Source organism: Oncorhynchus kisutch, linkage group LG19, assembly GCF_002021735.2.
Source record: "Oncorhynchus kisutch isolate 150728-3 linkage group LG19, Okis_V2, whole genome shotgun sequence".
Lineage (NCBI taxonomy): Eukaryota > Metazoa > Chordata > Actinopteri > Salmoniformes > Salmonidae > Oncorhynchus > Oncorhynchus kisutch.
Genome location: NC_034192.2, coordinates 24918333 through 24990421, shown reverse-complemented (window position 1 = coordinate 24990421; position 72089 = coordinate 24918333). Strand labels below are relative to the sequence as shown.

The 72089-nt window shown below is 41.4% G+C and overlaps 2 protein-coding genes across 4 annotated transcripts in view; both read left to right on the top strand.

Moving 5' to 3' along the window:
* Positions 1-7961, top strand: part of LOC109864775 (solute carrier family 22 member 4) — a 12866-nt gene extending 4905 nt beyond the window's left edge. Inside the window, exons 7-10 of the mRNA XM_020452722.2 lie at positions 1-31; positions 6823-7005; positions 7319-7454; positions 7592-7961. The exon at positions 1-31 is cut by the window's left edge and continues 184 nt beyond it. Coding sequence (XP_020308311.1) covers positions 1-31; positions 6823-7005; positions 7319-7454; positions 7592-7679 — 438 coding nt within the window. The 3' untranslated portion in view covers positions 7680-7961. The remainder of the gene's footprint in view (positions 32-6822; positions 7006-7318; positions 7455-7591) is intronic.
* A 6718-nt stretch (positions 7962-14679) lies between these two features.
* Positions 14680-56610, top strand: LOC109865078 (storkhead-box protein 2). Of its 3 annotated transcripts, none has more exons than XM_020453206.2 (4): positions 14680-14765; positions 31513-31665; positions 51106-53353; positions 55557-56610. In XM_020453206.2, exons 2-4 carry the CDS (start codon positions 31533-31535, stop codon positions 55759-55761), a joined length of 2586 nt encoding a protein of 861 aa, XP_020308795.1. In that variant the 5' UTR covers positions 14680-14765; positions 31513-31532; the 3' UTR covers positions 55762-56610. The 3 variants fall into 3 exon arrangements, with proteins under 3 accessions (XP_020308795.1, XP_020308794.1, XP_031654142.1); XM_020453205.2 differs by lacking the exon at positions 14680-14765 and adding an exon at positions 21025-22612; XM_031798282.1 differs by lacking the exons at positions 14680-14765; positions 31513-31665 and adding an exon at positions 35856-35911.
* The last annotated feature ends 15479 nt before the right edge of the window (positions 56611-72089 follow it).

The window sequence follows — 72089 nt, the reverse complement described above, 5'->3', positions numbered from 1 at the left end:
CTGCTTCTGATCATCAAGTTTATCCCTCAAGGTATGAACCCTCCCACCACACGGCCATTTCCAATTGGTCAATATTTGATATAACTTTGCAAGATTGTAGACCACATCAACAGTAACTGGCATTCCATCATTGGCACTGATTCATTTGATAACATCACAATGTTGACAAAAGGTTTTCCTAGTAATTATTTACATACTTTAGAAATGTCACAAGATACAACAGATTTACCGTTAGTACTCTTTCCAAACAATGCGGCGATAATAATAATAAGATAATAATAGAATCTAGAAGAAGAATAACATTTTAGTAAGAAAAAAGTAAGAACTACGATGAGAATGAAAGAACACAAGAATGCAAGTATGTACAGGTCAGTGCCAGTACCCTATTCACTGTGTAGGGTTACCGGAGTGGTGAGGTGGGTTCATACATAAAGTTACTGGGAGAAGGATACACATGTAAAGAGGGCGGAAAAGGGACAGGTAGCAGGAATATATACAGTTGAAGTCAGAACTTAGGTTGGAGTCATTAAAACTCATTTTTCAACCTCTCAAAAAAAATGTTAACAAACTATACAAACTTTGTGCATGACACAAGTCATTTTTCCAATAATTGTCGACAGATGATTGCACTTAAGGTACCACATTCATCTGTACAAAAAAATAGTATGCAAGTATAAACACCATGAGACCACACAGCCGTCATATCGCTAAGGGAGGAGACGAGTTCTGTCTCCTAGAGATTAACATACTTTGGAAAAGTGCAAATCAATCCCAGAACAGCAGCAACGACATTGTGAAGATGCTGGAGGAAACAGGTACAAAAGTATCTATATCCACAGTAAAACGAGTCCTATATCGACATAACCTAAAAGGCCGCTCAGCAAGGAAGAAGCCACTGCTCCAAAACCACCATAAAAAAAGCCATACTATGGTTTGCAACTGCAAAGATCATCGTTTTTGGAGATAGGTCCTCTGGTCTGATGAAACAAAAATAGAACTGTTCGACCATAATGACCATCATTATGTTTGGAGGAGAAATGGAGAGGCTTGCAAGCCGAAGAACACCATCCCAACCGTGAAGCACAGGGTTGGCAGCATCATGTTGTGGGGGTGTTTTGCTGCAGAAGGGACTGGTGCACTTCACAAAATAGATGGCATCATGAGGTAGGAAAATTATGTGAATATATTGAAGCAACATCTCAAGACATCAGTCATGAAGTTACAGCTTGGTCGCAAATGGGTCTTCCAAATGGACAATGAACACAAGCATACTTCCAAAGTTATGGCAAGATGGCTTTAACGTGTTCACGCTAAACGTTCACCAAGGGCAACCCCCCCCCCCCACGCTCAACTCAAAAGATGGCGCCCAGAATGCAAAAATATTCTTAGAAATATTTAACCTCCACACATTAACAAGTCCAATAGCTCAAATGAAAGAACACCTTGTTCATCTACCCAGCGAGTCAGATTTCTAAAATGTTTTACGGCGAAAACACACCACATATTTATATTAGACCACCACCGAAACAAAGACAAGAGGCAGCCATTTTGTCCCAGAAAATATAAAATTATAAAAGCAGGATTAAAAAAATAATAATTCACTAACCTTTTGAAAATCTTCATCAAATGACAGTAATAGGACATGTTACACAGTATATTTATGTTTTTTTCAATAATATGCCATTTATATCCATAAATCTCCATTTACATTGACTTCATGTTCAGAAAATACTCAAAAATGTCAGGAGAAATTATACATAGTGCCGCCAGATAACATAAATAGACATCATAAACTTTGACTAAATATACATGTTCTACATATAGTTAGAAAGATACACTGCTTCTTAATGCAACCGCTGTGTTACATTTATTTTTAACGTTACATAATTAGTTCACTATCTAATAATCTGAGACGGTGCTCAGACGTAAAGCAATATTTCTCCGCTATGTTGGAGTCAACAGAAATACAAAATTACAACATAAATATTCCCGTACCTTTGATGGTCTTCGATCAGAATGTAGTGGAAGGAGTCATACTTACCCAATACATCGTTTTGTTTCACTTTGTGTGTTCTTACAGTAGCATCTGCTAGCAGTTTCAGCTGAAATGCACCCAAAATTACTTCTGGTCCCGGACAGTTGTGCATCAAAACTTCAAAATTACATATTATATGTCGACTAAACTGGTCAAACTAAGTGCAGAATCAAGCTTTAGGATATTCTAAACGTACAAAACAATTATCTAATCTATTGGAGAAATGTGCCTCTTCTCAGGCAATCTGGAACAAAGGAACGTCTCTCCAAAATGCGCGCTCTCGTGACCTTGTATTTTCTCGCAACATCCACACTTTCGCCTCCCAAAGGGTCAAAACGCGCGGGATTTGCACAATTAAACACTGTACTGAATGAGGACATCTAGTGGAAGACATAGAAAGTGTCTCCAGATCCATAGCTGGTTGGGAAGTTGCCCCAAATTTCAGGCTCACAAAAATAGTTTGGGAGATTGCCTGCCCTGTGAGTTCTGCTATACTTACAGACATAATTCAAACGGTTTTAGAAGCTTTAGAGTGTTTTCTATTCAATTATTATTATTATATGCATATATTAGCAATTTTGGGCAGATTTCTTTTCAGTTTACTATGGGCACGCAATTTATCCAAAGGGGGCAGTATTCTGCTGAGGCCTAACAGGTTAAGGACAACAAAGTCAAGGTATTGGAGTGGCCATCACAAAGCCCTATATATAATGTGTGGGCAGAACTGAAAAAGTGTGTGCGAGCAAGGAGGCTACAAACCTGACTCAGTTACACCAGCTCTGTCAGGAGGAATGGGCCAAAATTCACCCAACTTATTGTGGGAAGCTTGTGGAAGGCTAATCAAAACATTTGACCCAAGGTAGACAATTTAAAGGCAATGCTACCAAATACTAATTGAGTGTATGCAAACTTCTGACCCACTGGGAATGTGATGAAAGAAATAAAAGCTGAAATAAATCATTCTCTACTATTATTCTGACATTTCACATTCTTACAATAAAGTGGTGATTCTAACTGACCTAAAACAGGGAATTCTTACTTGGATTATATGTCAGGAATTGTGAAAAACTGAGTTCAAATGTATTTGGCTAAGGTGTATGTAATCTTACGACTTCAACAATAAATGCATATTGTAATATACGGATGGCAATATATACATGTAAACAGGAATAATATTGACCACTATCAGGATAAATACTAACAGTAATTCCAATCAATAATCAATGGGCAGGATCATAATGGAGTAATAATCGAATCAATAATAATTTTAGCAGCGACGTAGGTTGTGTCTGTGTGTGGGTAGAGACCTGTGGATGGGCAAAGAGTCAGTGTGGATAGTCTGTAGGAGAGGGAGAGAAGTAGTTGTTAGACATTTAACTTCTTATGTCTGCAATCCCGTTAATGGGAGCGATATGACAACAGCCAGTGAAAGTGCAGGGCGCCAATTTCAAAACGTCAAAAATCTCATAATTAAAATTCCTCAAACATACATGTATGTCATACCATTTTAAAACTAATCAGTTTGTTAATCCCAAAACAGTGTCCGATTTCAAATATGCTTTACAGCAATAGCACCACAAACGATTATGTTAGGTCACCACAAAGCCACAAAAACACAGCCATTTTTTTCCAGCCAAAGAGAGGAGTTTCAAAAAGCACAAAGAGATAAAATTAATCACCTTTGATGATCTTCATCAGATGACACTAATAGGACTTCTTGTTACACAATACATGTATGTTTTGTTTGATAAAGTTCATATTTATAAAAAAAAACATGAGTTTACATTGGCGCGTTACATTCACTAGTTCCAAAAACATCCAGTGATTTTGCATAGCCACATCATTCAACAGAAATACTCATCATAAATGTAGATTATAATACATGGAATAATAGATATAGCTCTCCTTAATGCAACCGCTGTGTCTGATTTCAAAAACACTTTACGGAATAAGCCAGCCATGCAATAATCTGAGACAGCGCTCAGAAAAATAGTCATGGACAACAATAAACAATAAACAACAATAAATAGACGCCATGTTGACTTCAACATAAATAAGAAATGACATGATAAATCTTCCCTTTCCTTTGATGATCTACATCAGAAAACACTCCAGGAATCCCAGGTCCACAATAAATGTTTGTTTTGTTCGATAATGTCCGTTATTTATGTCCAAATACCTTCTTTTGTTAGCTCATTTGGTAAACATATCCAAACGCTCATTCTGGTCAGCGTTACGTCGGAAAAAAACATAAAAAAGTTATATTACAGGTCGAAGAAACATTTCAAACTAAGTACAGAATCAATCATTAGGATGTTTTTAACATATAGCTTCAATAAAGTTCCAACCGGACTATTCCTTTGTGTCTTCATGAGCAATGGAACGCAAAGTGGATACCATGAAGAATGCATGTGATCAGAAAATGGCTGACTCCCAGACACATGATTGATTCTGCTCTCATTCACTCCCACAACACAGCAGAGATCTCATTCAAATTTCTATAGATGGTTGACAACTAGTGGAACCCCTAACAGTGCAACATCATTAATATCTCAAGGCGAATTCACTGAGGACTGCGGTGAATACTTACAAACCTCAGATTTCCCAGTTCCAGGTTGGATTTTTCTCAGATTTTCAACCTGCCATATGAGTTCTGTTATACTCACAGACATCATTCAAACAGTTTTAGAAACTTCAGAGTGTTTTCTATCCAATACTACTAATAATATGCATATATTAGCATCTGGGACAGAGTAGGAGGCAGTTCACTCTGGGAACGCTATTCATCCAAAAGTGAAAATGCTGCCCCCTATCCCAAAAAGGTTAATAAAATGCATGTTTTATTTTATTTGGGGAAGCTGCGAACTCCGAAACATATTCCAGTCAGAGCTAGCAAAGCAGTTCTGCAACATAGCCTCTAATTCGGAGGACCATTTCTATACGGAGCTTGTCACAGGTACTTCCTGTTTGAGCTTCTGATTTGCCGAAGGGGGGACGATGACTTGGAATATTTGTATATTTGTATCTGTACGCTTCCTTCCTTTCACTCTGTCAATTATGTTAGTATTGTGGAGTACCAACAATGTTGTTGATCCATCCTGGTTGTTTTCCTATCGCAGGAATTAAACTTTGTAACTGTTTTAAAGTCCCCATTGGCCTCATGAGCGATTTCCTTCCTCTCCGGCAACTGAGTTAGGAATGATGCCTGTATCTTTGTAGTGACTGGATGTATTGATACACCATAGAATGTGAAATGAATAACTTCATCATGCTCAAAGGGATATTCAATGTAAATGTTTTTGTTTGTTTTACCCATCTACCTTATTTGGGAACCAATGGAAAACCTCCCTGTGTGGGGCACAGAGATGGGGAAGTTGTTTAAAAATCATATTAAACACTATTATAGCAACTTATTTATGTGACATGTTAAGCAAATGTTTACTCCTGAACTTATTAAGGTTTGCCATAACAAAGGGGTAGAATACCTGATTTGATTTGTGCGCTTGTCATGACACAAAGACATTGCAGATTTGTCTTTTTTATTAATTTGTAAAAAATAAAAAAAATCTACTTTGACATTATGGGGTATTTTGTGTAGGCCAGTGATAAACTATTTTGACCATTGTTAAATTCAAGCTGTAACACAACAAAATATTTTCTGAAGGCACTGTATGCTTGCTTGTGGGATGAGTAACAGTGTTCTAGGACTTTATCATCCCTAGTTGTGAAGGAGACGTGTTGATAAAAGTTTGGCATCACATGTCTTAGTGACGCAGAATTACAATTGCCAGAATTACAATTACAATCCCAAGCCATTATACTGCACGTTAGATAGATAGATAGATAGATAGATAGATAGATAGATAGATAGATAGATAGATAGATAGATAGATAGATAGATAGATAGATAGATAGATAGATAGATAGATAGATAGATAGATAGATAGATAGATAGATAGATAGATAGATAGATAGATAGATAGATAGATAGATAGATAGATAGATAGATAGATAGATAGATAGATAGATAGATAGATAGATAGATAGATAGATAGATAGATAGATAGATAGATGGATGGATGGATGGATGGATGGATAGATAAAAAATAATCAGAACGACATAACAGCAATCCATTGGTCATTTACTTGTCCAAAGAAACTGGAAAGGTTTGTCAAACTGGCTAAAGATTGTTTGTAGTTTGTAGATAGATAGATAGATATTCTGCAGGAACGGACATTGAACTCTCAAAGGCACCTGCCCTTTTGGTAAGTCAGGAGATAGTAGATGTCACAGGATGTTTTCCATCAGTGGAAATGTCCATCTTGAACTGAGCATACTGAGATGTCAGATAGGATTTTTGAGATTTTAATGTAAAAAAAATATATATATATATACTTCCTGGGTTTAGCCAGTTTCACAAAACGTTTAAGTTTATTTGGACAAGTACATTTGTTGGTATGTCTGCTAAGGGAAAAACAAAAGCAGAAAAAGCATGAAATGATATATCCCAAGACAGCCAAAAAGTTGTCCCACCAAAAAATTTGTTGAGATTTCAAAGACAAAGATGGCCAATCCAGGCCAGTTAAATGCCCACATCACACTATAACTTCTGGACTGTTTAACTAGCGGAACAGTAAGACGAACATTGTGGGGCTCTGTCCTTGTGCTGGGACCACAAAATTCTGCTTGCTGCACACTGGAGTTTGAGTGTCTCTGGTTCGTCATTCTTGTCATCGGCCTACACTATATTTAACTTCGTGGGACCTTTTGTTTCTGTCCTTGTCAGACATGCACGCCCTGTCTCTCACCCTGGTGATGATTGGAAAAACAGGTGTCACTGGAGCGTTTGGATTCCTCTATCTGTACGGCACAGAACTCTTCCCCACAGTGGTGCGCAATATGGCCTTGGGTGCCACCTCCATGGCTTCCAGAGTAGGTAGCACTGTGTCTCCATACATCGCCTACATCGGTGAGTCTCCAGTCCGTATGTCTGTTTGGTTTTATTATCCCTGTGGGGACCAGAAGTCCTCACAAGGATAGTACAAGGAAGCATTTTGGAAAAAGGCTATTTTAGGTTTAGGGGTTTAGGGTTAAAACAATTATGGTTAGGGGTCAGGTTTAGGTTTAGGGAAAATAGGATTTTGAATGGAATTACATTTTTTCGTCCCCGCAAGGATAGTAATACCAAACGTGTGCATGTGTAGATTTGTCTAAAGATATGTAAGAAAATGATTTGTGATTTGTGGATCCAAATAAAGTGTCACACTATCTTCTGATTGAAGGCACGTATAACAAGATACTACCCTACATTCTAATGGGAGGCACCACAGTCATCGCTGGTGTGTTGAGCTTGTTGCTACCAGAAACAAAAGGAGAACAACTACCAGAATTCATCAACCAGGTTAAACCCCTCAGATGGTAAGTTACTGGCTGACTAGATTTGCGTTGTCAGTCACAGTCTGGCAGACAGGTCTGTCGAGATAAACTACTGTAAGACATTTTACAGTTTTTCCTGTTTCCCACCTTCTTTAAACAAAGTCCTCTCTGCCCCTTAGCATGGGCACAAACCGGGCTTCTCGGGATGGCCAGAGGCAGAAAGGAAACGCACAGGTGGGGAATGAAGTCAACAACATCCAAGAGTGATTCTGCACGAGCAACTCAGTATAAAGCAAGTTGCAAAGGCAAGCTGTATTGAAGATGTTTCCATAATTGTGTGTGTTTTGCTTAGTTTTAATGTCCTTGTAAATGTACTAATAAGTTGAGAATGTTTAAAATATTATTGTAATGATTTATTTGTGCACTGAAGTGCTTCGGAACACAACAGATGACCATGAGGAATTTCAGTCTGGTATAGTCAATGATTAAAACCGCATTTTCTGCGACTGAAGAGAGCCTCCTTAATAAACTCAAACAGTAGAAAATGTGTTTTGTTTATTTTTGGTCATATTTAAGGAATGTGGAATGAACTTTTCCTTTTACATCATTAACAACCATACTCTAGTTTAAAGATCCTTAGAATTTCAGGGCAATTTAATTCACAACTTCAGGTTACTTAACACTTGAAGTGATTATCAGCACTTTTTTTCATAAACACAGAAATGACACAACACAAAAACACCACAACATGCCCACACCTGTCCATGAATGCACAAAAACACACAGTAGCCTCCCCTTTCAACAGGGTCATCACCAGAGCTTCCAACCATTCAGGGCTCAGTCCTGAAGTCCAGGGCTGAGGGGTTCATTTCCTGCAATACTACGTCATTTTACATGACTCGAGACATACAATAATCTTTTTTTATAGCACACAAATTACAAACGACTCTGACATTTACATACTGAGATCAATAAAACGAATGACCCATGTGTTACATGCAACTAATATCATAGGCCAATGAAATGAGTGGATAAACAGATTTTAGGCCGACAATATAAGGTGGAAATTATAGTCCACCAACTTTCCAGTGGCACTCACCTATTCAAACATATTTTTCCAGCAATTGTATTTTGAAATATTGCTAAATACATTCTATCTGCTGCCTGCTATTCATTGACAACCACATCTCAACAATCAGCTGTTGGCCTGGCTGCCCAATTACAGGATTCCCAACTGCAGACAAGGCCTATGCGCTCATAAAGTGACAAAACACAATGTACAGCAATTTTTTAAATTAGCTATTGATCATTTGTGGCTAAATTATGCTGGTGGAATATTTCCAATGATTTAATACATTTTTATAGAGACAAGAGTAATTATAAAAATTGGCAAATTTGTTTACATTTATCTGCAGCACTTTCAGCACCTCTTCATGCAGCACATTGTTTTCTATTCAAAAGATTGTGGTCAGTAACCCATCAACACAATCTCACCCTGTCACATTCATTGTAAGGAGGAGACCAAGGCACAGCTCTTGCATACATCCTTCTTTTAATGAAGAAAGAACACTTAACAAACTAACAAAACAAATATGCCGCTATACAAAACGAGTGCTGACAGGCAACTATACATAGACATAAGAACCCACAAATACCCGAGAGAAATGTCTACCTAAATATGGTCCCCAATCAGAGACAATGATAAATAGCTGCCTCTGATTGGGAACCAATTCAGGCCACTGTAGACAAACATATACCTAGACTTACAAAAACCTCTAGATATAAAAAAAACAAACAAGACAAGACAAAGCAAGCATACCCACCCTCGTCACACCCCGACCTAACCAAAAATAATAATGAAAACAGAGATAACTAAGGTCAGCAGATTTCATGTGTTTTGTGCATTTTTGTGTTGCTTCATTAGTGGGAAAATAAACACTGTTGTGCAACTTAATTTGAAGGACAATACAATTTTGCAGGGCAAACATCAGAACAATATTTCAAACGTTATTGGAGCAATGCATTTTGGGCAATGTAGTTCTACACTTTTTTTTGTGTCCCACATGTATTTGTATATTTTAAAAAATGTGTTAACAACCCAATATTGTTAATCAACCAGGTCACCGAAATACTTTTAATATAATAGTAGCCTTACATTTATTATTTGCTCTTTTTTTGCTTAATACTTTGGGATACTGGTGCTATGTTAGATTTTATGAAGGTTGCCAGATTGAAGTGAAAAGCTGTATTTGTCTTTTGTTATGGTATCGATGAAGGTATTTGATTGGGGAGTGGGGATACATTTTCATGGTGGGAAATGAACTCATCACATAAATGTGGGGAAACAGAAGACCTGCAAAACATGATCTTATTTGGTTTAAATTCCCCTGGTGCAACTGCATGGTATTTGCAACTATAACGAGTCTGGACTATTATCAATTAACATCAATGCAGTTAAAAACAGGTTCATGTAAAATAATGAATTATGTTGGCTTACACTTATGGTACTTCCAAGGCCATTTCATGATGATTATTACGGTCTTGTCAACCATGTAGGCTATTGTAACGTGGCAAATGTCAGCACTGTAGGCCTACTGCCTCTGCCCAGAGGTCTACTAGGCTTTCATGGAAACGGCCGTTACAGCTCACTTTGCCACATATGAGCCCTGGTCTCAGTTGCAGCTTTCACTTTCTTCGTTGCATTGGTGGCAGAGTTGGGATCACATCGAGCTCACATCTTTGATATATCTAGTGAACAATAGATAAGCAACAACGGGCATGACGGATAGAAGTAGTCACAACAGGTGTGATCAAGCTTTTTCCAAGTAGCCTGAATGGAAAGTGTTACGCCCTGAGCAGTGTTTCATAAGAAAATCCTCTGTGACTGTCTAATTGGCATAAGTTAACCACTTCCGGTTGCTTCAGGAAGCTTAGAATCGACACAGGTAGAACTCATAGTGGCCTGATGGATTGTCATCAAAGACAGGTTCATACGGCATTCATAACCCACATCGGCTTCAGGTTGAATTTAAGGGTGCAGGCAATGTATTCCTTTGGGGAGAGAAGTAATTGAAAACTGTTTGATGTAAACACCTTATTTTACCTGTTAATGCCACATGGTCAAGGTTAGGCTTGCACAGTCCGGGAGGACCTCAGGAATGTTCCTGAGGTCGAATTGTGCTTCTAACCCTAACTGTTCTCCCGCTGTCACCCAAAAGCACCTGCAATTTAGGGCCAGGCTTCATTATGAGCTCAGACCGAGCAAGCTACGGTCTAGCGGGGCATCTCGTTGAACTCGGCACAGCCTAGAGATTATGGTAATGCCATTGCAGGCTCTGAGTGTCTTTAAGCACCGCACTTTGTCACTCCATCCTTGTATGTGTGTGAGAGAGCTTTTCTTTGACATCTGTTGGGAGAAATGACTAACTTACAGTTCATGAAGGTTGCTTAATCACAGATATGAAGTTTTGAAAAGATCTGACCTTTTTAACCCTTCGAAACAGCAGCTATGACACCATTTTAAGGCACTTCTGGTTGACACAGGAAGCTGAAAGTGAACACATATCCTCCTTGGGGTAGGCACTTATAGAATATTGAGTTTTAAGTCTTTATGTTAAGAACTGACTTATTTACGGAGGGTTTAATGAGTGTGTGTTAAGAAAATCACAGAAATCTCGCAGAGCTCTGAAACACTCTTCAAAAAGATTCGTATGAACACGCTGCAACTGGATCTGTGACTTAAAAAAAAAAAAATGTAACATCACCAATTGTACATTGTACGATTTCTCTAAAATTACGATAGATAAATGGCTGGTTCTTTTTTTCCTGACAACGTAGGTTCATGAAGTGAAGCGGTAAAATTATTGCTATATTTTCGTTTTTTACCTTTAATCCTGGAAAAATGTCCATAACTCAAAAACCGTTGAGGCCTCGATGCCATCTTGTTCGGGGCCAACTGCCCATTATGCCAAATCTATGCTCACCAAGTTTCGCCTTCGAAGTCTTTTCCTTTTAGGAGAAAAGGGCACGTTGTGATTGGTGATGTTTTGTACATTTGCAATATGATTCCATTCGCCCTCTTGTGGGATTTACCGGGACAGCGGAAAAATGACCAAAATTTGGCAATTTTATAAAACGGAATACGAATGTTCGAGAGACTTCGTTTGATGACTTCTCGGAAGATCCGGCCTTCACAGAGGCCACCACCATCCGCGAATTTTAGAAACGTTGGAAGACGTCTAGTAAGGGACCGTACATTTGCAATGTGAACTTTCTCACTAACCATATGGCGAATGTCAAAATGTTCCCTTATGTATGGCAGTGAATGCACTGAAAGAAAAAGCCTGAAGAGCATTGTATGCAAAAAATGAAATTATTCAATTTCAACATCCCAATCAGTATTTGGACCAAAATATTTGACAGTGTTTAGTGGCCACTCAATAAATTGGACTTTAATATGTCGGACAAACATCCAATTGAAGCCCTACATGCAGAATTCTGTCAGAAAATTCTACAAGTCCAGAGAAATACATACGATAGGTAGAGAGAGGTGGAGAGAGAGAGAGGTAGACAGGTAGAGTGAGAGAGGAAGAGAGAGGTGAAAAGAGAGAGGTCGAGGGAGTGGTCGAGAGAGAGAGAGGTCGAGCGAGAGAGAGAGGTAGAGGTAGTAGTCTAGAGAGAGAGAGATCAAGAGGTTGAGAGGTATTGAGGTCGAGAGGTGGAGAGAGAGACTAACTAACTAATTTGGCTAACTTTTTGACCATGGCTACTGATCAAAACCTTAGAAAAACCTTGACAAAGCACAGGCTCAGTGAGCACGACCTTGCCATTGAGAAGGGTAGACTCAGGAATATCTGGCTCCCTGCTGTGCAACCACTGCACAACAGCAGAACCTGAGACGGAGCTGCATTTTCTGACAAAATGTCAAAAATATACAACAATTAGAGAGGGTAATTTAACCAAATTTGAAACCCTTATTCAATGTTTCCAATACCTTTCTGAAGAGAATAGGCTACCCGTCCTGTTGGGGAGGACCGCAGAGGTCTTTGGGTTGGCAGCGCACTACATAAATTGAGGGACAGTGTCTGACAGACCAATCAACCTGCACATGTCCTCTACTGTATGTTTATTGTCATTGTTTCAAATCCAATTCAAATTCAAATGTATGGTTATTTTGACCCTTGGTTACTGTTGTTACTGTTGTCAGGTTCTTATCTTAATATTGTACATTTCCAAAGTAATATGGCAATATGTACATTGTTACGTCATGCCAATAAAGCAAATTGAATTGAATTGAGAGAGAGAGAGAGAGAGAGAGAGAGAGAGAGAGAGCGAGGGAGAGAGAGAGAGAGAGAAAATCAAAACACACACAGAATAACGTGTGTTATCTGTTATCCTACGATTAGTTTAGTAGCCCGGGTACTGTAGGTGTGAAAATCCCCCCTACTTGCAATGTATTCGATGCTTAAGTATTCTAAAGTGTTACACAGTATCTGTTAATCAACATCTTTTTTTCATTCATAAATAAAATATTGATAAAAATGACTTTCAAAATGAAGATGTTTATTTCAACTACTGTACATCTCAGCTACATTTTAGTTCTACACTTCTACATTTAACACTTCCCCCCAGCTCCAGCCTTGCTGAGATGATCAATGTATTTGTTGCATTGTTGTATCATCAGTTTCTTGCTTGTAGGCTTGGCAGCGTTACGGATTAATTTTTCACAAAAAAGTAGGCAAAGGAAGGCAACAAATTGTTGCTTACTGGAACACCCAAAGTCATCCAATTGTTATAATAGGATTTGGAGCAAAAGCCTACCTGCGTGTGGTCAACTATTTCAGCACTGTTTCATACTGCTCTGAGACAAGCATGGGGACTGGTCTTGATAAATCAATTCGATTTTTATTTTCACTTGAATCTCCGTTTGGGTATTGGTTAGACTGGAATTAGCATGTGGAAATGTTAGGATTATTTTTGCTCCTAGTAGCCTAGTCACAACCGGTCACGTTGTACAGCACCATATTTTCCTAACGAAAAGCTTTAGGGTTTCGTATTTTGTGTCTCTTGGAATAGAAACACCATAATATTAATCAAATGAATTAAGCAACATCTCTTCAAATCAATCCCGTATGCTGCGTTCTTACAAAAAAAGTTTTAAATTGTCTAGTACAGCCAATATTGAAAAAACACCTTAACCTGTTGGGGTAGGGGGCAGCATTGTCACTTTTTGATGAATTGCCTGCCCAAACTGAACTGCCTCCTACTCTGTCCCAGATGCTAATATATCCATATTATTATTAATATCGGATAGAAAACACTCTGAAGTTTCTAAAACTGTTTGAATGATGTCTGTGAGAATAACAGAACTCATATGGCAAGCAAATATCTGAGAAGAAATCCAAACAGGAAGTGAGAAGTCGAATTTGAAAACACTGCCTTTTCAAATCCCTGATAGTTATGGATGTGCATGCACTTCCCAGTGCTTCCACTAGATGTCACCATCTTAAGATCCTAGTTGTAAGATTATACAATAAAGGAGTGGCTCATGAGACCTCTTTTAGTGAGTGGTCTAGCAGTGCGCCCCGGTCTCATGAAGCGCGCTGCCGAGAGAGTTAGCTCCCGTTCCAAAGCTTTTATTCAGACAATGAAATTCTCCGTTGGACCCTTATTGAAGATATATGTTAAAAACACCCTAAAGATTGATTGCAGACATGTTTTGACTTGTTTCTACAACCTGTAATGGTACTTTTTGAGTTTTTGTCATGGTGGAAATGGTCGCTCCTCCATGAAGATTGATTACTGGGCTGAACACGCTAACACTTGTGGGTAAATGATGGGTTTATGGAACTTTATGGAAGAAATCAGTAATTTATGGTCAAACTGGGATTCCTGGGACTGCCTTCTGATGAAGATCATCAAAGCTAAGTGAATATTTATAGTGTTTTTTCTAACTAATGTTGACTCCAAGATGGCGGAATTGTCTAGTTGTTTATAAGCAGGTACTGAGTGCCGTTCTCAGATTATGCTTTTACGTAAAGTTTTTTAAAAATCTGGCACAGCGGTTGCTTAGAGGATAAGTCCATCTTTAATTCTGTGAATAACACTTGCATCTTTTATCAATGTTTATTATGAGTATTTCTGGGAAATTCACCAGATGTTTTGGAATCAAACATTACTGCACGTAACGCGCCAATGTAAACTGAGATTTTTGGATATAAATATGCACATTATTGAACAAAACATACATGTTGTCATTTTAATCCATAGAGACGTGAAGGAGAAGCTCGTCGGATGTTGATCTCTTCTCGTAACATGATGTCCTATGAGTGTCATCTGATGATGATCATCAAGGTTAGTGATTAATTTTATCTATATTTCTGCATTTTTTGTGACTGCTATCGTTGGCTGGGAAAATGGCTGTGTGTTGTTTTGACTTGACTATGAGCTAACATAATCATATGTTGTGCTTTCGCTGTAAATCATTTTTGAAATCAGACACCATGGGTAGATTAGCAAGATGTTTATCTTTCATTTGCTGTATTGGACTTGTTAATGTGTGAAAGTTACATATTAAAATGAATTTCGCACGCTCCCTTTTCAGCGGAGTGTTGAGGTGGGGTTCCGCTAGCGGGACGCCCTTCCTAGACAGGTTTTTAATCATATCTCAGTTTACTCACTTACTTATTGCACTGCCTACTCCTAATGTTTCGATTTATCTGGGACGCTAAACCAGACAAAATAAAGCGTGCCAATAATGAATATGAATTGGGTGAGTTGAAATTATTAAATATAAAAGTACTAACCCTCTCTTCACTTATTCAAAAGTTTTACTTGAGCCCTAAATGGTTCAAGTCGATTATTAAATAAAGCTCATCCATTGTTCAAAATGGCCTTTTTGCCATGTCTAATTTTTGATTCATTTAAAATTATACTTTTTTTCAAAGTATCTCCCTTTTTCAAACTAGCATTGCAGAGCTGGCTACAATTTAAATTCCATCCCCCTGAAAAGATAGAACAAATATTACAATAGATATCCTGGCTGAACTCAAATGTGCTGGTTGATAAAATATCTGTATTTATGGGAAAGATGTTTGGAAAGGGAATTTTGTCCTTAAATTATATTGTAAATTGTAATGGTATAGTTATGTCTTTCATGAATTGTACGGGAAGCTCAATCCAAGTGTACAACCAATTGATTACAGCATTACCCCAAAAATGGAGGAGGCAGGTGGCACCAGGAGGAGGTAGGGAACTGGTCTGTCTGCCCAATATAAAGGATCAAAACTGGTGGAGGAATAAAAATAGTATAAATAGGAAAGTATACCAGTTTTATTTGAGGACCAGGATGTTGACAGCTGTGCCATACGGATTGCAAAATAGTTGGGAAGAGATATTTTATGTACCGATTTCATGGTACAGGGTGTATGAGTTGATATATAAAACAACGCAAGATTCAAGACTTTGTGTTTTTCAGCTAAAATTATTATATAGAATTCTTGCCACCAACAAAATGTTTGGGGCATACAATCATCGAAGCTCTGCAGATTTAGTAGTGAGGATACAGAATCAATATAATTATTTGTTTTTGTATTGCCCTCAGGTAGCCTGTTTCTGTCCTCAGGTTCAGGAATGGCTGAAAATGCATTACATTGATCTAAAATTTACCCTAGAAATAGTAGTAGTGTTGGGAGATCTGGAGAGACCGGGTCATTCTATTGCTAATATACTAATACTCTTAATAAAAGTATTTATCTTCAACTCGCAATCTGTTGATTATATTAGATAGATTTGAAATTGTAGGGCCTCCCGAGTGGTGCAGTGTTCTAAGGCACTGCATCGCAGTGCTAGCTGTGCCACTAGATTTTCTGGGTTCGAGTCCAGGCTTTGTCACAGCTGGCTGCGACTGGAAAACCCATGGGGCGGTGCACAATTAATCCAGCGTCGTCCGGGTTAGGGGAGGGTTTGACCAGCAGGGATGTCCTTGTCACATCGCACACTAGTGACTCCTGTGGTGGGCCGGGCGCACTGCACGCTGACACGGTCGCCAGAGGTGTACGATGTTTCCTCCAACACATTTGGGCGACTGGCTTCCCTCTTAGGTGGGCATTTTGTGTCAAGAAGAGGTGTGGCTTGGTTGAGGTGTGTTTCGGAGGACAGATGGCCTCTCCTGAGTCCGTATGGCAATGAAACAAGACAAGGCTACCAATTGAATTGGAGAGAAAAAGGGGAAATGTAAAAATGAACGATAGATTGAAATGGTATGTTAAGCATCACAACATAGTTGAAAGATATATGGTGTGCAGAAATCCGAAGAGGGTGGCCAGCAGAGATGGGTGGGTTGGGCTGAGGGAAGCTGAGAAATGGGATGTGATATTGGAGACAAGTGGGAGTGGAGTTGCTGGGCGGGAGATAGAATAATGGTCAAAGATAAAAGTATAAAAAATAAAGTCAAAATAAAACATAACAAAAAGTATGTTTTAATGACACCGAGGGTCAGTGTTTTTACAGCTAATGCCGGTTTGCCTGAGGCTGGTGTCGGTGTTGGTACGCAATATACACACACACTCATTCAAATGCACAAATGTGCAAATTCACGGACACATAAGAAGCTATAAAAATCTGCAGCAGCCATCAAGGTGTGCTGCAGTATGAACACATTTTAAAGGAAGAACCACTGTGTGGTAGTAGGTCCCAGGTGCACAGGTTTGTGTCAAGAACTGCAAAGCTGCTGGGTTTTTCACGCTCAACAGATTGCCTTGTGTATCAAGAATGGTCCACCACCCAAAGATCATCCAGTCAATTTGACACAAAATGGGCCATCATCCCTGTGGATGCTTTTGACACCTTGTAGAGTCCTTGCCAAGACACATTGAGGCTGTTCTAAGTTGGAACATTTGTAAAATAATCAAATCAAATCAAATCCAATTTATTTATATAGCCCTTCGTACATCAGCTGATATCTCAAAGTGCTGTACAGAAACCCAGCCTAAAACCCCAAACAGCAAGCAATGCAGGTGGAGAAGCACGGTGGCTAGGAAAAACTCCCTAGAAAGGCCAATACCTAGGAAGAAACCTAGAGAGGAACCAGGCTATGTGGGGTGGCCAGTCCTCTTCTGGCTGTGCCGGGTGGAGATTATAACAGAACATGGTCAAGATGTTCAATGTTCATAAATGACCAGCATGGTCGAATAATAATAAGGCAGAACAGTTGAAACTAGAGCAGCAGCACAGTCAGGTGGAAGTTGAAACTGGAGCAGCAGCATGGCCAGGTAGACTGGGGACAGCAAGGAGTCATCATGTCAGGTAGTCCTGGGGCATGGTCCTAGGGCTCAGGTCAGTTGAAACTGGAACAGCAGCATGGCCAGGTGGACTGGGGACAGCAAGGAGTCATCATGTCAGGTAGTCCTGGGGCATGGTCCTAGGGCTCAGGTCCTCCGAGAGAGAGAAAGAAAGAGAGAAGGAGAGAATTAGAGAACGCACACTTAGATTCACACAGGACACCGAATAGGACAGGAGAAGTACTCCAGATATAACAAACTGACCCCAGCCCCCCGACACATAAACTACTGCAGCATAAATACTGGAGGCTGAGACAGGAGGGGTCAGGAGACACTGTGGCCCCATCCGAGGACACCCCCGGACAGGGCCAAACAGGAAGGATATAACCCCACCCACTTTGCCAAAGCACAGCCCCCACACCACTAGAGGGATATCTTCAACCACCAACTTACCATCCTGAGACAAGGCTGAGTATAGCCCACAAAGATCTCCGCCACGGCACAACCCAAGGGGGGGGGGGGGGGGGCGCCAACCCAGACAGGATGACCACAACAGTGAATCAACCCACTCAGGTGACGCACCCCCTCCAGGGACGGCATGAGAGAGCCCCAGCAAGCCAGTGACTCAGCCCCTGTAATAGGGTTAGAGGCAGAGAATCCCAGTGGAAAGAGGGGAACCGGCCAGGCAGAGACAGCAAGGGCGGTTCGTTGCTCCAGAGCCTTTCCGTTCACCTTCCCACTCCTGGGCCAGACTACACTCAATCATATGACCCACTGAAGAGATGAGTCTAATATGAGTCTAACCCTAACCCTAAATAATAAACCCTAGACTGAACCCTAATGAGAATGCTGTTCATTGACTACAGCTCAGCGTTGAACAACGTAGTGCCCACAAGGCTCATCACTAAGCTAAGGACCCAGGGACTAAACACCTCCCTCTGCAACTGGATACGGGATTTCAAAACGGGACACCCCCAGGTGGTAAGGGTAGGCAACTGCACATGTGCCACGCTGATCCTGAACACGGGGGTCCCTCAGGGGTGCGTGCTTAGTCCTCTCCTGTACTCCATGCTCACCCACGACAGTGTGGCCGAGGATGACCCCAACACCATCATTAAGTTTGCTGATGACACAACAGTGGTAGGCCTGATCACCAACAACAATGAGATGGCCTAAAGGGAGGAGGTCAGACAGCTGGCGGTGTAGTGCCAGGACAACAACCTCAATGTGAGCAAGACAAAGGAGACGATGGACATGGACAACAGGAAAAGGAGCGCCGAACAAGACCCCATCAAGATCAATGGGACTGTAGTGGAGCGAGTCAAGAGTTTCAAGTTCCTTGGTGTCCACATTACCATCAAACTATCATGGTCCAAACACACCAAGACGGTCATGAAGAGGGCACGACAACACCTTTTCCCGCTCAGGAGAATAAAAAGATTTGGAATGGGTCCCCAGATCCTCAATATGTTCTACAGCTGCACCATCGAGAGCATCCTGACCGGTTGCATCACCGCCTGGTATGGTAATTGCTCGGCATCCGACCGTAGGGCGCTACAGAGGGTAGTGCGTACGGCCCAATACATCACTGGGGCCAAGCTCCCTGGCATCCAGGACCTTTGTACCAGGCGGTGTCAGAGGAAGGCCCCAAAAATGGTCAAAGTCTCCAGCCCCCCAAGTCATGGACTGTTCTCTCTGCTACCGCACGGCATGTGCGACATATTCTTGTTATTTTCCTGCGGATCAGTGGGATGCTAGCGTCCCACCTCGCCAAACATCCGGTGAAATTGTAGTGCGCGAATTTCAAAATTAGTACATTCGTAAAAATCTAAGTGTTTTACGTCGTTTAAAAGACGTCATTTAAAAGAGTAACTTCTTGTTAATCCAGCCGCTTTGTCAGATTTCAAAAAGTCTTTACGGCGCCCGGCATACAAAAGCATTTGCGTTTGCAATCCCAAGGGTCCCGCTCATAACAATAAAGACTTTCTTTATATCCCCAAAAAATTCAGTTTAGTTGGCGTGCTTGATTCAGTAATCCACCGGTTTCCCTCGTTCAAAATACAGACAAATGAATCCCAAAAGTTAACAATAAACTTCATCCAAACAAGTCCAACAACGTTTCTAACTAATCCTCAGCTACCCTAATATGTAAATAAACAATACAATTTAAGACGGAGAATAGTATGTTCATTACCGGAGATAAATAACGAAGTGCACGCCACAATACTACAGCCAAAATGGGAGCAACCTAGAAAAACTACAAATTCTAGTTCATTTTTCAAAAAACAAGCCTAAACTCTTTCTAAAGATTGTTGACATGTACTGGAAGCCCTGGGAACTGCAATCTGGAAGGTATTCCATTGATTTTCCCATAGACAGCCATTTCAATGAGTGGTGAGCTCCAAAAAAACAATTTCCGGATGGATTCTCCTTGCCTGCCATATCAATTCTGTTATACTCACAGACATTTTTAGAGTGTTTTCTATCCAATACAACCAATTATATGCATATCCTAGCTTCTGGGCCTGGGAAACAGGCAATTTACTTTGGGCACCTCAGTCATCCAAACTTCTGAAAACTGCCCCCTATCCCTAAGAAGTTTAACAGCTTCTACCCCCAAGCCATAAGACTTCTGAACAATTAATCAAATGGCCACCCGGATTATTTACATTGACCCCCCCACTCCCCACCCAAACCCACCCCACTGCTGCTACTTGCTGTTTATTATCTTTGCATAGTGACTTTACCCCTACCTACATGTACAAATTGCCTCGACTAACCTGAACCCCGCACATTGACTCGGTACCGGTAGCCTCGTTATTGTTACGTAATATTGTAGTGTTACTTTCTATTTCATTTTACTTGAGTTTATTTAGCAAATATTTTATTCACTCTATTTCTTGAACTGCATTGTTGGCTGTAAGCTGCATTGTTTGTCTTGTAAGTAAGCATTTCACGGTCTACACCTGTTGCATTCGGCACATGTGACAAATTTGATTGGAGTGAGTGAGTGGAAATCGTAGCAAGAAGAATGGAAACAAGAGGTAAGACAGGGAAAGGATGAGGACAGGACCTCACGGAGAGGGGAGAAAGAAGAAGTAACAGGATGATGTCTTTTAGCAGGAGCAGCTAATAACAGCTTTTATTTCTCTCTCTCCTGAGGTGGAAAGGTTGCGACTCGGGGTAGAATTGCTGTAAATTGTGTAGCTTTGTATGTAAATAACCATCCAGCTCCTCACTCATAGGCTGGGTTAGGAGCCAAGGGAGCTGTGGGAGCCTAACGGGCTTTCAACATTGAAAAGTAAAGCTTGACAGGATCAGCTCGTCTAATGCAAGACAGCTCCCCCATTAGCATGGGGCAGGTGGGCTGATTGACTGACTCCCTGCTCCCCCCTCTCTGCCACCCTCCCTCCCTTCCCTACCCATACCCCTTCCAGAGTGTCTGATCTGTGAGCAGATGAGATGTTCAGGACAACAACACAGCAGGCGAGCGAGCGGCAGGGAGAGAGAGAAAGAGAGCGAGGGAGCGTGAGAGACTGCCACACTGACAGCTGGAGGAGAAAAACAGAAATATAAAAGGGAAGGAGAACGCAGTGCTTTCAGCTTGTAAGCACTGGCTGGATGTTTTATTTTTTTTCTCTTCCCTACGCGCCCATGTGGTTTTTCTTATCCTCTCGCTCATGTGTATCAAACAATGACTGAAAAAAGAAGAGGTATCAAGCTCACATCCTCCATCATCCATCCACACACGGGGAAAGAGAGCGTGGAGACGCTTGCTCACTACACACCCTTTCTGAAGGAGAGAGAGTTGCGGCTGTGGATGGACCAGTTTTAACAGAGGATTGCCTGCTACTGATGAAGAAAGAGCGCTTTTTTTCACATTGTCTACATTGATTTTCCTGATTGGATTTTGTTCAGAGGAAAGGCGGGTTGGGCATTTGTTTGTTAATTTGCTGTTTGGCTTGGCGCAAGGCCCACAGCACAGCACAGCACGGCACAAAGCTTCCCTCCCTTTCCTCTGGGAGACCAGGGAGATGGTGAGTGAAACTGGCTCTGTACAGCCCTCCCCTGGCTGCAGCTCTCATTTGTTTGGCCTCTTTGTGTTCACGACTCGCGGTTAGCCAAGCCTTACCACCCGCACTGAATTGAGCTATTGTCTGGATCTCAGGGTCTCTCACGCTGCCCCCACTCAACCCCTCAACCCCCGAGCTCCTTTTGACAAACCAAAACCACCCTCACCAACCCCTCCCTCTTCTATAATTTCCTGCTTCCTCCTCTGTTGGTTGTGAGGCCACATCGTTCGTTTGTATCTGGTCACACGTGAAGCTGGAGGCATAAGCCTGGATTAATGGCAGACGGTGGAGGGTAATTCATCGCTGGACGCTGCCTCTGCTTTTGGATCACTCAAGGAAAAGGAAAGGAAGGGGACCTTCCCACACCCTTCTATTTCTGCCGGAACAACAGGGCTAGCACTACAGCTGTTTGTCTGTGAGATCGTGCTGTGTGTCTTTGGGTGTGTGGTGTGTAAGCGTGTGTGTAGCAGGGAGAGAAAAGAAGCGATAGAGGAGGAGGGAGAGTAACATTACATCAGTGTCCTAGCTCTATCTGCCTGCTACCATGTCTCCAGCCTGACCTCGGCTGAGGTGTATCTGGACCACAGAGGTGTGGTTGGGGGGGTCCTCCCCCAGGGTGGATAAGGGGACAAGGGGTAACAAAAACCCTCAGGAGGTCAGCCTAACCCCCACCCCCTCCCCATGAAAAAGACACGGAGCACCATCCTGCACCGGGCCTGGCCCTGCTCGGATTTCTCGGACAGGGCTTCAGAGCTCACCCGGTCCCGCAGCGACAAAGACTACCGCCTCCACAAACACTACCACCCTCAGTACATCTGCCAGTCCCCCCGGGGGTACATGACATCAGGTGGGTTTCTCAGCCTGTGCTCTGCTCTGCTGTGCTCCGTCACCTTGGAGCTAGTTACTACGACTTGCTCTGTGAGTGTGTGTCTGTGTCTGTGTCTATGTGTGTGTGTGTGTGTGTGTGTGTGTGTGTGTGTGTGTGTGTGTGTGTGTGTGTGTGTGTGTGTGTGTGTGTGTGTGTGTGTGTGTGTGTGTGTGTGTTTGTGTGTGTGTGTGTGTGTGTGTGTGTGTGTGTGTGTGTGTGTGTGTGTGTGTGTGTGTGTGTGTGTGTGTGTGTGTGTGTGTGTGTGTGTGTGTGTTTTGCTTTTGTACTGTAGTAAGGACAGAGGATGTTGGTGTTTTTTTCAGGAGGGGTGCTTGTTGTGAAAAATGTCACCATAGCCTATTATTAGGCTGATTATATGGCTGAGTTGGTTGGTATGATTCAATAGGCTGATTAGATATAGGGGTTGAATCAGATGGTGCAGAGGCCTTTGTCTGAATATTGGCTGATGAGAATAATATGGACCAGGCAGGATCAGGGTCAGAAACACCAGCTAAACATGCTTGTACTGCTTGTGAAACAGCGCTGTCAATGTAGTCAACCACCTATGCCAGAGAGAAACTAACCTACAATATGCAATGGATATTTTATCCATGAACTTTTTTTGCCCATTCACCCTCTGAATGAAACACATTCTCAATGTGTGCCTTGTCTCAAGGCTAAAAAATCCTTCTTTAACCTGTCTCCTCCCCTTCATCTACACTGATGGAAGTGGATTTAACAAGTGACATCAATAAGGGATCATAGTTTTCACCTGGATTCACTTGGTCAGTCTATGTCATGAAAGAGCAGGTGTTCTTTCAAAGAAAAGGAGAGGCAGTGTATTTTCAGCCTGAAGGTGCCCATAGAGGCCGCCAAGCCTCGCATTGATTCAAGCCCTCTTCTCGTTTACTAGCAACACAGTGGGTCAGAGGGTAAATGACATGGCCATTGTTGGAAATTAAATGTGAATTGGAGGAAATATACCTCAAATTAGAATAAAGGACTTCGGAGTCAAAGCCAGGCCATTCTTGCAAAAATGTTTCGGTCTCTGTGTACATCAGGACTGTCTGAGAGCCAGCATCTACAGTAGCTTCACACATAGGAGGAACAGAATACACAATACAATGTCCTGGCAGTTGAGATACATGACAAGAGCATATTCACGGATATATCAAATTAATAATAAATGATCATCGATATCAGCAAAACAATTTTTATAAAAAAATGTATTTAACCAGTTAAATAATTGAGAACACAATATATTTTACAATTACGACCTGACCAAGATAGGGCAGTAACCGTGCAGCAAAGCAGACAAGTGACAACATACAGACAAAGCAGACTATTCCTTGGTGTGTGAAGGCATCATGTGAACCGTGTGTATTTTTGGAGCAGTTGGAGTAGTAAATCATTGGTGCTATTTAAAGGGTAGGAAGCATGAGTTTTTACTCACCAATCTAGCAAAACAGTGTGTTCAAAGACTTAGTAACTTAGCTGTAGTCACAATCTGGTTGCCTATAAGTACAAACATGGTTATGTTTTTGGGTTATTACATATTTACAGACATCTTCGGACATCTGCTAAACTATCCACAATGCACTGTTTTTCAATGTCATATGGAGGATGATAGCTCGGTACCTAGCTCAAGCTGGCTAACGTTAACCACTAGCCATACCATCATGTACTACATTCCAGACAAAACTTTGGTGATGGTGAGTTTACAATCCAACAATCACAGGAAGTGGTATGTTAACAAGAAGCAGATGGTGCACATGTGGCCATGCAGCATTCTCTTCACATACTTTATGACTGTTATGTAGTGGGAACCCATTAGCACAGTAGGCTAATTTTGCTCTAATTATGTAGTACCTATTCTGTTCTCCTTTTTGTTTAGTCAACTTTTTAGCATGTTCTCCGGTAAAAGTAGGCTACAGGAGTTTTGTAACTTTTTCCATCTATTTGGGAGGCGCGGTTGCCGGCCCTCTACAACCCGGGGCCCGACGTGACGGTGGACGAGCAACTGGTCCCGTTCAGAGGTACTGTGCGTGCGTGTGTGTGCGCATGTGTTTATATGTCTATACAGAGAGGCAGTAACACAAAATTTGGCCCTTGGCCCCCCGTGACACAGTAACCACACTAATCTCTTGTCCCCTTTCCAAAAGGCCGCTGTCCTTTCCGTCAGTACATCCCCAGCAAGCCGGCCAAATACGGCATCAAGTCGTGGGTGGCCTGCGACGCCAAGTCCAGCTACGCTTGGAAGATGCAAGTGTACACCAGCGGAGGCCCCGAGAAGAACCAGGGGATGCGCGTCGTCCTCAATCTGACAACGGGCCTGAGCGGTCGCAACGTCACCTGCGACAACTTCTTCACCTCCTACGACCTGGGCCAGCGGCTCCTCGAGAGGAACCTCACCATGGTGGGCACGGTGAGAAAGAACAAGGCCGAGCTCCCGCCCGCGCTGCTCGAGTCCAGGGGCAGACAGGTCCTGTCCTCCAGGTTCGCCTTCACGCCCACCGCCACTCTGGTGTCCTACCTGGCAAAGAGAAACAAGAACGTGCTACTTTTGAGCACGCTGCACACAGAGAGCCACATTAGCGATCGCCGCGACAGGAAGCCGGCCCTCATCCTAGACTACAACTGCAACAAGTGCGGCGTGGACAACCTAGACAAGGTGGTGGCCACCTACAGCTGCAGACGGATGACTGCCCGCTGGCCCCTGGTCGTCTTCCACAACATCATCGACGTGTCCTCCTACAACACCTTTGTCATATGGCGAGAGATCAAGCCTGACTGGATGCCTGGCAAGCGGAACAAGCGCAGGTGTTCCTCGAGCAGCTGGGAAAGGCACTCGTGAAGCCGCTGATCCAAAGAAGGCAGCATCTACCCCGCACCGAAGCGGCGTCAGCCCTTGTCAAAGTCCTACAGAGTGCTACGGCGGCGCCTCCTGATCAACAGCGCGAGGGCCCTGCCGCTGGCACGGCCGCTGCCCCGCTCGTTGCCCCGGCCACCGGGGCAAGTAAGAGGAAGAGGTGTCAGCTCTGCCCACCCAAGAAGGACTCCAAGACACACACGGTGTGCTGCAGGTGTAAGAAATACATCTGCAAAGGCTGTTCACACGCCTACTGTCACACTTGCGCACATTGGGCCTTTAGCCAGGATGGGACAGGGTGACCCGGAGGACGCGGGGACTAGACACAGTACCAGGACAACGGGAGGGTTAAGTTACATGAGATCCAGTGTCTAAACACAGGCCTCCTCACAACATATAGGACAGACATCCCTCTAAGTACTCATGCTCAGAAATATACTTAGGAATAGAGAATAGGTCATTGAAATCATTCATATTCCAAATCATAAGTAACAACCCAACTATTTATCAAACCAATATTTAGAATATCATTCCTTAGTGATTCAAATTAGTCTTATCACTCAAAGTAAAAACCTCAATTTAACACACATCAATATTAGCATATTTACATACAGTATAGTTATCCCATAATTCTACTATTAACTGTTTTAATCATGATTATAATACAGATCAGTATCTCAATGCATTCTTAATCTAAATTACTACAATTTACATGGTGTAGACCGCTTCAATCAATCTGATACCACAAAAGTATAAACAATTTTAATGGCACAGTTGACCAAACCCCCCCTCAGGCACGGCATCTTCTGGCATCTTCGTTTTTCTTCAGATAGCTTTACAGTTCAAAGTGGACGGCCCATGATAATGTCCCAATTTCAATGTCTCATCTTTACCACTCATGTCTTGTCCATTCGTCAACCAATATACCAGCATCATAAGAAAATGTTAGAACAGATCTTTCTCCATGATCACTCCAAGTGGACTCATCACAGTATGACAGAACCATGAAAGAAAAGCAGTTGATAGCTTAGATCTGATACTGGTACACCAATTTCTGGCTTGGTTCTTTTCTCTCGGTAGAAGTGGTTTGGAAAGCCTCCTTCAATGCCTTTGTCACTCTTCTTCAGACAGTTAGAGGGGGTTTTGAGGTACACACACCATTCGGTCCAAATTATCTCTTCCATGCATTAAGATATCGTCTGATGTCACTTTTCATGATAACCTCGAAAGAACAGATCAGAACATCAGTTTAGTTCAGTTCAGTTCATTAACTACATGATAAATTATTACTTTTACCAATTATTCTTAACACACATATCTAAACATATTTCACAGAGAATATCAAAACATTCTACTGAAACTATTCTTTCAAATTGGTTTATACTCCCCATCTCACTGTCAACTCCATCATAGAGCCAAGGATCAAGAAATTAGACCTATACCTCGGGAATAGAACAAAACAAACACAACAAATACAATACACTCAACAATACAATACACTCCTTCACATATCACTTAAATTGTATAACTTTAATTCAAACCCTCAAAAAACTGAATCCTCCCCCATGTTTTACACACATCTCTCCGTATGAGAGTAATGTAAAACAAAACTGAAAACAAATATAAAACAACATTTCAGCTAACCTAATCAAATTAAAATCACTAAACTGAAAAAAAACTCCACAAAGAAAAATGATTTAACCCCTATGGTCATAGGAAAATAGACTTAAAGCATCATACCCTTAGTTAAAAGCAATGCCCTCCACAGTGGTCCAAATTACAAATATGGCTAAGAAACGTATTTACCAATTACACAAATTATTTTGAAAGCAGTATTACAGATGACCATACATTTATTATCCAAATAGCTTTCCAATGCGGGTGATCAAGCCACAACGGAATGTCATCAGAAGGTCATAGGTCATACAAAACCCTTCAAAGCAGTGTTTTTCACTATATGAAAACAATTTGCAAACAATAATCAACTAGTTCCAAACATTTTTGTATTTCCATGTTCCCAGAACATTCCTTTATCAAAAGAATTTGCGTGTGTAATGAAAAGTCAGAAAATAAAATAAAAGTGCACCTTTGCACTACAACAAAAAACTTCCCGGCCCCCTCCAATGTGGTAGTTTATGGCCTCAATTTCACTCACTCTCCCCCAGAGTATAGTCCCTGGAAACATTCCAGAGAGAGACAGTGAAATATAAATTTTCCCGGAGAAAACACAAAAACACTTAGTATTCATTACACTACATCGATTCAGAAACTCAGACGTGAACTATAAACCAAACCTAATGATAATTCCACTGTACCTCAAATCATTAATCATAAGTTTTAATCAAATCAATGTATATGTATGATACAAATGTTTAATTAAGTTAAATCAACTCCTAAAAAAAACTTTTAATCAGCAACCTAATAATTTCAATCTGTTGATATAAATTTAGTAAAAACCAATCCTGATTTTTTTAAACAAATCTAAAATCCTTCAAAAGTCGGTGCTGTCTCATCATCGTAAAAATAAAAATAAACTTAAATTTTTCCCCCACTGATATCCACAAAGGTCAATACTGTTCAGCACATCCATTAATGATCTTCCTTTATTCTGTACAGGGTTTGAAGTTCCAATATATGCAGATGATACAGTGATAAATTCATGCAAATAACAAACTACACAAGAACTCACTACTATAATGATTCAGATGACAAAATTGCTCAGAGACTCATGTTTACATCTCAATAAAATAAAACACAGTCTGCATGTTCCTCAAAAACAACCACTGATGGAAAAAGCTCCTGGTGGTATCTGATTTTAAGTGCCAAGGCATCATACTTGATTCCAACCTCTCTTTTAAAAAGCAAATAATAAAGGAACTCAAATACCAATATTCAACCTAACTAATTGCCCAAAACATATGAAATTGTTTTGACTATTGCAGTAACAACACTATAATTAAAATCTATGATACTCCCCCACTTAACATACTATTTTACTAGTTTGGCCCAAGCTTGCTTTTCAACATTCATTCCCATTCAGTCTTCTGTCAACAGGTTCTCATACTATTCAATCCAGCAATCACCTTTAATGACCTGACATTGTTCCACATAATGGAAACATATTATAATGTTAGACTACATGAACTTTCCTGCTCAAATTAACTGGTGTTACTTAAACAATCAAACCAAGAATCAATAACCATCAGAATCTATCCTTACGATGTTTTATGATTCAGACATCCAGTCTCCCACAAATCTCTGTTGCCCACCTAGCGAATCAGCTGCTAGAAATACAAGAAAAATGTACCTGAACAACGGTCAAAAAAATTAGAGTAAGGTTATTGTATATTCAAACTAATAACGCAAATTTTCGTTATTCTGCAACAATCTACCTGCCTCCAGCAACTTTCCCTGACAATTAGCAGCCAACATAACAACTAACTCTCTTCCTTCTTTTTCCCCCAGTTGGGCAAAAATATATAACCCCTCTCATTTCAACGTTTTTCCTTACCTCAATCGTAAGATTAAAACCCAACTTTACAACTTCCTCTTCTCACTTATGAAATGTATCCTATTTCTTTAAAAATAACACACGCAGCGCCAAAATTATAACATGCGTCAGTCAATCTATGAGAATGAAAAACATTTCGGTAACCACTTTCCATTGCCATTCTCTCCCCGCTACCAAATCCCCACTGTGATCAATTCAGTGTCAGGAGGGCTCTTGGTCACTGGCAACTGGCAGCCGGACAGTGCCACAAAACCCCCAGATTACTCTCCTCTGACTCGGCCCTGCTTACGCCGCCAAGGTGCCTTCCTTACAAAGGAATTCACGCTCAGAGTATACGTAACAGGCATAATTAAAAAACTCGACTTCAAATCTGTGTGTGGTTCGCTCACCTTTTTCTTAAAAAAAAACTCAGTTCGAGATGTGGTATCCACTCGGCTCGCTTCCTCTTAGATCAAAAGTTGGTCCATCTGCTTCGTTCCCGAAGTGTGGTTCTCCCTGAGAACCCAAGTTTAGGGGATCCCTCATGCACAATTTATTTACCTAGATCGTAGGAACAGTCACCGAGTGAAGATTCACATCCCCTCCTCGTCGCCAAATGTCGTGGAAATTTCCTCTATTGACCAAATCATGGGAGCAAACCACACACACAAGTCAGAGTTAGTTATCAAAGTTCATCTTTAATTATATGAGCTCTATCACAATCCTGTGACTCTCAGGTAATTCAGTGTCTCTCAGTGAATTCTCTGAGAGCCCCTTCTGCATTGCAACTGCGATCCTTTAATAGCAAAGAACACACATAGTCAGACAGCATAGACATAATAAATCGTTCAGCTTTGTCTCCTTACTCAAACCCCAGAACCATAAACCAATCCTCCATATCAACAGGCATATATCAAATTGTCATTTAGATACAACCAATTCTAAATACAACCAATCCTGGACAAACTCACGGAGAGGAGAATGATTGCTATAGGTTAAGATAGGGACAACATTAGAGGGAGCATAGAATGATTCCAGACACTGCCACCCTCCTTTCCCCGCTGGGAAAAGTAGGGAGTGACTCCACACAGACACAGTGGAGCAAAAGATATGTTTACACATGATGACACTTTGACCTCTCCCCTCTCTGCGGCCCATGCAACTTAGTCTTGACATAGAACAGATAACTGCAACCTCGCCACAGTATTATACAAAAATACCATTCTGATGAGAAGTAACTTACAAACATATGATGAATATAAAACATCTTACCTATGTTACCAACAAGTTCTGATTATTTCCACAACACCCCATTATTTCGATCTCTACTTTGCACATTCTTCCACTGCAAATCTACCACTCCAGTGTTTTACTTGCTATATTGTATTTACTTCGCCACCATGGCCTTTTTTGCCTTTACCTCCCTTATCTCACCTCATTTTCTCACATTGCATATAGACTTATCTTTCTACTGTATTATTGACTGTATGTTTGTTTTACTCCATGTGTAACTCTGTGTTGTTGTGTCGAACTGCTTTGCTTTATCTTGGCCAGGTTGCAATTGTAAATGAGAACTTGTTCTCAACTTGCCTACCTGGTTAAATAAAGGTGAAATAAATAATGACAAAGCCAAACAGTAAAAAAAACGGAGATATCACATTTACATAAGTATTCAGACCCTTTACTCAGTACTTTGTTGAAGAACCTTTGGCAGCGATTACAGCCTTGAGTCTTCTTGGGTATGACGCTACATGCTTGGCACACTTGTATTTGGGGAGTTTCTCCGATTCTTCGATCCGAGGGAAAGATGCAAACCGCATGATAAGATGCAAAAACATGCAAACCGCATGATACTGGTTCCACAATACTTCATTGTAGGGATGTTGCCAGGTTTCCTCCATACATGATGCTTGTCATTCAGGCCAAAGAGTTCAATCTTGGTTTCATCAGAACAGAGAATCTTGTTTCTCATGGTCTTCTCAGATTCTCTGTTCTGATGAAACCAAGATCCTTTAGGTACCTTTTGGCAAACTCGATAGTAGTTTCTTGCAATGCTTTTACTATAAAGGAGATCTTTCCACCCCTACTCTTGTACACGATGGTCTGCGAACCCACAACCTTCTGGCCTGCAGACATGTGTGCTATCAAAATTCCCACGTTGACGTCAAGTGATTATAGGACAAAGAACAGTTTCTAAAACTGCATATCTGGTCTGTCCAAAAAGTGAGGGTAAATCGTAGACATGTTCTCTGCTATCCACTTAATTATTATTTTGGGTATAGGGGTGGGTCACATGTTGTTTTTCATGCATTCAGGGAAGGTCAAGGTAAAATATATTTTGCTTGAAGGAAGGGCCATCCATTTTCATATCAGATGTCCTATTTTCTCCAAGTCGCCCTTTTTATATATAACGTTCAGTCGCTAACTGTAGAGCAATTTGTGACAACTACTGATTCAGAAAGGGCTTTATAAAATGTGAATGATTGTCTGACCTCTGTGTTTTCTTCCCTCCTTTCTCAGGTGATGTATCTCCCATCAGCATGTCGCCCATCAGCCAGTCACAGTTTATCCCTCTGGGGGAGGTGCTGTGCCTGGCCATCTCAGCTATGAACTCATCCCGCAAGCCTGTCACCCAGGAGGCCCTGACAGAACACCTGGCAACATGTTTCCCAGGTAACATCAACAATACAACTTTATTGTTCACATGTTACAGTAGGGATTTGCATCTTTCCCTTTCAAGACCATTTGATAAGTATCTAGATTAGGGCCTACCCCATTTAGTCGACAGGTCGATTGTTTGGGCAATAGGCTGTTGGTCGACAAGGATTTATTTTGTCGACCAGTCGCAAATAGATGTATTTTCATGAGGCACAAGACAGCTGTCTGATATGCAACTGTCTCAGTGGACGAATCCATTGCGAAGGCCACGAGGATGGCACAGTCCAGTACTCTAAGACATCTGCTACTAAAATTGTAAATGGTTATATTGTGTAAGAATAATGGTGCAACATAAATCATCCATATACAGTATATCTACAGAAATAAGACAGATCCTGCATCTGTTGCTAGTTTGAGTGTTTCTTTAATAAGCCTACTGATTTGGTGAGCACCAGCATCAGGAAAATGCAAAATGTCGGATAGAGCAATTGTACAAATGTGTCTGTTTTTAATCTTTGTCATGCTGTAATAAAGGCTTTACAATTTTTGGGGTTTGAACACTCTGGTATGACTTAAGTGCCTTGGGAAAATATTCAGACCACTTCACTTTCTCCACATTTTGTTATTTTGCCTTCTTCTAAAATTGATTAAATATTTTTCACTCAGCAATCTACACACAATGTCCCAGAATGACAACGCGTTAACAGGTTTTTGAACCTACCCATTCAACGTTTTTCTTTACTTGTTCTATATTGTATAATAGTGAAGACATCAAATCCTTCAAGTAACAGACACATCTCAACATCAACTGTTCAGAGGAGACTGTGTGAATCAGGCCTTCATGGTCGAGTCCAAATTTGCGATTTTTGGTTCCAACGGCCGTGACTTTGTGAGACACAGAGTAGGTGAACTGATGATCTCTCTCTCAATCTCTCTCTCTCTCGACCCCTCTCTCTCTCTCTCTCTCTCTCTCTCTCTCTCTCTCTCTCGACCCCTCTCTCTTTATCTCGACCCCTCTCTCTCTCTCTCTCTCTATCGACCTCTCTTGACCCCTCTCTCTCTCTCTCTCTCTCTCTCTCTCTCTCTCTCTCTCTCTCTCTCTCTATCGACCTCTCTCAACCCCTCTCTCTCTCTCTCTCGATCCCTCTCTCTCTCTCGATTTCTCAATTCAATTGACTTTATTGACATGGCATCGAAAAATAAAAGTCTAAAAATAAAAGTATATATTTATATATGTATATATATAAAAAAATATATATTTATTTATAAATAAATGATGGGACCAACAGCAATAATAATAGTGGTAGTAACAACAACTTCAACAACAATATTAATCAGAACAACAATATATTAAAGCAATGGTAGTAGACAAGTGTCAACATGACTGAGAAGGCAAATGACATGGTATGAAAGACAAAACAAAACAAGATGGGAAATATTATCGACATTACATTGCACTTTTCACTGGCTGTCCCTCAGGTTGTGGCAGGAGGACACATATTTGGCTGCCAAAACTGTACATATTTGATTTTTTCTTAATCTTTTAAAGATTCAAATTATTTGAATTGAATTATAATTTTGGGAAAGAAATATTCTCTTAGGTCTGAGGATTTGTCACAGTGTAATAGGAAATGCATCTCTGTCTCTACCTCTCCCCTGGAGCAGAGTGAGCACAGTCTGTCCTCTCTGCGCAGCCAGGTTTGCCAGAATGTACCTATCTCTCTCTCTCCCAACAATCTCTCTCTATGTCTTGACTCTCTCGCTACCTCGACTCTCTCTCGACCTCTCTCACTAACTCTCGACTCTTTCTCTACCTCTCTACCTCTCTCTCGACCGCTCTCTCACGACTCTCTCCCTCTTCCAACAATCTCTCTCGATGTCTTGACTCTCTCTCTACCTCAACTCTCTCTCGACCTCTCTCTCTCAACTCTCTCACTATCTCTCTAATCTCTCTCTACCTCCCGACTCTTTCTCTACCTCTCGATGCTCTCTACCTCTCGACTCTCTCTACCTCTCGACCACTCTCTCGATCTCTCTCGACTTCTCTCTCTCGACATCTCTAAGTTGACCTCTCTCTCTCGACTCTCTCTCTACTGCTCGACTCTCTACTCTCTCAACCTCTCGACTCTCTCTCTACCTCTACCTCTCGACCTTTCTCTCTCCCGACTTCTCTCTCTTTTGACCTCTCTCTCTCTACTCTCTCTCGACTTCTCTCTCTCGACTCTTTCAATTGAATTATATTCAAGGGGCTTTATTGGCATGGGAAACATGTGTTAACATTGCCAAAGCAAGTGAAGTAGATAATATACAAAAGTGAAATAAACAATAAAAATTAACAGTCAACATTACACACACAGAAGTTTCAAAAGAATAAGGACATTACAAATGTCATATTATGTATATATACAGTGTTGTAATGATGTACAAATGGTTAAAGTGCACAAGGGAAAATAAATAAGCATAAATGTGGGTTGTATTTACAATGGTGTTTGTTCTTCACTGGTTGCCCTTTTCTTGTGGCAACAGATCACACATCTTGCTGCTGTGATGGCACACTATGGATTTTCACCCAGTAGATATGGGAGTTTATCAAAATTGGGTTTGTTTTCGAAATCTTTGTGGTTCTGTGTAATCTGAGGGAAATGATGTGTCTCTACTATGGTCACACTTTGGGCAGGAGGTTAGGAAGTGCAGCTCACTTTCCACCTCATTGTGTGGGCAGTGTGCATATAGCTTTCCTTCAGTTTGGGTCAGTCACAGTGGTCAGATATTCTGCCACTGTGTACTCTCTGTTTAGGGCCAAATAGCATTCTAGTTTGCTCTGTTTTTTTTGTTAATTCTTTCCAATGTGTCAAGTAATTATCTTTTTGTTTTCTCATGATTTGGTTGGGTCTAATTTCACTGCTGTCTTGGGGCTCTGTGGGGTGTGTTTGTGTTTGTGAACAGAGCCCCAGGACCAGTATGCTTAGGGGACTCTTTTCCAGGTTCATCTCTCTGTAGGTGATGGCTTTGTTATTGAACGTTTGGTAGTTGCTTCCTTTTAGGTGGTTGTAGAGTTTAACTTCTTTGGGGTAGGGGCTGGTATTTTCACGTCCGGATAAAAAGCATGCCCAGAGTAAATGGCCTGCTACAAAGCCATAAAAGATTGAATATGCATATTGTAGGTAAATTTGGACAGAAAACACTCTGAAGTTTCTAAAACTGTTTGAATGATGTCTGTGAGAGTATAACAGAACTCATATGGCAGGCAAAAACCTGAGAAAAAAATCCAACAAGGAAGTTGGTCAACTCCGCTGCTATTGAAGATACAGTGGGATATTGATAATGTTGCACTTCCTAGGGCTTCCGCTAGATGTCAACAGTCTTTATGCTTGATGCTTCTACTGTGAAGTGGTACCGAAGGAGAAGGGAATGAGTAAGGTCTGCCATGAGCTGACCATGCTCTGACCATGCGCGTTCACATGAGAGGGAGCTCTGTTCCATCGCACAATGGAATTCTCCGGTTGGAACATTATTGAAGATTTATGTTCAACTTCTTCAGGATAGGGGGCAGCATTTCCCCTTTTGGATAAATAGCGTGCCCAAATTCAACTGCCTGCTACTCAGAATATAAGATATGCATATTATTAGTAGATTTGAATAAAAAACACTCTGAAGTTTCTAAAACTGTTTGAATCATGTATGTGAGTATAACAGAACTTATGTAGCAGGCAAAACCCAGAGGACAAACCATTCAGATTTTTTTTTGAGGTCACTGTCTATTCAATGAATTTTCATTGGGAAACCAGCCATTTTTAAGGGACTTGTTTGCAGTTCCTACCACTTCCAATGGATGTCACCAGTCTTTAGAAATTGGTTGAGGTTATTCCTTTGTGTAATGAAGAAGTAGGGCCATCTTGAACAAGTGTCACGTCATTTGTACTGTTTGATAATTGCGCAAGACCAGAAACCATGCTTGAGTTTGTTGTCTTCCTGTAATTGAACACAGATCCTCCCGTCTTCAATTTTATTGACTATTTACTTTTAAAAATACCTTAAGTTGTATTACAAAAGTAGTTTGAAATGTTTTGGCAAAGTTTACAGGTAACTTTTGAGAAATTTTGTAGTGACGTTGGTCAAGTTGAAACCAGTGTTTTTCTGGATCAAACGCGCCAAATAAATGGACATTTTGGATATATATGGACGGAATTAATCGAACAAAAGGACCATTTGTGATGTTTATGGGACATAATGGAGTGCCAACAAAAGAAGCTTGTCAAAGGTAAGGCATGATTTATATTTTATTTCTGTGTTTTGTGTAGTGCCTGCAGAGTTTAAATATGCTACTATCTCATTGTTTACTGTCGCCGAAAAACTTTTTTGAAATCTGACAAGTTGGCTTTATTCACAACGAGTGTAGCTTTAATTTGGTATCTTACATGTGTGATTTAATGAAAGTTAGTTTTTATATCATTTTATTTGAATTTGGCGCTCTGCATTTTCCCTGGCTATTGGCCAAGTGGGACGCAAGCGTCCCGCCTATCCCAGAGAGGTTAATAGAGCTCCCCCCTACTTTGTGCAATACCCGCCTGAAGACATACCCAAATCTAACAGCCTGTAGCTCAGGCACAGAACCAAGGATATGCATGTTGTTGGTACCATTTGAAAGAAAACACAAGTTTGTAAATGTGAATTGAATGTAGGAGAATATAACACAATAGATCTGGTTTAGATAAAACAATGGAAAAAAACAGGTTTTTATTTTTTATATCATCATCTTTAAAATGAACAATGGTAAAACAAACATTCAGATAGGATGATGGGGATAATTTCAGTGAAAAATATAAGAGGGCAACAGTACTTGTGCAAAGTTTCAGAATGATAGCTTCCAAAATGAGTGTGCTTGACATTTATCATGAAGTCACCCAGGTGTCCCACACAAGTAGCCCAAATGTACCCAAGTGGCCAAATTGGTGAAGGTATACATTTTGAAACAAATAACTATATACAAAATACCAAAATGGTATTCTAACACACCCACACAAGTTTTTTTGGGGGGGGATATAATTATTGATAAAAATAAAATAAAAATATATATACATTTACAAAATAACATGGGTAACTAAAAACACACATTCAATATTTGGAAGACCCTCAGTCCTCTATCAAATCAAATCAATTTATATAGCCCCAGTCTAAAACCCTAAACAGCAAGCAATGCAGGTGTAGAGGCACGGTGGCTAGGAAATTTCCCTAGAAAGGCAACAACCTAGGAAGAAACCTAGAGAGGAACCAGGCTATGAGGGGTGGCCAGTCCTCTTCTGGCTGTGCCGGGTGGAGATCACAGTGGTTGTAGAGGGTGCAACAGGACAGCACCTCAAGAGTAAAAATTAACAGTTTAGGGTTCCATAGCCACAGGCAGAACAGTTGAAACTGGAACAGCAGCAAGGCCAGGTGGACTGGGGACAGCAAGGAGTCGTCATGCCAGGTAGTCCTGGCGCATGGTCCTAGGGCTCCTCCAAGAGAGAGAAAGAGAGAATTAGAGAGAGCATACTTAAATTCACACAGGACACCGGATAAGACAGAAGAAGTACTCCAGATATAACAAACTGACCCTATCCCCCTGACATAAACTGCTGCAGCATAAATACTGGAGGCTGAGACAGGAGGGGTCAGGAGACACTGTGGCCCCATCCGATGAGACCCCCGGACAGGGCCAAACAGAAAGGATATAACCCCACCCACTTTGCCAAAGCTCTACACAATATTGTGCTGCTGATGCCAGGTGCCATAGCAGTCTCTTTCTGCTGTAAAGCAGAGGGTCACCAAGCATGTGGCGCAGGTGATGAGGGACTTAATTTTGCAAAGAACACAGCGACGTCTCCATGCTGTGCCCTTTTGGCCCTGAGGCACATCCATGCCTGCAGAAATACATTTGGGCAGATGAACACCACTTGTGGCAGGAGCTGGATGAACCAGCTTCAGTGGGGGATGGAAACCTTGGCCCTGGGGGCTGCCATTCGGAGTCAGTGCCACTGTGAAAGAAAATGTTCAGTTAGAATAGTTTAACATATGAGCCCTGTATCAACAGGTATAATTAACAGAGATATACAGTGCCTTGCGAAAGTATTCGGCCCCCTTGAACTTTGCGACCTTTTGCCACATTTCAGGCTTCAAACATAAAGATATAAAACTGTATTTTTTTTGTGAAGAATCAACAACAAGTGGGACACAATCATGAAGTGGAACGACATTTATTGGATATTTAAAACTTTTTTAACAAATCAAAAACTGAAAAATTGGGCGTGCAAAATTATTCAGCCCCCTTAAGTTAATACTTTGTAGCGCCATCTTTTGCTGCGATTACAGCTGTAAGTCGCTTGGGGTATGTCTCTATCAGTTTTGCACATTGAGAGACTGAAATTGTTTCCCATTCCTCCTTGCAAAACAGCTCGAGCTCAGTGAGGTTGGATGGAGAGCATTTGTGAACAGCAGTTTTCAGTTCTTTCCACAGATTCTCGATTGGATTCAGGTCTGGACTTTGACTTGGCCATTCTAACACCTGGATATGTTTATTTTTGAACCATTCCATTGTAGATTTTGCTTTATGTTTTGGATCATTGTCTTGTTGGAAGACAAATCTCTGTCCCAGTCTCAGGTCTTTTGCAGACTCCATCAGGTTTTCTTCCAGAATGGTCCTGTATTTGGCTCCATCCATCTTCCCATCAATTTTAACCATCTTCCCTGTCCCTGCTGAAGAAAAGCAGGCCCAAACCATGATGCTGCCACTACCATGTTTGACAGTGGGGATAGTGTGTTCAGGGTGATGAACTGTGTTGCTTTTACGCCAAACATAACGTTTTGCATTGTTGCCAAAAAGTTCAATTTTGGTTTCATCTGACCAGAGCACCTTCTTCCACATGTTTGGTGTGTCTCCCAGGTGGCTTGTGGCAAACTTTAAACGACACTTTTCATGGATATCTTTAAGAAATGGCTTTCTTCTTGCTACTCTTCCATAAAGGCCAGATTTGTGCAATATACGACTGATTGTTGTCCTATGGACAGAGTCTCCCACCTCAGCTGTAGATCTCTGCAGTTCATCCAGAGTGATCATGGGCCTCTTGGCTGCATCTCTGATCAGTCTTCTCCTTGTATGATCTGAAAGTTTAGAGGGACGGCCAGGTCTTGGTAGATTTGCAGTGGTCTGATACTCCTTCCATTTCAATATTATCGCTTGCACAGTGTTCCTTGGGTTGTTTAAGGCTTGGGAAATCTTTTTGTATCCAAATCCGGCTTTAAACTTCTTCACAACAGTATCTCGGACCTGCCTGGTGTGTTCCTTGTTCTTCATGATGCTCTCTGCGCTTTTAACGGACCTCTGAGACTATCACAGTTCAGGTGCATTTATACGGAGACTTGATTACACACAGGTGGATTGTATTTATCATCATTAGTCATTTAGGTCAACATTGGATCATTCAGAGATCCTCACTGAACTTCTGGAGAGAGTTTGCTGCACTGAAAGTAAAGGGGCTGAATAATTTTGCACGCCCAATTGTTCAGTTTTTGTTTGTTAAAAAGTTTGAAATATCCAATAAATGTCGTTCCACTTCATGATTGTGTCCCACTTGTTGTTGATTCTTCACAAAAAAATACAGTTTTATATCTTTATGTTTGAAGCCTGAAATGTGGTAAAAGGTCGCAAAGTTCAAGGGGGCCGAATACTTTCGCAAGGCACTGTAGATCTACGGTCTCTACTATATTATGACAGACCAGCTAGATCTACTGTCTTTATTATATTACAAAAGACCAGCTGTATATACTGTCTCCATTTCACTTTGGCCATTGTTGTGGGCCTGCCCTCCCCTCAACAGCCTCTAATAGGCTATTTCATGTGGGTTGGGGTGGGGCGGCAGACACGCATCTCACATTTCATAACATTACATGTTTATATATTGCTTCTAAAATAAATACAAAATCACAAATAATATTTTATATTATTAATTTCAAACAAGGGCATTAGCATGATAAGAACTTACCAGTCCAAAACGATGTCCTCTCCTGTTCAAAAAATATTCATCTACAATCGCTAAATGAATCGTCCTACAACAATCTCTGTCTCACTTTCCCAATCAATTTATTCTTATATACATCTGTATATCTAGACTTAGATTTAGCTTTCCCTGACTTAGTCGCCATACTGATTGATATATAAACAGCTGAATCTGCATTGGGTTAAAAAGACAGTCAATCAACGAAACAGCGAGCAAATCATTGGTGCACAATGATGTAATGACTTGTTGTCTTCAAATCGGTTTCTTTCAGTCAATACGTCCCGCAAAATGGCCCATCAAGTTTGATTGTGTTACAAACAAACCAGTTGATTGCAGTGAAACCAAACATGACTGGAAAAGTCACGTTCTGTGTGGGTTATTTACCTGGAATGTGTGTCGAAAATGGAATGAGACGGAATTCACGACACAAGCGGTTCACAAAATGTTTCGTGTTAGGCTATAAAAATGGATTTTATCAAACAAAAGATAATTCATTGTGTAACAATGAGCATTGGAATTGCAAACAGATGAAGATCGTCAAAGGTAAACGATTTATTTTAATGCAGTTTGTGATTATGTTACGCCTGTGCTGGTTAAAAAAAAAATGTATGGGGCTCTATGCTCAGATAATCGCATTGTTTGCTTTCGCAGTAAATCCTTTTTTAAATCTGACAACACAGTTGGATTAGCAAGATTCTAGGCTTTCGATACATGTGAGACACTTGTAATTTCATGAATGTTTAATATGATTATTATGTAGCGATCACCGTATGTTGTGGAATTTCAGCCCGCTAGCGGGTTCCGTGCGCAGAGGGGTTAATGAAAGTTTGAGTTTTATAGTATTTTATTTGAATTTGGCGCTCTGCATTTTCCCTGGCTATTGGCCAGGGGGGACGCGAGCGCCCCACCTATCCCAGAGAGGTTTTAACCATAAAAAGAATTCTCCTGTTTTGATCAATTCGATTGAATTAATTAGTTCAGATTTATACCATATTAGCATTCCCCCTGAGTCTCTGCCTTGTTTGATTCCTTTTAATTTAGTGGATGGTATGATTATCTCCCTATAACCTAGTGGACAGCCAGTGGAAACATCAGCTCTGCATCATGTTTCCTGTAGTACTACAATATCAACATCATCAATTTCTTTCAGGAAGTCTGGGTTTCTGCTCTTTAGTCCAAAAGCAGAGGACTTCCATCCTTGTAAATTCCAGCATGCAACGTAAAAAGATTTCGTAACTTTTTTTCTCTTCTTTACCTTCAAAATGAGACAAACACTCACAATCCAACAAGAACTATTAAAATAGTATTTTTCAATTAAAGTAAACTCGTATTATGCAAATGTAATATGCTTATCATTTAAGATAGAATTTGTGTCATGCCACTTGGGTGGGTGTAGTGTGAGGATGGTGGAGTTCTTGTGCTCATCTTACCATGACCCTCGGCCTATCACGTGAGCATAGAAGACTTTGTTTAATGTCACTCATTTGGTTGGTGGGGGCTGGGCCAGTTGTTCCTCTCACAGCCTGTGCATAGCTCTGCCTGCTGGGCTGTGGCTGCTCCAAGTGTGGGTCTGCGGTGGGGGGCAGGGGGGTGGGAGGCCTCGTCTGGGTGGCTCTGAGGTTGGTGGTGCTGTGGTCGTGGCTGGGGGTTCCTGGGTGCTGGTCCGGGGTGTTGTCTCGGTGATCTTGGAGGGGTGGAGATAGCTTCGCTGTTCCTGGGTGGAGATGTCGGACTGCGGTTTAAAGAGACGTCCTTGAGAGTCTTGGCAAGGATGGGGACTGTCTCCCTGTACATGTGAACATGGTCATAGAGACAGTCCAGATCGGGGGTGCGATGGTGGGCCAGGTGTACATTGGATCACAGGGCACAGTCCCGGGATAGGCTGGCGTTTATTCTTTGGATTGTGGCAGGGTGGAAGTCCTTCCTCTGTAGAAGGGTTGACACCACGATTCTTGAGTTGGGGAAGATTGTGGAGGCCTTCTCAATCACTCCCCGTAGTGAAGTCGCCACCCTCTCCCGCTGAGCACGCAGGTTGCTTCCAGTATGTATGATTATGTGGCTTGGCGACCCGAGATGGGCCTTATCAAGCAGCTCCATGGCACTCTGCGTTGTTGGGCACCACACCTTTCTCGTTTTGTGTCTAGGGAAAAGTTTCTTCTCCTGAACAAACTTCCCATTTGAGGCCATAAACAGGACGATGTCAGCCAGTGTTTCATCTGGACTGGAGGGGGCAGAGGGGGGGGGGGGGCTGGTGGGTGTTGGAGCTGGGGTGTGACTGGTCTGTGCCGGTGCCGGTGCCACTGTCAGTGGGAGGCTGTTCTGTGGGCTGGCGAGGAGGGGTGCAGCAGGCAGGGCTGGGAAGCCTGGCTGGTTGAGCTGGGCTCCTCTGCTGTGTGAGGACAGGGCTGGGGAAGCCTTGCTGGTTGAGCTGGGCTCCTCTGCTGTGTGAGGGCAGGGCTGGGGAAGCCTTGCTGGTTGAGCTGGGCTCCTCTGCTGTGTGAGTGCGGGTCATAGAGTGGTGATCTAGCTGCTCCTACAGCCTGTCCTCTGTTCTCTTTCTCACCTGCAGCTCCTCTGTGGTCAGATCGTTATTACTGTTCTGCCTGTCTTTTTGGAGCTCTCTCACCTCCTTTGTTAGATCAGCCAGCTCTCTCTTGAGTCTGTCTGTTTCTTGCTGAACCTCTTTCAGCTGTGTTGCAAGGCTGCTGTCCTGCTCTGTCCTCACCTTGGTTAGGAGCTCTTCTAAGGTGTGGTTGTCTGGTTGCTGTTGGCTCACGCTTTACCTCAGCAGGACCACCTCCCCCTCCAGTTTGGTAAACTCATCCCTCATGGCAGCCATGGTGGTGAGGAGGACCACCTCCCCCTCCAGTTTGGTGAACTCATCCCCCATGGCAGCCATGGTGGTGAGGAGGGCCTGAGCCTGCTCTGCACTGAGGGGGATCTCTCCTCCTGGGGCGTGTCCTCCACTATGGTGGGAAGAGAGGTGCTGGATGTGCCTTTTTGGGTGGGGAGAGTAGGGGTGAGGGTGGTGCTGGTGGAGTTTTTCTTGTGGGAGGGCATGTCACTGGTGGTGTCCTTCTCTCTCTACTCTCTCCTTAATGGTCTGAAAGTCTGTTTCAAACAGCCTAATGTTACCTTGCACCATGACAGTCCCAGTCTTGTAGAGGTTGATTGACTCTCTTTCTCTCTCGACTCTCTCTACCTCTCGACTCTCTCTACCTCTCGACTCTTTCTCTGCCTCAACTCTCTCGACCTCTCTCGACTTATCTTTGTCAACTCTCTCTCTCGACTCTCTCTCAACCTCTCGACTCTCTCTCTACCTCCCGACTCTCAACTCTCTCTCTCGTCTCTCTCTCTCAACCTCTTCCTCTCGACCTCAACCACTTTCTCGACATCTCTTTCGACCTCTCTCTCTCTATCGACCTCTCTCTCAACTAACTCTCAACCCTCTCCCTCAACCTCTCTCTCTCGCTATCGACCTCTCTCTCTCTCTACTCTCTTTCTACCTCTCGACTCTCTCTCTACCTAGCGACTCTCTCTCTCTCTATCTCTCGACTATTTCGTTACCTCTCGACTCTCTCTACCTCTCGACACTCTCTCGACCTCTCTCTTGACTTCTCTCTCTCTACCTCTTGACTCATCTCTCTCATTCTCTCTCTCTCGACTTTTCTCTCTGTTGATCTCTCTCTCTCTCAAGTCTCTCTTTCTCGACTCTCTCAACTATCTCAACTCTCTCTGTCTTGACTCTCTCTACCTCTCAACTCTCTCTCTACCTCTTGACACACTTCTCTGCCTCTATCACTCAACCTCTACCTCTCGACCTCTGCCTCTCTTTCTCGACCTCTATCTCTCAACCTCTGTCTCTCGACCTTTACCTCTACTTCTACACCTCTACCTCGCTTTCTCGACCTCGACCTCTCTACCTCTCTACCTCTCTACCTCTCTACCTCTCAACCTCTCAACCTCTATCTCTACCTCTTGACCTCTACCTCTCTCTCTCTACCTCCCGACTCCCTCTCTACCTCTCGACTCTCTCACTACGTCTTTACCGCTCGACTCTCTCTCTAGACCTCTCTCTCTCGACCTCTCCCTCTCAACTCTCTCTCGACCTATCACTCTCTCGACCTCTCTCTAAACTAACTCTCTACCTCTACCTCTCGACCTCTACCTCTACCTCTCAACCTCTACCTCTACCTCTCGATCTCTCTCTCTCGACTGCTCTCTCTCGACCTCTCTTGATTTTTCTCTCGACCACTCTCTCCCTCTCAACATCTCTCTCGTCTCTCTCTCTCTCGACCTCTCTTGATTTTTCTCGACCACTCTCTCCCTCTCGACCTCTCTCTCGTCTCTCGTCCTGACAACCTCTCTCTCGACACTCTGCCTCGCTCTCTCTCCATACCTCTCTTTCTCGACCTCTCTCGATTTCTCTCTCGACCTTCCGACCTTTCTGTCACTTCTGACCTCCCTCTCTCTCTCTCTCTCTCTCTCTCTCTCTCTCTCACTCTCAACCTCTCTCTCGCTCTTGACCTCTCTCTCGACCCCTCTCTCTCTCTCAACTCTCTCTCTACCTCTCGACTCTCTCTCTACCTCTCGACTCTCTCTCTACCTCTTTACCTCTCGAATCTCTCTCTCGATTCTCTCTCTCTCTCGACCACTCTCTCTTGACCTCTATCTCGTCTCCCTCGTCCTCTCTCTCAACTAACTCTCTACCTCTCGACTCTCTCTCTACATCTTGACACATCTCTGTCATTCTCTCTCTCTCGACTGTTCTCTCTCTCTCTCTCACTCTCAACCTCTCTCTCGCTCTCGACCTCTCTCTCGACCCCTCTCTCTCTCTCAACTCTCTCTCTACCTCTCGACTCTCTCTCTACCTCTCGACTCTCTCTCTACCTCTTTACCTCTCGAATCTCTCTCTCGATTCTCTCTCTCTCTCGACCACTCTCTCTTGACCTCTATCTCGTCTCCCTCGTCCTCTCTCTCAACTAACTCTCTACCTCTCGACTCTCTCTCTACCTCTTGACACATCTCTGTCATTCTCTCTCTCTCGACTGTTCTCTCTCTCAACATTTCTCTTTATTGACCTCTCTCTTGACTCTCTCTCTCGACGTCTCGACCTCGCCCTCTCAACCTCGACCTCTCGACCTCTACCTCTCGACCTTTACCTTTCGACCTTTACCTCTCGACTCATCTCTCTCTCTCTCGACTTTTCTCTCTGTTGATCTCTCTCTCGACTTTCTTTCTACCTCTCGACTCTCTCTCTATCCCTCGACTCTCTCTCTACCTCTCGATTCTCTCTTTACCTCTTGATTCTCTCTCTACCTCTCGACTCTCTTTCTCTCAATCTCGACCTCTCGACCTCTCTCTCTCGACTGCTTTCTCTCTCGACTGTTCTCTCTGTTGACCTCTCTCTCTCGACTCTCTCAACTCTCTCTGTGTAAGGACTCTCTCTCTACTTCTCGATTCCCTCTCTACCCCTTGACTCTCTCTCTACCTCTCGACTCTCTCTCTACCTCTCGACTCTCTATCTGCCTCTCCTTCTCAACCTCTACCTCGCTCGACCTCTACCTCTCAACTGCTCTTTCTCTTGACCTCTCTCACGACTCTTTCTCGTGACTCTCTCTCTCTCTCTTTCTCTACCTCGACCTTTCGACCTCTACCTCTCGATCTCTGCCTCTCGACCTCTACCTCTCTACTCAATTCAATTAAATTAAATTCATGGGCTTTATTGGCATGGGAAACATGTGTTAACATTGCCAAAGCAAGTGAGGTAGATAATATATAAAGTGAATATATAAAGTGAAATAAACAATAAAAATTAAAAGTAAACATTGCACATACAGAAGTTTCAAAACAATAAAGACATTACAAATGTCATATTATATAACAATGTACAAATGGTAGAGGACACAAGATAAAATAAATAAGCATAAATATGGGTTGTACTACTCTCTTTCTACCTCTCGACTCTCTCTCTCTCTCGACCCATTTCTGTGGACCTCTCTCTCTCGACCTCTCTCTTTCGACTTTTCTCTCTGTTGACCTCGCTCTCTTGACTCTCTCTTTCTCGACCTCTCTTTCTCAACTCTCTCAACACTCTTTATGTCTCGACTCTCTCTCTACCTCTCGACTCTCTCTACCTCTCGACTCTCTCTATACCTCTCGACACTCTCTACCTCTCAACCAAACTCTCTGCCTATACCTCTCAACCTCTACCTCTCTCGACCTCAACCTCTCAACCTCTACCTTCTTGACCTCTACCTCTCGACCTCTCGACCTATACCTCTTTCTTGACCTCTACCTCTTGACCTCTACCTCTTGACCTCTACCTCTCAACCTCTACCTCTCAACCTCTACCTCTCTCTCTCTCTCTCAACCTCTCTCTCTCGCTTTCTCTTTTTCTCTCTCCCCAGCAAAGCCCCTGAAAGTTGTGTGTCACCCACCTTACCATACCAATCAAATCATCTCCATCATATGGCCCCTTCCCTCCAAATCGACTTATGAATACATTTGGACCATCAGCTCCGGTGTGTGTAACTGTGTGCAGTAATCCAGGACACAGTGGTATAATGAGGACTTTGAGGAGTACTGCTTCCTAATGGCAAATTAGCTCTTTATAATTCATTTCAGTTTACAATGCACTACTTTTAAATAGGGAATAGGTTGCCATTTTTGATGCATCCTTTTCCCTAGACTACTACCCCTCTGTAGACTCACAAGAAGGAACAAGAGGAAGTTGCTTCACTTTTGTTGGGCAACTAAACCCGTATGATGTAATGTCAGGCAACCCCAACTAGTCAAGACTTATCTATCATTTAGGCGGGTAACTGCCCGCCTGCCAGTTTACAAAGAGATCTTAGTGTGTTTGTGTTGACTGTTTTTGTCTGGATTAAGAGGGATGACTGTCAACCACTATTGCCAAATGCGTACACACTACCAGTCACTTAATTAACAGGACATTTGCTTTTAGTCCCGTTACTAATTTCCTAAGCTGAATCTAGTATGTATTATCCTATTTTAGACTATTAACATTCCTTTAATTTAATATGGGTCATATATAATTCATTTGATGGATTTTTGACTCTTTAAATAATCCCTGTCCTATTGCTCCACCACAGTATAGTAGACACTATACCTGCCTCTCCCTATCACAGTCCAAGTGGTGTGTGTGTGTGTAGTCATTTAGGGGCTGGGTGCTGTGTGAGTCTGAGATGGAAGTGACGTCTAGCTTCCTCGCCTGCCTGTGATTTGCTGCAGCCTCAGTCTGCATATGCGGCTGGCTGGCAGGTAGGATTGCATTACGCTGGCCGGGCTAAAAGGGCACAATAATGTAACTGTGAGTGTTACTACCTCCAGTGAAGTGAAGCAGTTCAGTGCTATTGAAAGATTAGTAGAATCTGTGTGGGTAGCTGGACAGGTAGGATGACTGACAGTGAAGGTGAACAGGTGGTCACGTGTCAGGTGACAGAGGAATGGATGAGACTGAGGCAGGAATTTCTTTAACCATAAAGTGGTATATTTACTGAGTAGTCTGTGCTGCATAACAAAGGAAACAAAATAGCCTGTATCGGATCAAATTCATAATCACAAAGATCATATCATAACAATCATTCATGATTAACATAATTAGGGAATTCAACAATCCAGTTCATGAAGAAGTCAATAGTAATCATCCGTGAGTCATTTAGGCTCGTAACTATTTATCATAAATCATGAAAGAATACAAACAGTGGTTATTCAATCTATAATCCCCATTAGTTTCATATCAAAGTCGATCAGTTAGCAAACAATGACATTTCTCATTTCACCCGTTCAATTGTCTTCATGTGTACATGTAATTCATTTCATTACATATTAACCATATCAATTGCATAATTGGCCTATGAGGATCCGTAGGGCCGATCATTGACAATTCATATTACACAATATGTTTGAAGCGTGCGCTCAAAGCCGCGCTCCAAGCCGCGCTCTGCAGTAATAACTATAAACAATAACTGATGTCCCACTCTCCCGATCACAACAGATAGTTCAGATGAAAGGTAACAGAATCGGTGGACTTACGTGGATTCATGGACGCACAGAACTTCTGGATTAGACGGAGTTAAGGAAGAGAAAACAGCAAGATCAGGCGATGGCGATTTCCTCCTTTTATGGGGATGAGATCTGTTGGTCATTGCCTCCTGACCTAATTAAAGCGCCCCTGGCCCAGCTGAGTAAGTGGCCATGAATTAAAGGATTATTCCAAAAACTCCGTAGGTACAGCTATACTGTGCTGTACTGTAGTGGCATGGAGGAGTGGCTGGGGAGCTGCTGCTACTGCAGCATTGATTGCCCTGTCCCACTCTGGGTATCTCTGAAATGGATCCCTATTCCCTATGCAGTGCACTACTTTTGACCTATGGGCCCTGGTCAAAAGTAGTGCACTACATAGGGAATAGGGTGTCATTTGGAACGCAAACAGTCTCTCTCTGCATTAACTTCTCTGAGATATGTGGGACGGTAGCGTCCCACCTCTCCAACAGCCAGTGAAATTGCAGGGCGCCAAATTCAAAACAACAGAAATCTCATAATTAAAATTCCCCAAACATACAAGTATTATACACCATTATACACCATTTTAAAGATAAACTTCTTGTTAATCCAGCCACAATGTTTGATTATGTTAGGTCAGCGTCTAGCCACAGAAAACCATAGAAATTTTCCAAAGAAGGAGAGGTGTCACAAAAGACAGAAATAGCGTTCAAATTCATCACTAACCTTTGATCTTCACCGGATGGCACTCCCAGGACTTCATGTTAGACAATACATTTGGGTTTTGTTCGATAAAGTTCATCTTTATGTCCAAAAACCTCATTTGAAATTGGTGTGTTGTTCAGAAATGCATTGTCTCAAACAAACATCCGGTGAAAGTGCAGAGAGCCACATCAAATTACAGAAATGCTCATCATAAACATTGATTAAAGATACAAGTTTTAAACACATGATTAACTTCTTGGTGACAGGGGGCAGTATTTTCACATCCGGATGAAATGCATGCCCAAATTCAACTGCCTGCTACTCATCCACAGAAGATGAGATATGCATATGTCTGTGAGTACAACATAACTTATTTAGCAGGCGAAACCCCCGAGGACAAATCATTCAGATATTTTTTGTTATTGAGGTCACTCTCTTTTCAATGAGGTTTCATTGGGAATCCAGATTTCTAAGGGACCTTCTTGCAGTTCCTATCGCTTCTACTGGATGTCAACAGTCTTTAGAAATTGGTTGAGGTTTTCCCTTTGTGTAATGAAGAAGTACGGCCATCTTGAACGAGGGTAACTTGAAGTGTACTGTTAGATAGAGGCGCGTGACCAGAAAGCTAGCTACAGTTTGTTTTCCTCCTGTATTGAACACAGATCATCCCGTCTTCAATTTTATCGATTATTTACGTAAAAAAATACAAAAGTTGTATTACAAAAGTAGTTTCAAATGCTTTAGCAAAGTTTACAGGTAACTTTTGAGATATTTTGTAGTCACGTTGCGCAAGTTGGAACCGGTGTTTTTCTGGATCATACGTGCCAAATTAATTGACATTTTGGATATATATCGACGGAATTAATTGAACAAAAATACAATTTGTGATGTTTATGGGACATATTGGAGTGCCAACAAAAGAAGCTCGTCAAAAGGAAGGCACAAATTATATTTTTATTTCTGCGTTTTGTGTCGCGCCTGCAGGGTTGAAATAGACTTCTCTCTCTTTTTTTACTATGGTGCTATCCTCAGATAATAGCATTGTTTGCTTTCGCCGAAAAGCCTTTTTGAAATCTGACATGTTGGCTGGATTCACAACAAGTGTAGCTTTAATATGGAGTGGCAGGGTAGCCTAGTGGTTAGAGTGTTGGACTAGTAACCGCAAGGTTGCAAGTTGAAACCCCCAAGCTGACAAGGTACAAATCTGTTGTTCTGCCCCTGAACAGGCATTTAACCCACTGTTCCTAGGCAGTCATTGAAAATAAGAATTTGTTCTTAACTGACTTGCCTAGTTAAATAAAGGTTAAATAAAAATATGCTATCTTGCATGTGTGATGAAAGTTAGATTTTTATAATACACTTTTTTGAATTTGGCGCTCTGCATTTCCACTAGCTTTTGGCCAGGTGGGACGCTAGTGTCCCATATATCCCAGAGAGGTTAAACATACTTCTCCTTAATGCAACCGCTGTGTCAGATTTTTTTTTAAGTTTTACGGTAAAAACACACCATGCAATTATGTTAGGTCAGCGCCTAGCCACAAAAAAAACATACCTCTCCTTGGTTGGAAAATGGCTGTGTCACAAAACTCAGAAATAGCGTTTTAAATATTCACTTACCTTTGATGATCTTCATTGGAATGCACTCCCAGGAATCCCAGTTCCACAATAAATGTTTGTTTTGTTCGATAACGTCTATCAATTATGTTCAAATACCTCCTTTTTGTTTGCGTGTTTAGTTCACAATCCAAATTCACAAGGCGCTGGCACGAAAAGTCAAAATAGTTCCATTACAGTTCGTTGAAACATGTAAAACGATGTATAGAATCAATCTTTAGAATGTTTTTTATCATAAATCTTCAATAATATTCCAACTGGACAATTCCTTTGTCTTTAGAAATGAAAAGGAACGCAGCTTTCTCTCACAGCTGAGCGCCCATGGCATTCTGCCAGACCCCTGATTCAAACAGCTCTTTATTTGCTCCCCCTTCATAGTAGAAGCCTGAAACAACGTTCTAAAGAATGTTGACATCTAGTGGAAGCCTTAGAATATGCAATATGACCCCACAGTCACTGTATATTGGATAGGCAATCACTTGAACAACTACAACCTCAGATTTCCCACTTCCTGGTTGGATTTTTTTCTCAGGTTTTTGCCCGCCATATGAGTTATGTTATTCTCACAGACATCATTCAAACAGTTTTAGAAACTTCTGAGTGTTATATCCAAATCTACTAATTATATGCATATTCTAGCTTTTGGGCCAGAGTAGCAGGCAGTTTACTCTGGGCACCTTATTCATCCAAGCTACTCAATACTGCCCCCAGTCCCAAAGAAGTTAAATCCCCAGCTGACTGGCTCCCCAAAGGGATGATCAGACAGTGATGACATTTATTGTATTCCTATACCAATATGTTCTGTCAGATCACTATCAGATAGATCCAGGTCGACTATGCCGTTGATGTATTGGGCGAATAACAGTTTTCACGATCGATGGATCGGTTATTACAAATAATGGCTTATCCATTGCTGAATAATATGAATTGAGAATATCACAAATTAAGCCTTTTTCACGTGATATGAGGCACGTACCAAATGGCACCATTTTGAGGTGCACTATGAAGGGAATAGCATGCCTTTTGAGAATGTGTTTGACATTCATGACATGTTCTTCTCTGTGTCGTTGTCTAGGTGTGCCCATACCAACGGCGGAGATCCTCCACCACACACTGAGCATGCTGGTCCGGGAGAGGAAGATCTACCCTACGCCGGAAGGCTACTTCATCGTCACGCCACAGACCTACTTCATCACGCCCTCTCTCATCAGGACCAGCTCCAAGTGGTACCACCTGGACGAGAGGTTGCCTGATCGCAAGCAGCAGCAGCAGTGTACCTCCCCCCTCTCTGGAACCTTCCCCCCCTCCACCTCTGGCTGTGTCAGGGACAGGTCTTATCCTAAGAACCATGGATACTTTTATAATGATTACCATGATAACCCCCCCAGCCACCATACCACCCTCACCAGGAAGTCCCCCAAGAAGCACAGGGAGGCCTACTCACCCCACTCCCCTCACACCCCCACACAGCCCCAGCACACCATGGAGAAGACACGGAGCACCCTCAGCTTCCCCTTCAAGTCGGACACCCTGACCAAGCATCGAGAGGGGGGCAGCAGTGGGGAAAAGCAGTCCAAGAAGTTTGGCCTTAAGCTGTTCCGGCTGAGCTTCAAGAAGGACAAGACCAAGCAACTGACCACCTTCTCGGCCCAGTTCCCCCCGGAAGAGTGGCCTCTGCAGGGCGAGGAGACGCCCACGGCCATGCCGCACAACGTGGAGATGGAGATCATCAGACGGATAAACCCAGACCTGACAGTGGAGAACGTGGCGAGGCACACGGCCGTGATAAAGAGGTTGGAGGAGGAGAGAGCCCAGAGGAGCAAGGCCAGCTCGTCAGCCCAGCGCAGCGCACACAGCAGGAGGAGCCGTCGTCATCGCAAGCCCCAGGGTAAGCCCTCATGCTCCCACATTAAGACCCGCACCACTCGGGGAGACCACTTTGAGGGATCTAACCTGGACATGGTGGCTGAGAGGGACTACCAGCCCTACAGCTCCTCCTCCCTGGAACACAGCCATGCCCGCCACCTGGCTCACAGCAACCCAAACATCATGGAGTCCCACCTGCCCGTCACCCCAGAGTGGGACGTGTCAGGAGAGTTGGCCAAGAGGAGGACAGAGATGCCCTTCCCCGAGCCGTCGCACGGACCGTCCCACTCCAAGGTGTACCACAGCCACACACGGGAGAGGAAGTCACGCAACGAGCGCTCAACCAACAAGGCCAAAGAGAGGTCCCGTTCCATGGACAACTCCAAAAGGCCCCTTGGGGTTGGGCTGATTGGGCTCCCGGACTACTTTAAGCACAGCCCTGATGAGAGGGACAGAGACAAGAGGCGCTACTACACAGACGACGGAACTTTGAGGGCCGCAGCCCAAGCCTCCCACTACTCCCACTACGCCCACTCGCAGGCCACGCCCCATGCTGTTAAGTTAACCTCTGTGTGTGTGCCCGACAGAGGAAGGACACTTAAAAAGAGTAAAAGTAGAGACCATTTACCTGACTACGACCGCTTGAAGGCTTACTCTCCAAAACCCATGGCTGAGGACTATTTCCAGTCCAATGCATCCAACAAATTAATCTTTACTGCTCCCAGACCCATAGGAAAACACAATCAAGATCGCTTACCTAAGGTGAAGGTGGGTTGTCCCTACGACAGACAGACCCCTCACTACCCAGAGTACAAAGAGGAAACTACAAAGGGACATAACAGTGTTACTTTACCAATGCCCTGCCAGATGCCTGAACCTTTGCTAAATGGCCATCCTGTACAGCACCACAACACCAACTCTGGTAGCATGGACAGGAGGAAGGAGATCTTTAGCAAAGACACTTTGTTTAAACCACCACCCAACGCATTGCCAGGCACCTATGGGGACGGCAGCTACTCCAGGTTAAGCACACTCAGCAAGACCCAGGTCATGTCGTCAGCCGAGATTCCGGACAGCCAGGGGCAATTTGAGCAGCCTGGCCCCCTGCTAGCTATGCCCCGGCCCCCTTCCTCTTCCCCCTCGACTGGCTCGTGCCAGGCCTCCTTCGACTACTACAATGTGTCTGATGATGACGAGTTGGAGGACTCTGCCTCGGCCGAGCGGTCAGAGCAGAAGGCCCCAGAGGGTTGTGGTGGGGGCGGACAGGGCACCATGCAGTGGCTGCTGGAGAGAGAGAAGGAGAGGGACCTCCAGGGTAGGTTTGAGAGGAACCTGACCTTCCCCAACCCCAGGGAGAGTGACCGCAACAACCAGGGCCAGCAGTCGGCCCACTCAGCCAGGCTGGACAGCATGGACAGCAACAGTGTTACAGTGGACAGTGGATTTAACTCTCCACGGTAAGCCTCGGTTGGGTAAAAACAACTCACTCACATAGACACACACAGAGTCTCTGTTTGTGTGGTGGTAATGGTAATGAGGGGTTGGTTTCTTATTCTGTGAGAACCAAATGGAACCAAATGGACTGGTATTATAATAAAATATGGTGCTATTGATTCTAGTGAATCTGAGGTACAACCTATCATGGGTTATAGCCCTGTAGAAGAGACAGAATAGGAGGTTGCAATGTTCCCTAATTTCATAATTGGCTCATTCATATGCTTGTCTGTTTAGAAAACCTCATTTTTTCTCTGAATGAATTTGGTTTGCTTTGTTTGTTTGTTACATTTAATTTCTTTCTGATGTTTGTGCTTCACTCAATGATTTCATGTCTGCTTACGCTCAATGATATCTTGATCTCAGACATCTGTGTTTTTGTGGATTTTTTTCAGCTCATGATACATGGTTCAGCCACTGAAATATGTCCATTAAGACCATTCACATGGCTTTACCATCAGCCGACAAAATATGACCTTTTTTGGGCTCAAAAGCAACATACAGTCTGGAGGCTCCAGAGGATGTTGATATTTAGCTGTGCTAAAAGAGAGAAAAAGGGGGAGTAGGCTTGTCTCTGTCATGTGTGTATGGAGTTAATCTGGTCAGACCTGTAACCGTTTAAAAAAAAAATGTACTTCCAAATTATATGAATTGTAATTCCAGGTGTTTTTAAAGACTGCCTATTAAAACTTTGCATTTACATTACACAGATAGCAACCCCCCAAATATTTTGTGCATTACAACACTGTGCCTTTTTTTTAGCAAATCCTTTTTGCCCGGGCCCCTCTGGCATAGTGGAAATGTGTGACACTTCATTAGGGTCACATGTTCCAGCGCTAGCGCTGCTCATCTTTGATTGGTTTGTGTTACGCTTTGGTTTGCAGTACAGAACCTATATCGGCTCATTTATTTTCTGACTGAGTCCCCCCCACCTCATCTTCCCTCAGCCCCTTCCATGTTTCCAGGCACAGCCTGCTGCTCTCCCCCGTGGCCAGTAATGTAAAATAATGTATCTGTATCCAGCAGACATGTGGCTGTCGCTAACTCATGCTTCTCAGCCGACTTATTCATACAAGATGGCAACCTTTTATGGCAGTGATTGTGGAACTGGAAACAGTGTCTGCTGCATATTGTGGAGTTGGAGTGGTGGTCATTCCTTGTTGGGTCTGTTGCCTATTTCACAGCCTCTCACGACCATGTAATTTTCCTTTCATGTGACAGAAATGTGGTTTACACACTAATGTTGGGTTGGGACCCCACTAGTGATGTACCTATGAGCCATCAAGGCAGATTTCAATCATCTCCTCTGTGACTGCTGTTGGAAAGGGCATCTGTCCATAGATGTGTACTTCTTCATTTGGCCCCTTCCCTTCCCCCAGGCAGCTCAGCTCCACACTTCTCTCCCATAGCCCTGGCCTGCAGATTGAGGCAGTGACCAGAAGCACATCCACCTTCCAATGGTCTAGCTGGAAGTAAAATCAAAGTTTATTGGTCACATACACCGTTTAACAGATGTTATAGCGGATGCAGCAAAATACTTATGTTACTAGCTCCTAACAATGCATTAAATTATCAAACAAGTACACAAATACAACAAGAAATGGGCGTGATCAGACTTTTTGACATGCTGTTACTCTCTAAACCACTAATGACATCATTCCAAAGAAGTGTCTTGTCATACAGATTTTAGGCTGATACCTTGCATATTATCAGTCATATAATCTTTAAAACAACTCCATTGTAGAGAACATCAGACAAACCATGAATGAGGACCACACTTGTCTAAATCTGCCAGAGACTGACTCACATATTACTCTTCTCTTATTCTCTCTTCTAGCTTTACCCATCTTTTATTCTCACCTTTTGTTACTTCCTCTCTGGGCAGTGATTACAGCAGTTAGTGGTTAATATGGAGAGAATATCACATTTTGTTTTACTTGAAGGGAACTACCTAACCTGGAAGTTCTGGAAAACTTAATAGAAAATGTGTCAACAATCAATCAATCATATACTTTCTGCTCTCACACAATTCCACACAAACAACGGAAGCCCAGGTAACATAACATGTTTCTGTATCCTCTGTGTGTGGACCTCTGTCCCTATTCTCCTCATTCTCTTCACCATTCTTTTTTTCTTTCCCTTCCTCTCCTTTCTTCCTTTGGTCAGCACACGAGAGAGCCTGGCCTCAAACACCTCCAGCATTGTGGAGAGCAACAGACGTCCGAATCTGGCTCTGAGTCCCGGACACCTGGGAATCGCCACAGGCAACGGTCCACCTTTTACCTTCCAGACCATTCTTGAGCCGCTCACCACCCAACCTGAGAAACTGCAGAAACCCTCAAACTGTTTGGCCTCCATAACGAGTGTGTGACATTGGCTGGAGTGTGAGGTAAAAAAAAGAGACAAGTGTTGGGTTTGGATGTATACCCTACACCTCCACCTCACTGGGACTGTTACAGCATACAGACTGACAGGGTCTTCATAACACACCAGCCAGCTCAAGGACTGGTACTACATCTGTCATTCAATGATTAGTTATCATCTTCCGTTGGGTTATATTTGAATTTGTGATGCTCACTACTACAATAACACCACTTCTTCTCACAAGAGGACATTTATGAAAGTATTTTAAAGTATTGATCTTTTTCAAACCCATTCTAAAACTTGAAAAATAAAATAATGTAATTCTACTGGTTCTTTTAGGTTTTTGTTTTTACTGAGCAGTTTTTATTTCTTTAATGTGATTGATTTGACTTTGACCTGCCAGTTGACATTCTGTAATTTGTTTTGATGTCAAATTTATAATCCTATAATCTCAGGTCACGTGTAATAATTATACACTTGTGGAAGGACCACCAGAGGGCAGGCTGGGCTCATAGATAGTAGCCCAACAAGGCATGGGAGGGAGGGAACCAGAGGCAATTAAGCACAGCTGACGGTACTAATGACATACTCTCCTTCCCCTATAAGAGAGAGAATGGAACCAGCAGAGATAGGGGGGGAAAACTATCTCGGGAAGATGGCCACCGAGAGAGAGGAGGTATCCAGGAAGAACCACAATCCTGTGACTTTTTGTTGTAGTTTAAAGATAATCCTATTGTGTTCCTGTTTCATCTGGAGAAGAAGATGTATGTTTTTCCTTGGAAGATTTTCATTGATTATGTTGGAGTGTTTGTGTTGACCAAATGCCCTCAATAGAGAACTGTGTTCAATCAAGAAAGCCTACTCCTGACTCGTTTATTCCACCTTCCCGCTTTAGAGTGACGCCCAATTACTTGGTCCGCTCACACACAATTACATTTCTTTGGCTGTGTGGCTGTTCAGCTTTATAAACGTACTCCTTAGCCCCTTCTACTGGCTCACATAGGAGCCGTGCCATAATGCCATGCCTACAGAATAGTGATGGGAAGTTCAGCTCTTTTTACTGACTCTGATCTTTGACCCGTTCAGTCAAAACAACAAATCAAATCAAATGTATTTGTATAGCCCTTCGTACATCAGCTGATATCTCAAAGTGCTGTACAGAAACCCAGCCTAAAACCCCAAACAGCAAGCAATGCAGGTGTAGAAGCACGGTGGCTAGGAAAAACTCCCTAGAAAGGCCAAAACCTAGGAGGAAACCTAGAGAGGAACCAGGCTATGTGGGGTGGCCAGTCCTCTTCTGGCTGTGCCAGGTGGATATTATAACAGAACATGGCCAAGATGTTGAAATGTTCAAAATTACCAGCATGGTCAAATAATAATAATTACAGGCAGAACAGTTGAAACTGGAGCAGCAGCACGGCCAGGTGGACTGGGGACAGCAAGGAGTCATCATGTCAGGTAGTCCTGAGGCATGGTCCTAGAGCTCAGGTCCTCCGAGAGAGAGAAAGAAAGAGAGAAAGAGAGAATTCGAGAGAGCATACTTAAATTCACACAGGACACCGGATAGGGCAGGAGAAGAACTCCAGATATAACAAACTGACCCTAGCCCCCCGACACATAAACTACTGCAGCATAAATACTGGAGACTGAGACAGTAGGGGTCAGGAGACACTGTGGCCCCATCCGATGACACCCCCGGACAGGGCCAAACAGGAAGGATATAACCTTACCCACTTTGCCAAAGACAGCCCCCACACCACTAGAAGGATAACTTCAACCACCAACTTACCATCCTGAGACAAGGCCGAGTATAGACCACAAAGACCTCTGCCACGGCACAACCCAAGACAGGAAGATCACATCAGTGACTCAACCCACTCAAGTGACGCACCCCTCCTAGGGACGGTATGAAAGAGCCCTAGTAAAGCCAGTGACTCAGCCCCTGTAATAGGGTTAGAGGCAGAGAATCCCAGTGGAAAGAGGGGAACCGGCCAGGCAGAGACAGCAAGGGCTGTATATTTTGACTCATTTCATTCGTTTGAGCCAGTAATGCCCAGAGCATGCATGATCCCCTGTCGGCAAATGATGAACTGAAAACTTTTGAATAGTCATGATCCTACAAGCCTCTCGTTCATGTCGCTGTCATTTGTGCATGAGACTTGTAAAAGCGTGTTAATTTTTTTTTATATTTGTTGATTTCTGGGCATACAAATAACAATTTATTGGGCAGGAAAGTCATTTGGGGGTGGGTGTTCTGTGATTATTTTCACCTGGGGAGACTGATGTTTTCAGCACCCCTACTTCCCATGGATATTTCAAGATACATTTGAAATGAGGTCTAGTTGTGGGCAGCAACCAGACTAGATTGTAAATTACTCTTGGCGGGATGCGTTGCTTGACTGCCGTAAGGGTGATTAGCACAATATCGTTACAACTGAATCACCCCAGACGAGTTTGTTGAGCAGAGGCTGTAAATGTTTTGGTTCTACAAAGCTGTGTCCATCATAGAATTCTATAATCAATGAATTGCATTCATTCTTGCACCATGTGATAATGATCAGTTCTAAACATACATTTTTCTTCTCTATGCTGCCTGATCTACTTTGCCTGCACGCATATATGACAGACAGTTGTTGGTCGGAGCACGTCTCCAAAGTTGCCAGAGGAGCTCATATTAATCCTGTTTTACACTTAATTGCGGCCAACATGTCGAACTAAGCACTAAAATGAACAGGTTACTCAGAAAATGAGTCAGTAAAAAGAGTAGTTCAAAAAGAACGAATCGTTCGCAAACTGCACATCACTAATACAGAGCTCTGCTAGACTAGTATGATAACACTTTACATGAACCCTCTGTCATAAGTCCTACATCATGATAATATAACATATAATAAACCGTTATGACAACTTATTTACCACTATCATAACAGAAACAGTTTTTTAGGCCAGCAAATTGTCTGTGCATACAGCTATACAATACGTATACTTGCGTAATGGTTTGGGTCATGACTGTGTCAAGTGAATTGCCATAGGCAGACATAAGGAGCTGCCATCCCGCATGCAGGAGCGTAATCATCGCCTGACACTAATTAGCATAACACAGCAGACATAAATATCCATTCATGAAAATCACAAATGAAATATATTGAGACACAGCTTAGCCTTTTGTTAATCACCCTGTCATCTCAGATTTTCAAAATATGCTTTACAGCCAAAGCTAGACAAGCATTTGTGTAAGTTTAACGATAGCCTAGCATAGCATTTTGTCCAGCTAGCAGCAGGTAACTTGATCACGGAAATCAGAAAAGCAATCAAATTAAATTGTTTACCTTTGATGAGCTTCGGATGTTTTCACTCGAGACTCCCAGTTAGATAGCAAATGTTCCTTTTTTCCAAAAATATTATTTTTGTAGGCGAAATAGCTCTGTTTGTTCTTCACGTTTGGCTGAGAAATCGCCCGGAAATTGCAGTCACGAAAACGGAAAAATATTCCAAATGAGCTCCATAATATCGACAGAAACATGGCAAATGTTGTTTATAACCAGCCTCAAGGTGTTTTTCAAATATCTATTCGATAATATATCCATCGGGACAATTCGTTTTTCAGTAGGACCATTTGGAGTAATGGCTACCTCTGTATTTTATGCAAGATTCTCTCTGGGAGCATCAGGTGACCACTTGCGCAATGTAGCTGTCTATTCTTCAACATAAATGCGTAAAACTATGTCACAATGCTGTAGACACCTTGGGGAATACGGAGAAAGAGTAATCTGGTTGAGAAGACATTCACTGCTCAATAGGGACTCATTGGAACGCAGCGCTTTCAAAACAGAAGGCACTTCCAGATTGGATTTTTCTCAGGCTTTTGCCTGCAACATCAGTTCTGTTATACTCACAGACAATATTTTTACAGTTTTTGGAAACTTTAGAGTGTTTTCTATCCTAATCTGTCAATTATATGCATATTCTAGCATCTTGTCCTGACAAAATATCCCGTTTAAAACGGGAATGTTATTTTTCCAAAAATGAAAATACTCCCCCTAGAGTCGCAACAGGGTATTAAGAAAGGTTGGTTGGAGGATACCAGACCTGGGCAGAAATGAGTTATAGTTTATTTGAAAATACAAAAACTTTCTTCAAAAAAAGTCGAAGTAGACGAAAATAGTTTATATCGACTTTCAACTTAAAGGCAACTATTTTCTTTGAAATTCAAATACAGGTCTACAGTCTACATTTTTCATAGTTGAAAGTGTTTCGAATACCTCTCAGAAAACCAAATAATATTTGAAGGTATTTCAATATTTGCAAGTTATTTGAAAACAAACAAAAAAATATTTCATGAACCAAAAACTACAACAGTTAGTTTAATTAGTGTAAATATATGACCATAAGCACATGGTTTGGAAGGCCCCTAGATATTATTATAGCCTAGAATTAAATACATGAGGGACATGAAAGCCCCTCAACGTTAGACTACCTTTGCGGCTTCAAAATGACTAACAAATATATTTTCATAATGAGTGAGCCATAAAGTAATACAGTAATACTTGACATCAAGTTCTTATACATGTGCAGTAACTTAGTGTTTTTTACAATAATACCATTGTTACATAGGACTTTGGAAATTGCTTTCTAATTGCATAATAATGGCGTTATTACAGACGTAGAATAAGGAACTGTCCCTCTTCCTTGTGTACAGTAGTTACAAAACCTGTAAGCTCATTACTATGCAATTACCAAAGTATTATGTAAAATGTTTCTCCCTGAAAGTAATTTGTTTTATTACACAGGCCAAATGCAGTTTAATATTAAGTGTTTACTGAGAATACTAACTGTACCAATATATGGCTATTAAGTGTCAAAAGGAAACTAAAGATGCCAAAACTATCTTCTTGAATCAAATACAGCCAAGGTAGTTTGAAAATCATGTTCCTTTGTATTCTGAACTATTCCTTTAAATATGGTATAGTGAGTGCTTGAAAAAAGAACACATCCTCAGATGGACAAAGAGGTTCAAAGTTTTTTTTTCTAAGCATCCAACTTGATGTTTGCAAATGGCTTTGAATTACTCTGCAGTATTTTTAGGTATCATCAAATTTTCAGTGGCATGTTGAAAGAGTCTTATTGTAGTTTTTAATTTATGGGCATCTTATTTATGGGCATCTCTACAAAATATCATTGGTTAATTGGTTTGTCTTCATTATGTACACCTGGGGCAAAGGACATTCAGGTGAATGGACATTTACACAATTTTCAGTTAGAAATGTATTGTGGAGATCAAATATGACTGTCAGATATTGGAATAGTGTGTGCTCTATTCTATTTGTGTCTTCAACATGCAGTTCCTGAAACAGCCATGTCATTAGGGGCGGCAGTGTAGCCTAGTGGTTAGAGCATTGGACTAGTAACCGAAAGGTTGCAAGTTCAAATCCCCGAGCTGACAAGGTACAAAATCTGTCGTTCTGCCCTTGAACAGGCAGTTAACACACTGTTCCTAGGCCGTCATTGAAAATAAGAATTTGTTCTTAACTGACTTGCCAAGTAAAATAAAAAAATAAAATTAGGCTGCCAAATAAAAATATTTTCTAAAAAGTAGTCATTTTCTGTATTCAAATAGTTGTAGTCTCCTTGAGAGTAACTATTTGTTCCCCATATTTATTTTCCTACAAAGCATACTCACTAAAGACCGCTTTGGAAAAAGTGAGAAAAAATAACTAATTCCTGTTTGTCCCTCCTGAGCCACCGTCACAATAACAGCCAGAAACACTTCCTCAAAATGAATCTCAGATAAATCAAGAAATCTGTCAAATTTACGTTTTTGCAGAGAAAGTCTTGTAGCTCAATTTTACATCTAGCTAAGGTGCTTGGTGCAGCATTTCTCAAGTGAAAATATTTATTATGAAAACTAGTCATCTCTCATTGAATGACAACAAACACCTCATGTTCCCACTCCAAATAGGAGTAGTAGGAGTGTTGACCAATCACTGACGAAAGGGTGTAACTACGCCAACTGAACTTGCCTCAAGAAAAAATGTAATGCGTGCAAACAGCCGGGGAAAAAAACTGCTGAAGACCAACATTTCACAGAAACTAAACTAAATGTAGTCATAATATATGCGCAAACTGTTTCGACTGGGAAGCATACGGTAGGCTTTAAAGATGCATTATGCAGAAATCGCTTCACCATTTCCCGTTTGCTGAGATTCTAATATTTTGTGTAATTTCAGTTTGTGAAGATTGTGTCATGGCTTTAGAAGCTTTTGATAGGCCAACTGACATAATTTGAGTCAATTGGAGATGTGGATGTATTTCAAGGTCTACCTTCAAACTCAGTGCCTCTTTGCTTGACATCTTGAGAAAATAAAAAGAAATCAGCCAAAGACATCAGAAAACAAATGTAGACCTCCACAAGTCTTGTTCATCCTTGGGAGCAATTTCCAAATGCCTGAAGGTACCATGCAGCCGTCATAGCGCTCAGGAAGGAGATGCATTCTGTTTCCTAGAGATGAATGTACTTTTGTGCGAGAAGTGCAAATCATTCCCAGAGCAACAGCAAAGGACCTTGTGAAGATGCTGGAGGAAACAAGTACAATAGTATCTATATCCACAGTAAAAATTTGTCCTATATCAACATAACCTTAAAGGCTGCTCAGCAAGGAAGAAGCCACTGCTCCAAAACCGCCATAAAGAAGCCAGACTACGGTTTGCAACTGCACATGGGGACAAAAATCCTACTTTTGGGGAAATGTCCTCTGGTCTGATGAAACAAAAACAGAACTGTTTAGCCATAATCACCATTGTTATGTTTGGAGGAAAAAGGGGAGGCTTGCAAGCCGAAGAACACCATCCCAACCGTGAAGCACGGGGTTGGGAGCATCATGTTGTGGGGGGGCTTTGCTGCAAGTGGGACTGGTGCACATCACAAAATAGATGGCTTCATGAGGAGGGAAAATTCTGTGGATATATTTGAAGCAACACCTCAAGACATCAATCAGGAAGTTAACTTCTTATGCCTGGGGGGCAATATTGAGTTGCTTGGATGAATAAGGTGCCCAGAGTAAACTGCCTGCTACTCAGGCCCAGAAGCTAAGATATGCATATTATTAGTAGATTTGGATAAAAAACACTCCTAAGTTTCAAAAAATGTTTGAATGATGTGTGTGAGTAACAGAATTCATATGGCAGGCAAAAACCTGAGAAAAAAATCCAACCAGGAAGTGGGAAATCTGAGGTTTGTAGGTTTTCAACTCTTTGCCTAACCAAGATAAAGTGTAAAAATGGTCCGATTGCACTTCCTAAGGCTTCCACTAGATGTCAACAGTCTTTGTTTGATGCTTCTACTGTGAAGGAGGAGAGAATGAGAGCTGTTTCAACCAGAGGTCTGGCAGAAGGCTATGAGCTGATTACGCGTGCGCCCGTGAGAGGTCGCTGCCTTCCATTGCATTTCTAAAGACAAAGGAGTTCTCCAGTTGGAACATTATTGAAGATTTATGATAAAAACATCCTAAAGATTAATTCTATACATTGTTTGACATGTTTCTATGAACTGTAACGAAACTTTTTGACTATTCGTCTGGATATAGCTTTTTGTGACTCCTCTCTTTGGAAAAATGGCTGTGTTTTTCTGTGACTAGGTGCTGACCTATAACATAATTGTTTGGTGTGCTTTCGCTGTAAAGTATTTTTGAAATTGGACATTGGTGGCTGGATTAACAACAAGTTTATCTTTAACTTCTTAACACTACCCATCCCGTAAGCGGGATCATTTTCGTCAGCAACCGCTGAATAGCATAGCGCCACAGTCAAATAATATTAATAAAAAATATTAATATTCATGAAATCACAAGTGCAATATTGCAGCAAAACACAGCTTAGCCTTTTGTTAATCCACCTGTTGTCTCAGATTTTGAAATTATGCTTTACAGCGAAAGCAATCCAAGCGTTGGTGTAAATTTATCGATAGCATAACAAAACATTATGTACACTAAGCATTAAGTAGCTAGGTCACGAAAATCAGAACAGCAATCAAATTAATTGTTTACCTTTGATGATCTTCAGATGTTTTCACTCACGAGACTCCCAGTTACACAACAACATAATTTTTATACCCAAAATACCTCCGTTTGTTTGATGAAATGTACATTGTGGACAGTTTTCAGCAAGTTGCAACATTGAAATACAGAAAACACTTTTTTTCCTTAAACAAGCTCTAAATCATGTTTGATGCACTCTGGATGTCCAATTTTTGCTGTGCTGTTTATTCGAGACGATATGAACAAGGTGGACAACTTTCAGCAAGTTGCAACATACAGAAATAACTTTTTTTCCATAAACAAGCTCTAAATCATGTTTGATGCACTCTGGATGTCAATTTTTTTGCTGTGCTGTCTATTTGAGATGAAATGAACATTGTGGACAGTTTTCAGCAAGTTGCAACATTGAAATACAAAAAAAACAATTTTTCCATAAACAAGCTCTAAATCATGTTTGATGCACTCTGGATGTCCAACTTTTTGCTGTGCTGTCTATTTGAGATGAAATGAACATTGTGGACAGTTTTCAGCAAGTTGCAACATTGAAATACAAAAAAAAAGTTTTTTCCCTAAACAAGCTCTAAATCATGTTTGATGCACTCTGGATGTCCAATTTTTGCTGTGCTGTCTATTTGAGATGAAATGAATATTGTGGACAGTTTTCAGCAAGTTGCAACATTGAAATACAAAAAAAAGTGTTTTTCCATAAACAAGCTCTAAATCATGTTTGATGCACTCTGGATGTCCAATTTTTGCTGTGCTGTCTATTTGAGATGAAATGAACATTGTGGACAGTTTTCAGCAAGTTGCAACATTGAAATACAAAAAAACCTGTTTTTCCATAAACAAGCTCCAAATCATGTTTGATGCACTCTGGATGTCCAATTTTTGCTGTGCTGTCTATTTGAGATGAAATTAACATTGTGGACAGTTTTCAGCAAGTTGCAACACTGAAATACAAAAAAAACTATTTTTTTCCATAAACAAGCTCCAAATCATGTTTGATGCACTCTGGATGTCCAATTTTTGCTGTGCTGTCTATTTGAGATGAAATGTACATTGTGGACAGTTTTCAGCAAGTTGCAACATTGAAATACAGAAAACACTTTTTTTCCTTAAACAAGCTCTACAACATGTTTGATGCACTCTGGATGTCCAATTTTTGCTGTGAGATGAAATTAACATTGTGGACAGTTTTCAGCAAGTTGCAACATTGAAATACAGAAAAACAGTTTTTTCCATAAACAAGCTCTAAATCATGTTTGATGCACTCTGGATGTCCAATTTTTGCTGTGCTGTTTATTCGAGACGATATGAACAAGGTGGACAACTTTCAGAGAGTTGCAACATACAGAAATACCTTTTTTTCCATAAACAAGCTCTAAATCATGTTTGATGCACTCTGGATGTCCAATTTTTGCTGCGCTGTGTCTAGGTTGAGATGAAATGAACACCGTGGATAGTTTTCAGCAAGTTGCAACATTGAAATGCAGAAATAAGCACTTTTCCATAAACAAGCTCTAAATCATGTTTGATGCACTCTGGATGTCCACTTTTTGCTGCGCTGTGTCTAGGTTGAGATTAAATGAACGCCGTGGACAGTTTTCAGCTAGTTGCAACATTGAAATGCAGAAATAAGCACTTTTCCATAAACAAGCTCTAAATCATGTTTGAAGCACTCTGGATAAAAAAATGTTTTTGTTATGTTTATTCGAGATGTTATGAAAACACTGTAGACTGTTTTCAGCAAGTTACAACATTGAAATGCAGAAATAAGCACTTTTCCATAAACAAGCTCTAAATCGTGTTTGATGCACTCTGGATGTCCAATTTTTGTTGTGCTGTCTATAGTTGAGATGAAATGAACACCGTGGATAGTTTTCAGCAAGTTGCAACATTGAAATGCAGAAATAAGCACTTTTCCATAAACAAGCTCTAAATCATGTTTGATGCACTCTGGATGTCCAATTTTTGTTGTGCTGTCTATAGTTGAGATGAAATGAACACCGTGGATAGTTTTCAGCAAGTTACAACATTGAAATGCAGAAATAAGCACTTTTCCATAAACAAGCTCTAAATCATGTTTGATGCACTCTGGATGTCCAATTTTTGCTGCGCTGTGTCTAGGTTGAGATGAAATGAACGCCGTGGACAGTTTTCAGCTAGTTGCAACATTGAAATGCAGAAATTAGCACTTTTCCATATACAAGCTCTAAATCATGTTTGAAGCACTCTGGATAAAAAAATGTTTTTGTTATGTTTATTCGAGATGTTATGAAAACACTGTAGACTGTTTTCAGCAAGTTACAACATTGAAATGCAGAAATAAGCACTTTTCCATAAACAAGCTCTAAATCATGTTTGATGCACTCTGGATGTCCAATTTTTGCTGAGCTGTGTCTAGGTTGAGATGAAATTGAACACCGTGGATAGTTTTCAGCAAGTTGCAACATTGAAATACAAAAAAAAAGTTTTTTCCCTAAACAAGCTCTAAATCATGTTTGATGCACTCTGGATGTCCAATTTTTGCTGTGCTGTCTATTTGAGATGAAATGAATATTGTGGACAGTTTTCAGCAAGTTGCAACATTGAAATACAAAAAAAAGTGTTTTTCCATAAACAAGCTCTAAATCATGTTTGATGCACTCTGGATGTCCAATTTTTGCTGTGCTGTCTATTTGAGATGAAATGAACATTGTGGACAGTTTTCAGCAAGTTGCAACATTGAAATACAAAAAAACCTGTTTTTCCATAAACAAGCTCCAAATCATGTTTGATGCACTCTGGATGTCCAATTTTTGCTGTGCTGTCTATTTGAGATGAAATTAACATTGTGGACAGTTTTCAGCAAGTTGCAACACTGAAATACAAAAAAAACTATTTTTTTCCATAAACAAGCTCCAAATCATGTTTGATGCACTCTGGATGTCCAATTTTTGCTGTGCTGTCTATTTGAGATGAAATGTACATTGTGGACAGTTTTCAGCAAGTTGCAACATTGAAATACAGAAAACACTTTTTTCCTTAAACAAGCTCTACAACATGTTTGATGCACTCTGGATGTCCAATTTTTGCTGTGAGATGAAATTAACATTGTGGACAGTTTTCAGCAAGTTGCAACATTGAAATACAGAAAAACAGTTTTTTCCATAAACAAGCTCTAAATCATGTTTGATGCACTCTGGATGTCCAATTTTTGCTGTGCTGTTTATTCGAGATGATATGAACAAGGTGGACAACTTTCAGAGAGTTGCAACATACAGAAACACCTTTTTTTCCATAAACAAGCTCTAAATCATGTTTGATGCACTCTGGATGTCCAATTTTTGCTGCGCTGTGTCTAGGTTGAGATGAAATGAACACCGTGGATAGTTTTCAGCAAGTTGCAACATTGAAATGCAGAAATAAGCACTTTTCCATAAACAAGCTCTAAATCATGTTTGATGCACTCTGGATGTCCACTTTTTGCTGCGCTGTGTCTAGGTTGAGATTAAATGAACGCCGTGGACAGTTTTCAGCTAGTTGCAACATTGAAATGCAGAAATAAGCACTTTTCCATAAACAAGCTCTAAATCATGTTTGAAGCACTCTGGATAAAAAAATGTTTTTGTTATGTTTATTCGAGATGTTATGAAAACACTGTAGACTGTTTTCAGCAAGTTACAACATTGAAATGCAGAAATAAGCACTTTTCCATAAACAAGCTCTAAATCGTGTTTGATGCACTCTGGATGTCCAATTTTTGTTGTGCTGTCTATAGTTGAGATGAAATGAACACCGTGGATAGTTTTCAGCAAGTTGCAACATTGAAATGCAGAAATAAGCACTTTTCCATAAACAAGCTCTAAATCATGTTTGATGCACTCTGGATGTCCAATTTTTGTTGTGCTGTCTATAGTTGAGATGAAATGAACACCGTGGATAGTTTTCAGCAAGTTACAACATTGAAATGCAGAAATAAGCACTTTTCCATAAACAAGCTCTAAATCATGTTTGATGCACTCTGGATGTCCAATTTTTGCTGTGCTGTTTATTCGAGACGATATGAACAAGGTGGACAACTTTCAGAGAGTTGCAACATACAGAAATACCTTTTTTTCCATAAACAAGCTCTAAATCATGTTTGATGCACTCTGGATGTCCAATTTTTGCTGCGCTGTGTCTAGGTTGAGATGAAATGAACACCGTGGATAGTTTTCAGCAAGTTGCAACATTGAAATGCAGAAATAAGCACTTTTCCATAAACAAGCTCTAAATCATGTTTGATGCACTCTGGATGTCCACTTTTTGCTGCGCTGTGTCTAGGTTGAGATTAAATGAACGCCGTGGACAGTTTTCAGCTAGTTGCAACATTGAAATGCAGAAATAAGCACTTTTCCATAAACAAGCTCTAAATCATGTTTGAAGCACTCTGGATAAAAAAATGTTTTTGTTATGTTTATTCGAGATGTTATGAAAACACTGTAGACTGTTTTCAGCAAGTTACAACATTGAAATGCAGAAATAAGCACTTTTCCATAAACAAGCTCTAAATCGTGTTTGATGCACTCTGGATGTCCAATTTTTGTTGTGCTGTCTATAGTTGAGATGAAATGAACACCGTGGATAGTTTTCAGCAAGTTGCAACATTGAAATGCAGAAATAAGCACTTTTCCATAAACAAGCTCTAAATCATGTTTGATGCACTCTGGATGTCCAATTTTTGTTGTGCTGTCTATAGTTGAGATGAAATGAACACCGTGGATAGTTTTCAGCAAGTTACAACATTGAAATGCAGAAATAAGCACTTTTCCATAAACAAGCTCTAAATCATGTTTGATGCACTCTGGATGTCCAATTTTTGCTGCGCTGTGTCTAGGTTGAGATGAAATGAACGCCGTGGACAGTTTTCAGCTAGTTGCAACATTGAAATGCAGAAATTAGCACTTTTCCATATACAAGCTCTAAATCATGTTTGAAGCACTCCGGATAAAAAAATGTTTTTGTTATATTTATTCGAGATGTTATGAAAACACTGTAGACTGTTTTCAGCAAGTTACAACATTGAAATGCAGAAATAAGCACTTTTCCATAAACAAGCTCTAAATCATGTTTGATGCACTCTGGATGTCCAATTTTTGCTGAGCTGTGTCTAGGTTGAGATGAAATTGAACACCGTGGATAGTTTTCAGCAAGTTGCAACATTGAAATACAAAAAAAAAGTTTTTTCCCTAAACAAGCTCTAAATCATGTTTGATGCACTCTGGATGTCCAATTTTTGCTGTGCTGTCTATTTGAGATGAAATGAATATTGTGGACAGTTTTCAGCAAGTTGCAACATTGAAATACAAAAAAAAGTGTTTTTCCATAAACAAGCTCTAAATCATGTTTGATGCACTCTGGATGTCCAATTTTTGCTGTGCTGTCTATTTGAGATGAAATGAACATTGTGGACAGTTTTCAGCAAGTTGCAACATTGAAATACAAAAAAACCTGTTTTTCCATAAACAAGCTCCAAATCATGTTTGATGCACTCTGGATGTCCAATTTTTGCTGTGCTGTCTATTTGAGATGAAATTAACATTGTGGACAGTTTTCAGCAAGTTGCAACATTGAAATACAGAAAACACTTTTTTTCCTTAAACAAGCTCTACAACATGTTTGATGCACTCTGGATGTCCAATTTTTGCTGTGAGATGAAATTAACATTGTGGACAGTTTTCAGCAAGTTGCAACATTGAAATACAGAAAAACAGTTTTTTCCATAAACAAGCTCTAAATCATGTTTGATGCACTCTGGATGTCCAATTTTTGCTGTGCTGTTTATTCGAGATGATATGAACAAGGTGGACAACTTTCAGAGAGTTGCAACATACAGAAACACCTTTTTTTCCATAAACAAGCTCTAAATCATGTTTGATGCACTCTGGATGTCCAATTTTTGCTGCGCTGTGTCTAGGTTGAGATGAAATGAACACCGTGGATAGTTTTCAGCAAGTTGCAACATTGAAATGCAGAAATAAGCACTTTTCCATAAACAAGCTCTAAATCATGTTTGATGCACTCTGGATGTCCACTTTTTGCTGCGCTGTGTCTAGGTTGAGATTAAATGAACGCCGTGGACAGTTTTCAGCTAGTTGCAACATTGAAATGCAGAAATAAGCACTTTTCCATAAACAAGCTCTAAATCATGTTTGAAGCACTCTGGATAAAAAAATGTTTTTGTTATGTTTATTCGAGATGTTATGAAAACACTGTAGACTGTTTTCAGCAAGTTACAACATTGAAATGCAGAAATAAGCACTTTTCCATAAACAAGCTCTAAATCGTGTTTGATGCACTCTGGATGTCCAATTTTTGTTGTGCTGTCTATAGTTGAGATGAAATGAACACCGTGGATAGTTTTCAGCAAGTTGCAACATTGAAATGCAGAAATAAGCACTTTTCCATAAACAAGCTCTAAATCATGTTTGATGCACTCTGGATGTCCAATTTTTGTTGTGCTGTCTATAGTTGAGATGAAATGAACACCGTGGATAGTTTTCAGCAAGTTACAACATTGAAATGCAGAAATAAGCACTTTTCCATAAACAAGCTCTAAATCATGTTTGATGCACTCTGGATGTCCAATTTTTGCTGTGCTGTTTATTCGAGACGATATGAACAAGGTGGACAACTTTCAGAGAGTTGCAACATACAGAAATACCTTTTTTTCCATAAACAAGCTCTAAATCATGTTTGATGCACTCTGGATGTCCAATTTTTGCTGCGCTGTGTCTAGGTTGAGATGAAATGAACACCGTGGATAGTTTTCAGCAAGTTGCAACATTGAAATGCAGAAATAAGCACTTTTCCATAAACAAGCTCTAAATCATGTTTGATGCACTCTGGATGTCCACTTTTTGCTGCGCTGTGTCTAGGTTGAGATTAAATGAACGCCGTGGACAGTTTTCAGCTAGTTGCAACATTGAAATGCAGAAATAAGCACTTTTCCATAAACAAGCTCTAAATCATGTTTGAAGCACTCTGGATAAAAAAATGTTTTTGTTATGTTTATTCGAGATGTTATGAAAACACTGTAGACTGTTTTCAGCAAGTTACAACATTGAAATGCAGAAATAAGCACTTTTCCATAAACAAGCTCTAAATCGTGTTTGATGCACTCTGGATGTCCAATTTTTGTTGTGCTGTCTATAGTTGAGATGAAATGAACACCGTGGATAGTTTTCAGCAAGTTGCAACATTGAAATGCAGAAATAAGCACTTTCCATAAACAAGCTCTAAATCATGTTTGATGCACTCTGGATGTCCAATTTTTGTTGTGCTGTCTATAGTTGAGATGAAATGAACACCGTGGATAGTTTTCAGCAAGTTACAACATTGAAATGCAGAAATAAGCACTTTTCCATAAACAAGCTCTAAATCATGTTTGATGCACTCTGGATGTCCAATTTTTGCTGCGCTGTGTCTAGGTTGAGATGAAATGAACGCCGTGGACAGTTTTCAGCTAGTTGCAACATTGAAATGCAGAAATTAGCACTTTTCCATATACAAGCTCTAAATCATGTTTGAAGCACTCCGGATAAAAAATGTTTTTGTTATATTTATTCGAGATGTTATGAAAACACTGTAGACTGTTTTCAGCAAGTTACAACATTGAAATGCAGAAATAAGCACTTTTCCATAAACAAGCTCTAAATCATGTTTGATGCACTCTGGATGTCCAATTTTTGCTGAGCTGTGTCTAGGTTGAGATGAAATTGAACACCGTGGATAGTTTTCAGCAAGTTGCAACATTGAAATACAAAAAAAAAGTTTTTTCCCTAAACAAGCTCTAAATCATGTTTGATGCACTCTGGATGTCCAATTTTTGCTGTGCTGTCTATTTGAGATGAAATGAATATTGTGGACAGTTTTCAGCAAGTTGCAACATTGAAATACAAAAAAAAGTGTTTTTTCCATAAACAAGCTCTAAATCATGTTTGATGCACTCTGGATGTCCAATTTTTGCTGTGCTGTCTATTTGAGATGAAATGAACATTGTGGACAGTTTTCAGCAAGTTGCAACATTGAAATACAAAAAACCTGTTTTTCCATAAACAAGCTCCAAATCATGTTTGATGCACTCTGGATGTCCAATTTTTGCTGTGCTGTCTATTTGAGATGAAATTAACATTGTGGACAGTTTTCAGCAAGTTGCAACATTGAAATACAGAAAACACTTTTTTTCCTTAAACAAGCTCTACAACATGTTTGATGCACTCTGGATGTCCAATTTTTGCTGTGAGATGAAATTAACATTGTGGACAGTTTTCAGCAAGTT

Coding starts and splice junctions, on each gene's coding strand:
- LOC109865078 (XM_020453205.2), top strand. CDS start 22,447: ATGAAAAAGACACGGAGCACCATCCTGCACCGGGCCTGGCCCTGCTCG. Junction 22,613..31,512: donor CCGGGGGTACATGACATCAG/GTGGGTTTCTCA, acceptor CTCCTTTCTCAG/GTGATGTATCTCCCATCAGC. Junction 53,354..55,556: donor AGTGGATTTAACTCTCCACG/GTAAGCCTCGGT, acceptor TCCTTTGGTCAG/CACACGAGAGAGCCTGGCCT.